This window comes from Aphis gossypii, chromosome 2 (assembly GCF_020184175.1).
Source record: "Aphis gossypii isolate Hap1 chromosome 2, ASM2018417v2, whole genome shotgun sequence".
In the NCBI taxonomy this organism is placed as follows: domain Eukaryota; kingdom Metazoa; phylum Arthropoda; class Insecta; order Hemiptera; family Aphididae; genus Aphis; species Aphis gossypii.
The window spans coordinates 66,145,998-66,218,086 of record NC_065531.1 but is presented as its reverse complement, the minus strand read 5'-3'; the positions used below and the strand labels follow the sequence as shown (position 1 = coordinate 66,218,086).

The following is a 72,089-nucleotide window of genomic DNA, read 5'->3' as shown; positions in this document are numbered from 1 at the left end:
CAACCTTGCAGATTGACCACAGCACTACCCCTCACACCATATATTATTATTTAAGTGATGATATTATGTTATGAACACAATACTTAATGTATCATATTATATAATATATGAATATTGATTATATATTATATTTAATATGATTCATTAATATTATATAAAAAGTAAGTACATATACTCGTATTATTATACTATTCTGTCCATGATCCATTGTTCGAAAGCATTATTTTTATAAAGCCAGTAACTCATATGATAATGATGATATTATTCGTTTTTAATATTTTAAAACATTATTATCACAATAGTAATAATTAGTAGTTATTTATATTATTATAAATATTAGTTATAGAACTAAATGATCATAAGCGTTAAATTGTAATCTGTCGACTACAGATTACTTCCTTAAACTTATAATAATTATTATACCTTTGATATACACATTAAATAATATTATTATTTATTATGACGGTGTTGGTACTCGTATTCGTAATTTTGTCTTTTCATTTATATTCTAAATTCTTACTTACATTTTTACCAATAGTATGTACTAAAATACGTTTTATTTTAAACAATTTGTTGGTATTTGTCTATTATACAATAACTGAGCTAAAATAAAAAATAGGTAATGATTTCATTAGCATAAATAAATTCTAATAGGTATATTGATTATATTATATTATGTAAGTTTCATATTGGGTTACATTCATGTCGTAAATACTATTATGCTCTATACATTATGTTCGATTTTTTTCAAATAATTTTATATAATTATTTATTTATTAAAACTTTAAAATTGTGTGGTAATTCAAGTTATTACAAAGAGAAATTATAGTTTAAATCATACCTTGGAATTACTACCTAATCATATAAATCCTTGTTCGTATAAATATGGTAGAAATACAATCCGGTAACATCGCATGAAAAAAGGCAGGTAAAAGTGATTGCAATCGTACTATACGGTAAAAGGTACATTCCCATTCGAGTATTAACGAAAATACAATGGAGGTATTATAATGAAGTTTATTTATTTAATATGAATAAGAGCTACACGAGAATAGGATATTCAAATTGTATTTAATATATTTTATAGTATTTTTTTTTTTTTTTTTACAAGCCTTTAATGTTGAGCTACAAGAAAATATCTGAAAATCATTAATTGTAAATTCACTTTTATTATAAATTGGTTATATATAATATTAATTATACAAAAATCACAATAATTTGAATAATCTAATGTATATAATAATATTATTATAAGTGTTTTAAGTGTTATCAAGTATATAAGTAAACCGTTGAAAATGAGTTGTTTTTATAGACTGTATAAACTTTACATAGTGTCTTTCACAAAATAATGGGACTAAGAAAAATCTTATAGAATTTGGAAAATTACTCTTCTGTATAATACTAAGTATAAAGTGCGTTAAATTTTAATTCAATAAGAAATCGTTATTTTTATAATTTATTAATTTGAATACTATTAGTAATGCATTAGGTTATACATATTTTCTAAAAACATCATACATTATATTACAATGTAATAATTAATATTACATAATATTATTATACCAACTTTTACATCTCACTATTATATCTACTGTCTACTAAAATACTCAATACATAAATATAAAGTACTGTATAACTTTTACTATACACATCATTTTTAAGAATATTTGTCTAGGCATTAAAAGTGTTAGGTCAAATTAATTTTCTATACGAATATTCTTATAATTACATACAATATAACCGAATCAACGTTATTGTTTTTTTAATACTCACTGTATTTTGTTAAGACTTTCAAGATAAGTTATAAATAGAATAATTACGAAAACAAGATAATATAATTTAGGTGTATAATTAGTTTGAAAATTAGAATGAAATGCTGCAAACTATATTCAAACACAATTTATTCTCCAATTTTACCCCGTATACAGGTTATTTAGTCTACAATTGCCAATGAATAACAATTGAAAATACTGTGTTCTTTTTGTTAGATTGTACATTAAACTGTCACTTAGTTGTTAAGAAATAAAATTGTTGTTAGTAAATGATTTTAAATATGAACAAATGTAATTTATAGAGTTTTTTTTTAATATATTTGAGTATTTAACGCCAAATTTTATGATACATACATATTGTAATATTGAGGCAAAATATTATTTTACCAATATTTGCTCTTAATATGCACATCGAAATTATACCTATAAATTATAGATTTACAATAAGATTTGAATAAAGATTGGTTAAAAACCGTACAATTAATTTAGTCAATATATAGTAGGGGTGGCCAAACTTTTTTTGGTCACCATCTACTTAAAATATACTTCAGCTTTTAGGATCGACTTCCATAGAAATTTTTTTTATAATAATTATAATTATTAAGAAACATATAGGGCGCGTGCCCTAAAAATAAATTTTAACACGATGGACTTTGAAATTGTCCGCAATCGACTGTTTGGCCCCCTGCAATATAGCATACAACAATGTAGGATTGGTTATCACTTATCGTTATAATGATTATAAAATAATTTTGACCCGACAATATTAATTAATAACAACATAAGCAACTGCCTATATTATTTTACACCCAAATTCAACGAAAATTGATTATATTATGTTTTCATTAAATACGACAGGTCTTCAAAAATTACATTTTATATAATAATAATGCATCGTATCTAATTATTATGATAACCGTAACATATTCACACGTAAACAGAAGTTAAATAAAATGTTATTATATTATATAGCTACATAAATGTTATATTTTATGAACACAATATGTTTTATGAGCAAATAATATTGTAACTGTTGATTGACCAATCAAATATTTTAAAATTCAAAACTAATGAAACACTTATATGTATAAATACTATCAAGTAACACATATATAATTATTAAAATTTGCCTACAGGCAAAAGGGTCACAAAGAGTACTGCAGGTTAACCGCAGCTATATAAATGTGAAATAAACTCGTAACCGCATATTATACTAATAAATAATTATGTTAAAACATTCCATTTTTATATTTTTAGTTACCTATTCACATTAATGTTATTGGTCTTTTGTAGTCTTTTAAGGCATTTCAAGTATATTTTTTACGTGGACGTATCTCAGGTTAGTTAACTACCTACTATTAAGCTGTGGATTGTCGAGGAAGGAAGTGCGTATTATTTTTACTAAACGAGTAAAGGCATTAATATTTAATGTCTATAAAAAAAATTCTTTTTCTTTTTCTATTTACTTCAATTTTTTCCATTGGTTTAAACGTATCATAATAACAATCTATTTATCTCGAGTAAAGCCGGGAAACTCAGTTTTACTATTATATAAAAACTGCCGGTGTATAGCGGAGGATCGTTTTGATTGGATTATTTCAGTTTTGCATTTCTAACCGTATTATGATATATCGTTATACTTGTATGACATAATAATTTATACGACCAAAAAAAAAAGCGATGAAACGTACCTACATAACCTTTCACCTCTATCGCATAACGCACATTGTATAGTATAGTTACTGCAACTGTATGTCTGTTTTACAAGTATATTAAACAGGCTATGATATTTTATCCTTTAAGGATCGTTACGGTTACGGTTACTACGAAATGGCGGCTAACCATTATGTGAAGTGCAACGCAATAACGCGACAATTAGCTACTTATATATAATGTCTTCGAACAAAATAATACACTAACGAGGTATATATTATATACAATGGATTATACTGATCAATAAACGGAATGAAACCATTAATAACGAATAGATACGCCTTAGGTTCTTGTACAGATTACCCTTTTTCATAAAAAAAAAATGTTATATTATGCATGTGATATGCGCACATAATTATTATACTTGGATACTAAAAAATATTTTTGTCGAAATACTGATGGTCGAACGAGAGAAACATATATTATGTATATGCAAAGTATGTGTTTTAGTTTATATTACAATATTACACAGATTTTACAATCATATTGTGATGCTTAAAAAATAAAACATTTCATATAATAGGTATATTACTTATATTTCTTAAATGTAATTACTGTCTAAGAGTACAAGACCGCAATTTTGTAATGGACGTTATGCACGAAATGTCAACATTTTGTCCATTTTGACACGTACTTTTCTATACTTACATCGTATTATGTAACCATAAGGCGTAAAGTAATAGTATATTTAATATATTATATTTTTATATTCATATAATATATAAATATTATATTGTGCGTAGATTTTAAAATAATTTCCTTAATACCGTTTTGAAAAAGGTACATAAACGACATATTGGTAATATTTAATTATTATGGTAATATATCAGACTCGACTTTATAGCGTGATCGGATTCGATTTCCCTCTCGATACTTTACTAATGAAAAAATAGCTATTGCCATGTTATAAGATTAAACAGTTTTTTTTTTTAATTAAAAAAATATATGATATGTACGACTGGAATTGGGTATGCGAAACATCGAATGATATATAAAAACTATAGGACTTGTTATTAAATTAAGTTTTTATTCGTTATGTACCTATCTATATAATATAAAATGTAGATCATCCGTTAGGTGGCCATTGTAGTTGGTATTTATGATTTAGCAATTAGCAATTATAATATTATCATCGAAACTTAAAATGGCTAAAACCTATATACAATAATTATTATAGGTATAAAAACACGTTAACATTTTTATTAAAAGCGGATATAGACTTAAATTTTTGAAACTTAAAAAAGTAATCGTTAAGAATGTACTCTGTGTATATATCAAACTAATATATAATAAAAATCATATATATTATACAAAACAGAAACTTATGAACTTTTAATTTTTAAAAGTAAATTATTCAAAGTGTTTCAGATTCATTTAAAATCTCGTTCGGTAATTTCGTCATTAAGAGCTTCGTATATTATTCTTTATAAAACGTATCATAATAAATATTATAAAACTTCAAGTTCTATTACTTGATAACACATTAGTTTAAGCTGTTCTGGAAAGTTTAAAAGTTGTACAAACTTTTGGGAACATTTCAAATTCTAAAAATAAAACAATTTTTCAAAAGATTTTTTTGTTTATTTTTGTTATAATATTTAATAGTTTTTATTTTTTTAATACATAATATTATGTATAATAATGAAACATTATTTGAAATAATTTAATATATTATCGTTTATTTTTTACAGATAAGTTTTTGGGCGATGACATTAAATCTGCCTACATTATAACATTAGAGTATAAATAAACAGAATGAAATGTTTTCTTTTACAAACCTGTGAGTTCTCTATGTTGAAATAATATAGCGAGAAAATGTTAAATATGTGAACAAGAATAAAGATTTCAATGGAAATTGTATGAACCTATATAATGCGTTATAATATTGTAAAATTAAGCATATAAAGGAAAAACATTTACAATGTCTTATGTACTTTTTCAAAAGTTTTGAGTCATTTTAAAAATTTAAATCCAATTAGTAATAAGTAGATAATAACCTAACTATAAATTCGTCATTGCGTAACAGTTAAAAAAGACAAACATCACTGCACGTCACTATATGTGCACAAATGATGATAGGTCACAATATGGTCATTAGGTCGCAAGTTTAATATAATAAATTATATTCTACTTAAATAGCGTGGCTCACAGGCGTCAAATTTCAGAGAGACTAAGTATTTATATTATTGAATTAACTATATACCCTCACGGGTCAAGTACATTAGATCACGTGGTAATATGGTATGCCTATACTATATTATATAATATCATTATTTATGACGTGCTTGTTAAGTAATGCATGCCGCATGCGTGAGGGTAAGTGAGAAAATAACCAATTCTGGAACCGGACTTAATGGAACAGCGACCTCGCCGGAACCTTAATTATAAAATACTTTAGGAATCAATACTTCAAATATCTATTTTTTTTTTTTAATTATTAATAAATTAATTTTTTCACATTAATATAGTCTTGATTGTCTATTAAATTAATATTTGGTTTTTTAAATCACGTATAAATTATACTCGAAAATTCGCTGTTTTAACATTTTTTTATTTAGATCATAGAAACAACATTTTTGTATTATTCCAATAAAAATTAAAACAATAATATAAGTATGTTATATGTATAGTTACATAATTAATTCTTTGATACAGTAACCGTAACTACATTTAATGTCGACATTAATGTAATATAATATTTCATATTACTATTACGTTGCAGAACACTCGTCGAATTCATTAGTACGTCGAAACTATTTGTTTAGCAATTTAAAGCGAGAACATTGTTGTTGATCGGTTAAATCGTGTATAGCTTATATTATATTTTAATCAATTTTAATCTGAATTTAGTCTATGTCATAATAATATACTTTATTGACGATATCGTTAATTATGTAATTATATATTATAATATATAGTATACATATTATACTCATGACCATACCGAGAAATAATAGCACCTCAGGACGATCTACATTACACTTAAGTAGTTGAGTGCCAAATCATTGAATCAGAGTTTTGAGTCACTTAATGGCATGATTTTTAAACAGCTTCCAGTCAGGTACAATAATGTTTGATTTATTGAATATTTATAAATATGATCGTTACATTTAGCACTTCTCTTAGTAATGTACTAATGTATTCATTTCAGTAGGTTTATACTTACACCTAAATGCTAAATGTTGCGAATTAGTGCCATTGACAAGAACCCTCCTTCTAGTTTCTAAGTCTACACAAATTATTTATGGTCTTAACTCATAATATTATACTTCAGTTATATTGTTTTTAACCCTAACAACATTTTCCGTCACGAATAAAAAATGTACAGTGCAAATATGACGTGCTTGATAGTATTTTTTTTTTTTATTGTTTATCATCTTATTATGTGTCTCGTTAGATTTAAGGCTAAAAGCATAACTTTTCTGTAACATTCTCACTTATAAGCTATTTACATCATCATTCATCATCTTAAATTTCAAATATTATACATCATATTATACTATACGCCACGTAAATGTAAGTAGGTACCGAATAATAAATATAATATAAAAAGTAGATATAGGTATATTAAAGTTGAATTTTTCTTGTTTGGGAGGATATTAGATAATAATAATAAAAGAGTATATAATATAAAATCTGATAGTATTATATTTTCTGTCGGAATACGAAGGATAACGGTTACAAAATGTAAACAAAAAACGTACTTATACGAGTACCTATTTTAATAAAGAATTTATTTTTTTTATCTCATTTCCGTTAAAATTATGTTTCCATCAATATTAATACAATTTTATAATAATATATATATATATATGTTGTGATGTAGATGGATATATATAATCACCATTTCATTATATTTTTATGTACTCGTATTATGTATACTTACATGTATACCAGGCACTTGCAGTTTTATTCTATGTTTTTTTGATTACACATAAATGGAATCAAGTTTAAAATTTAAAATTAAATTAATAAATATTGAAACATTATTATTTAACTGTTACATTAATACTATTGTTAGTTTTTATCCATACTACTAAGTATATACTATATCTGGTTAAATATTTCTCATGATCGCTTCGTACAATCTTCCTAATGTAATTGTGATGTTCCCAGTGAACTATTATATGTAGGATCCTTATTGTTAGTTATTTTAACTATTGAATCCATTTTTTCGTCATTTTTACCTTCTATAACAATAATCTTGCTTGTAATGTTCGGTTTTTGAAACAATTCTTCAAGTTCTCAGTTACGTTGTTTCAGCGATTTTCCCAGTAAATTTCAATGGAAAGGCTAAACATTAACTTACAAATTCTTCTTTCAAACACTTTTAATCTAGTTTACTCTGTTTTTCTAAGTGCCCACGTCTCTGAGCCATAACATTATAGTGTTACAAAATATATGTATACGATATATTTTTAGGTTAACTGATGTAGCTCTAAAATTCAGTATTTTTCTGAGTCTGAAAAACACTTATTAGTTATTATCCTATTGTATTCTATAGAAGGTACTGCAGATTTCTATTTTCAAATCGTTATCTATTCTGTTAGAAGGTTATGACCTTTTTATATCTAAGTACTTCAAATGTGTCATCATCTTAAATATATGCCCTTTTACATTCATAAATTGTCCTTTGAGTTATTTTTTATTTTAACGACTTACCATCTCATATTCTATTTTTCGTCGTTTCATAGACCGAAGTCGAGTATAATAATATAATATATCCCTTAGTAAAAATTACTATTAGAAAAACTACTGAAATTTTACCAATAGTTATTTTGGCAACTATTAGAATATTTTCACATTTTCAATAGTTTACTACATAGTTTTAAAATTCAAATTGTATTACTACTGTATACTAATAGTATTCATACTACTATGTTCATATGTTCATTTATTTCATAATACTTGTGAAATCCGAATGACTCCATGTATATAATATAATATAATATTTGATCGGTGTTTATAATTTTGTTCACATACTTCAGGAAACTATATAGGTACTATTTTCAATTGAATTTACAACGTATAATATATTGTGCGTTCAATAAATTTACATGGTAAGTTATTTTATTCTTTATCAAAAATATTGTTTTGCTTTAAAAATTAAGTATTTGTATGTAAATTACATTTTTGATTACCTATTATGATTTATTTCATGTTGAAACCCAACTATTTATTTAAGTTATGACGGACAAAGCATATTGTAAAAGAAGGTTTATTATTTTCAATACTCGGATAATTAAAATCCGTTATACTAACTTTACTTATATTACAATTTTATAGTTATTTATAAATTATTTATATTTTCGGGACAGCTTAACTTAAACTCTCGTCCGAATAAATATTCATTAATGAACAATTATAATGTAAAATACATTCATCACAAAACAACATTTTACTCATTTCCTTTAATAAAAATAAAAAATAAAAAAACAATATTATTGGAAGTATGCTTAGTGTGGCATAATGTTTATAACAAACATAAAAGTCAAAACAAAACGTATAAATAAAAAGAAAAAATATATCTTTAAGAAAAAAGGAAAAAAACAAGATTTAAAAGTACATCGATCAGGACAGCACAATAAACGAGATAGAAGGATATACAAAGATGGCGAAATGGGTGCAGGATATATAGCGATTATAGTTAGCCACCGATCACTTGTCTCATGGACGGATACAATGCTTCCACCATGACGATAGTCGAAGTCCAACAACTTTGGCTGCAGAAACGACGGTTAACGACGGTGAATGCGACACAGTGCGCGTCGACAGCTCAGATGACGGACTCTTTGTAACATGTAGTGGTGCCGAAATGCGGGGTGAAGAAGATATTTTGATTCTGTGAAATTGGTGGTCCATTTTGACCAATAGGACCGCAACTTCGTTAACAGTCGGCGCATTGCGCCTACCCTATATTGCTAGTTTTGTGTTGGGCAATCAGCATAATTAATTTAAAGTTTTCAGTTGATTTCTGATTCAAACTGTATATTTAAAACTATACGAAAGGTTTTGGTTGTTCAATGCGATCAGTATCTAACTTATTTATCAAAACAAAATATATTCTATATATTAGACCCAAATAATAAAGCTTCCTATTTGTAAAAGAATTTTTGAAATCAATACAGTAGTTCCGAAGATTACCCCAAACACGCAATAGCAAATAAACAATTTTACCACTTAATAATATTAATACAGACAAACATCTATCCTAAATCAATACATGGTTGGCATATCATCTGTTTCACTTCGAAACATCAAAACTTTTTACACAACTAATATCACGTACCTTTAAAACTATTAAACATCATATGGAGAATATTGTATAGGCCGTGGTCGCACATTCCTCTTCCAATTCCTGTAATTTACAAGTATTTACGACGAACAAATTTTCGACAACACCACAGAAGGTACCTTCTCTTATATTCAATCTCTGTACTTATTTTAAGCTATACATAACATCATATTCTATCTTCATCGTGATATATGATTTAGGGTTTATTGATTTCTCTCGTGTTCTAACGCCGAAATCAAAATGAATCGATAGTTGCAGAAACGTCACGAGCTACATATTTTATGAAATTGAGATATTATAGTAAAAGCGTATACTAATCATGTATTTCTATGCGTTGAGTGTAAAAACGTCTTTAGTTATTAACTTATTGTAATATTAAAAGTGTTGAATAAAATCGATGCTACAGTGTTAAAAATTAAAATTGTATGAAAAAATGCAATTACATTTATAAAATATATTTAAATAATAAAAAATTATATTCATAGTTAAAAAAAAACCTTTAGCAAAACTAACAAGGAAAATTTAATTCTGAAATTCGATGCTTACTAATCACTAATGGGTACTTATTTTATTCGAAACTGGTACTTATCATACTTACGCCTACATTTCAAAACAACATAGGCAAAATAAATAGCGCTAGTGAAAGATTTGACGCATAGCGCACGGGCGATAATACAATATGTCATATTTTTGAATATTTTATATATTGCCTAATCTCATTAAAATATTAATTATAATGGAATAGGAAAAAAATAAGCATTATTATAAATCTAAATCTGTGTATAATATGTGTATTGTACATTTTTATACATGTACTATTAATAATATAAATCTGATTTTTTTTTAAATATTTGATATGTATAAAAAGTCTATTGCATTGAAATGTTTTGATTTAGAATAAACGGAAAAACACTGTTCACGACATAAAAATGCAACAGTTGTGTAAATTCTCTATAAAGCACCAACATTGACTTTTCAAAAAAAAAAAAAAAAAAATACATAATTTATTTCAAAAACATTAATTATAAAAAAAAAAGTCATTGGCGGGGACGAAAACGCGATGAAACACATTCTATGGCCTGTACACACCTGATATTATATTATATATTATTACGTCGTAACTCCCATATATTGGGCACGAAAATATGAAATTACAAAAAAAAAAAATACCCGACGGTATAGGTATATACTTATTATAATAATATTGTCATTGTTGCAGTTTTCTCTTTGTTTGGTTTTCGTTGGAAATTTATGAATTATTTGCACGCTACTATTATAATATATACGCATATGCGTGCAGTGGAATTCCGTCGAGGCACCCGTTCTGAATTATTATATCGCGTACATCACAACACGGCAGAGCGTTCGCGTTTTAATTAAAAGCCCATAAATTATTAAATATACGATCAAATAAAATACCTATACAATTTAATCAAATTTTGCCGTAATCCATATAACCTATACATAATACATATTATAATACAGGTGTATACTCGTACATACACTATACCTATTTACGTAGAATTTATGTTGTTCGGCACGACGTAAAATTGTTTGTAATTTACGTTTAACCTACGCGAGCGCGTAGATCCGTATCGACGATTTGAATTTTATTATAAAGTTATTTTCAGGGGAAAAGACAAAATTAATTTTGGTTATAAAATCCTTCGTATACGGTACACGATTGGGTTATTTCGGAAAGCAATTATGAAAAAAAGGGTATGCGAACTTAAACTTGAAAATAACTGTTAAGGCATTATTATAATATAAGACTATTATATTATAAGACATTATAATTGAGAATAAATATTCTATTGTATATAATGTCGTTGCGTACATACCTAGTAGGAGTAAATAAAACGATAAAAATGATTAAATAATTTTAAGAAAATATCAAACAAGTCAACAGTTTAAAATGTGTTGTAAATTTATCCTTAGAATTTATTCAAACCAATACTTTTTCTTGCGGTTTCAATACTTTATTAAATTATTATGTTAGGCGGCGGTGTGACACTAATCGATACAACTTTAAATTACTTAAATTCCATCTTATTTTAAAATATACTGTAGAATATCGAACTGACGGAACAAATAAATTAAAAAGATCTTCTAGCGTAACGAGAAAAAAAGCGTAGGTACACTGTGCCAGTATAGATTTTAATTAGTTTTTTTAAAAGAGATTTATATAACGACAATGTTCGAACGTGTTCAGAATAACGATATAGATGATACAATAATAATGAAATCGGTTATTTTCACATTGAAGTTCTTATTATTATCGCATTTGTTACGGAGAAAAAAAATATGAAAACAATAAAACACGATATTACATATAAATAATATATATTATGATTATTATATATTATTTATTGTACGTATTATATTTTATTTTCGCGTATAGAATAAAAATACGACGGCAAACGTGCGTAGATATGGAGTGAAGTACCATTAATATTTCTACATATATAATAATGCTTAGCGGTTTGCGACAAACAAATTAAAACATAATGACGAATAATAAAAATAATAATTATTATTTTACTCGTATTATCGTAAACCGATGTTTTTGTAACAGTTATGAGGTGTAGATGACGTGGCGGGCGGTAAGTAGGTACTAGGTACATATACCGCGGTGCATCGAATTAAAATTTAAAACCATCGAATACATTTATATTTAACCGTTATAGACTTGAATCAGTGACATGCTATTATTATAACCTCTATCCAACAATATAATATCATGATATTATTATATAATATATGTAGTTACCCGCATAAATTAATATTATTTTTTAAATGTAAAACACTATATCAATATAAACAGGTGGGTCTTCTATAAATGTCGATGTTATACAAAAAACTGAGAGTTTCGATTTACACTGGTTTATGGTCGACCGCTAAACATTCAAACTTTCAAAAATTTTAAAACTGCTTTCATACACTTAATTGATTGCTGACTACTTAACACTCAAAACGTTGTAATGCGGCGGATAGCACATTGGGTCATCGATTATTTTTATTTTTATATATTTTATTTAATTTTAAAATTGATTCATCGATCGCCATGGAAAAATTATTATTGATCTTGTAACTAATAGCAAACAAACTAAAATATCAAATTACTAAAATTGACATCTCATAAATCTCAAAATGTTCGTTTTAGATGCCGAGCTTCAGCGAATTAAGCCGACGAGCCACGAGTCACAGTCGGCTTCACTACCGTACCACACCATTAGATGTTTCACATCGACAATTATTAAACAGCTACATACAAACAGTTTTACTTATATTTTTACATTTTTTACATTTACAAATACACACTTTCATCCATATAACGAATTTCATACTATGAATAATATGAAAATGAAAATAATTTTTAGATGATAATGAGAATCGCCTCCTTGTGGTGTCCTCTGAGTAATGCTAAATGGTTCTCAAAAATATTATAAGAAACTTATGTGTACATTTTTATCCGGGCCGAGTTTACATCTAAATTATTTTTACCTGAAAAAAACACGGGCCGAGTTTACAATTCAACATTTTTTTCCTTGGGACGAGTTTACAATCGCCCGCTACATCTGTTATTGTAGTACATTGTTAGTACAGTGCACTGTAATAATATTTAATAATATTATTTTTATATCTTTAACATGCATGTCCCGTGTTCTTCGTACCGGCCCGCATACTGCAAACAATATAATGTAATTGTACATTTATATTTTTATTAAAATAGCTTACGACTTAGTGTAAGTGGTAGACCGTTGTAGTTGTACATTATTTTTTTTATGTTTGTCTAGTGAAAAAAAATATTTTTGTGTGTTATTAAAATTCTTAATTTTTACTTTTTACTGGTTAATTATATTTATGTTTTAAACATCAATGTTGAGAATTTATCAATTGTTGGAGCAAAAGTTTATTATATTATATAAGTATTATGTAAAGTTTTGAAAAATGCGTGGGAGTGGTGTGACGTGAAACAATTCAACGTGCATTTAAACTTCCAACGTTTATAAATAATAAGCTATTGGTTTAAAATGTATAATATGCTATAACTACGTCTTTGAACAAAATATTTTGCTTACCTAAGCAAAATTAATTAAATAAAATTCCATCGAATAATAATAATAATAATAAAGTAAATCCCTAAAATTCGCAAAATAATTAATCTTTCTCAGAAATATAACGTAAAATACTATTCAGCACAATATAGTACATTATACATTTTTTTGTTTTTTTTTGTTTTTTTTTTTTTATTATTATGGTATGAAGGTACGTGCATAACAATATAATTATTTAAGAGCTGTTTACAATTTTATAAATTAATTTATACTCGTATTTTTTTTTCAATGCATAAACCTGAGACCTGACCTAGAAAACAACTTTTTAAAAAAAAACCATTCTTCATTCGCCAGGATTAATCGAGCTTTAATTTTACTAGTGCAGTAAAAAGCACCCACTTGAGTTTTTCTTATACACTTTCTTCTTCTGACAAAACCCAATGAGTAGTCACCACTTGATATTTATATATAATCCATTTTCTTCTTTTAATAGTAATAGCTTTATTTTAATAGTTGCAATAGTCATGATAGACTATTATAACATGTCATGTTATAATATGAACAAAATATTACTGAATAATTATACAATAAAATACTCGTAATATTATGTTTCACGCGATTCATGCGTAATAAAACATAGAATGGGCATGTTAATGTATAATGAATAATAATTAACTATGAAATAATTTAATATCTTAATGAATAATAGAACGTGAAGATTAAATCGTTTTATTATAAAAAACGTAATATTATAATAGGTATATCGCTAAAACCTATATAGGTATAGGGGGAGTAAAAAAAAATTTTTTTTCAAAAAACATTTTAATACATTTTTGATTAATTTAACAGCTTTATTACACACGTAAGTAGGTACTATATTGGAATTATGTTGTAGGTGCAGTATACTCTTAAGTATATATAGGTATACGATTTACGTGGATTAAATGTCTCCGCTCAGCGTATGCATGTATAATACCGCAGCTAATAGTATTCCAATTACCACGGTATAGCGGCTTAAACGTCTTAAGTATTTTAAAATCAATCTTTAAAGGATTTTCAAATTTTTCCTCTCCTCGTCTGCTGTAAGTGTATAAAACGCGTAATTTCGTGCTTAACTATAAGGATTTCCGTAATGCCAACAAAACGTCGGCGAACCAAAGATAAACTTTCGCCTTTTTTTTCCTCCGCTGTTTACTACAGCGCCTAAATCCGTTCCAATGTGCGCTATAGGTTATGGGTACGCCAACAAATTTCTAAACTTTGAATAATATTATTAAATCCGCTTATGGTGTCGAGCAAACGACTACGGAAATGGATTATAGAATATATAGCAGTATAGCTACTATATTATTATTTTACAATCAAACGTAACACTACAGCGTACCAACAACACTTATTTCTGTCTATCGGTGTACCACAGACAGTGGAGGATTTAAAAGAAAAAATTTTGGGGATGGGTCCAATAATATGTATTTCAAATATAATATTTTTATTTTTATAAAAATACTATTAATAATACTATTATTCGAGTTTAGATCACGGAGTAGAGACTAACAACAATTGACTATACATTTTTAATATAATATTTTCAATCTCAAAAATTGTACTTGATTCGAAACAATGAGAAAGCGTGTTGCATATAAAAATAGTTCCAATAACTCAAAATTAGCTATACTGAGTGTCTATAATTTTATATCACCTAGTTATTTAATTTAAATGAATTAATTACAGTTTATATTAGTTCTTTGTTTCGTCAAAAAATTATCGTTTGTAAAAATATATCTTTATTTTACCTTAACATTTTTTTTCGTTTTTCGTGTTCAAGAATATATGCAGACTCATAATAATTCAAAAAAATATTGGTATTTTCGTGTAAATATATAGGAAACAATTCATCATTCTTCGTTTTAGTTGCAGGGATGCTATATAACAGGTGTAGGTATATATAAAGATTATATGAATATGATTATGTCGTACACGCATTTGATATTTAAATGATAAATATGAAATTAATGAACTTACTGTGGGACGTGTTCGCTTAAAAAACATATTATAGCAAACACATCTCGGAAATAAATATAACAGTAGCCTCAGTTCCGGTTGTCGGATTTTTATACATACTCATTTACATAATTAAAACTGATATAAACGTGGAAGACAAACAATAATATTATGTTTATACGCAAAACCAACCTATATGGCTATATATTTATACATAAGACACACATAAAAGGTATGGGGTAGGTATACACCATACCCTAAGCAATAGATATAACATTATGTACTTATTCCAACAACAATTTTGTTTTTCTTAAATTATTAAACCGACTTTTCTTTAATATTAAATTGTATATTATAATATGTTAAAAAGTTAAATTATTTAAACGTTTAACGTGATATTTATCACGGGTATGATACTTTGTTTGGTTGTATAGAAAATTATGGATAAACAAATAGTTGATAGGGTGACAGGTTTTTTACTTAGTAGGTATTTTAACATTATACTGCAAAATAAAACAATGTATTTTTATTAATTTTACTCCAAATTAGGTGTTGTTATTATTATCATTACAATTCTGTATTAAACAGATTAATGGTAAACAATTTATTGCTTACAAATTAAATTTTAATTGTATATATGCATATATTATACATATAATATATATTGGTATTATGTTACACATATAATATGTGTTTTTATACACAAACAACTTAAAAAAAATAATAAGTAGGTACCTACTTAAAATATAACAATATTATACACTTTGACGAACTAACACTATTTTGTTCATTAAATTTTGAATAGTTACAATATCTATTATGAATAAATTATGAATTCAAAGTAAACTTAACAAAATATATTTTTTTATACCTAGTCATAAACACAAAACTTTTCAAGAAATCTTGCGTTAGAGTACTTCTCAATTATTTTTTTAATATTTGAATACGGAAAATGATCGCTGACATAAAACCTGTGTGACAGTACTCCATGTTTTGCATACATTTTATTGATTAATATCAAATCAAATTAATAATAATGATAAGGGAGACAAAATAAAGTACAATTAGGTATGTAAATAATTATTATTATCTTTTTATTCACTCTTATTTAAGATATATGTTCACAATCTCCATTTAAAACTCCAACTAGTAATTGTATTCATTATACTATTATTTAAAAAAACAATAAAAGGCCATAATTATGACTTTTCAATTTCTCATAAAAACTCAGTTTTTCTTTTTTTGTTTGTTGAAACTAGAAAATGTTCATGATTTATATATGTATTAGAAATAAAAGAAAATGTTGTGTTTCCCTATTAAATAAATTTTAAAAGATGTATTTGAATTACTTCATCGTCTCTAGTTGTCCTAAATGTTCTTATTTAGTACAAGTTTCTAGAAATTATTGAATAGGTACCCATGTTTTTAGCAAATCTATTTTTTTTTTTTTGCAAGTTTTTGAAATTTTAAATATATATTTTTTTTAAAAAATATGTATAGTTTGTATAGTAATTTGTATAGTTAAATTAAAGTAAAAAATTCAAATAATTATTTAAAAATAGAAATCAATACATATATTGAACTGTATAGTCTGTATGTCATGTCATATTATGTACCTATAGAGCAGAGGTTCCCAAACTGTGGGTCACGATTATATTTTTGGTGGGTCACGCTGTATTTTTATATTAAAAATAAATTTATATTTTTTGTTGTAAGCAACTGATTCACTAAAAAAATAGGTCATTTATTGATATTGATAGTCGCCAAATTTTAAAAAATTCCCAAAATGGGTCGTACAAAAAAAGTTTAGGATCCTCTGCTATAGAGTATTATAGACGTTTTAAACTATAGCTACGGATCAATGTGCAACACAATTACACAAACTGGTGACATTTGTACACTTTTTCTCCGTTCATTTGTTTTTTTAATATGAGGCTATATAATTTTGCTCTACTTATCTCTGTACGCTTAATGGTTGTAATTAATTGACATCAAATGGTTTTAGTGTTAAATCATAAAAAAATAAACTATAGCTTTCTTTAAAATACCAGTTGGTAGTTGAAGTGACATAATGCACGCATTAAAGAACGCACCGAAAAAATCGTAGTTGCACAGTTATCCATCCCTTGACTTGCATTATATATATGGTGCAAGTGTGCAACAAATGACCTGAAATGTGGAAATTCTATTTTACGTTTTCTGATTGATGGCGATTGTTGGAATTGGAAGATACAAATAAACTAAGGTTCAAGGCAGAAGTGGAACCGTCATCATGTGTTTGCATGCAGCCGTTTTTGCGCCAATGGACTGAACAGGCGGTCGCTTCTATTCATCTCGAATTAATTTATCACGCGTCAATTCATCATATACAACTTAAACTCAACACTGTCCAAATTTGTTGTAGCGCATTAATTTATTGCGTATTATAATTATATTATTATTATATCATTGTTTTGAATTATGAACTCGGTGATTGTCGCTTGTCTGTATAATAACGAGGTTCAATAGTTAGGTTTTTATACTACATAATTAAAAGAGTATTTTTTCATTTGTTTCAAACTATTTGGCAACAAATTCAATCTACAGGTCTCCAAAAAAGATAAATTATACATGATTTTTTTATATTAATTTTACATATTCTTTATTGTATTTTATTTTTCATGTCAAAATATTGATATATTATATTATAATACGTATACTTTTTTAATTGAACGTAAATGCAATGGCTGAGGAACAAATACGGCGTAGTTTGGGAATCCAACTAATTTTTTTATAAAGATCGATAACAAACTATTTTATGATAATGTCATTGTAGCAGTGGCGCAGCCAAATGTGTCAAAAAGACTACGGCCCCCGCATTGTCTGTATTTTATTTTTTATTGACATTTTAACAGTACGTCGCAGTATCTTTGAGAATATTATGATATATATAATTAAATGACGATAGAAATCGATTATATTATATAAGGTTTTTTATTTCCTCCCCTTATATTAGCTTATAAGAAAATTATGGATAAGTGCCTATCATGGCTTAAAACTAATTTATTAAATACAATATGCTAATTTAATAAAAATTTTAAAAAAAAGAAAAGTTTTTACATAAATAATATTTTATCCTATTTCATCGAAATGTTTAAGTTTATACCATACAGTTAAATTATTTATAAGATTACATTAATAAATACTATACGAGTATAACGCACGCGACGTATTGGTGACTATACAATGCAACGAATTGACTCGCGATGGGTGAATCGGAAGTACGTATTTTATTACTTAAAGTATTCATATATTTATATATTTATGTTAACGAGCTCAAGTAATTTAACTCTAAAATATTGTTTTACAATAACAGATTTAAAATAAATCAGATTTAATATTTTTGGACATTAATTTATTGTTTTCTCGTCATACAAAACTTGAAAATATCAATCAACAAATTATAATAAATCTTGAAGATTACTATTCTATTATAATATTATTTGTTTAACACAATTTATTGGGTATCGAGCGGTAGGATCAATTAATGTGAAATATATAGATCAGATGAACCTACGATTTATTTTTGGTCGATAATGTCAGGTCATTTGGAACGCGTCTGTAGCATTTGTGGAATTGCTCTAGGGGTTTAGATGGTCATAGGTTATATAAGGGTTTATTTTTTTTATTGTATTTAGAGTTCAATATTGGTTAACGTGCCAAGTGCCACAGTAGTGCTGGTAAACAAACGATCATTAGTAAATAGGACGACAGTGTTTATAGTTACCTATTATGTAATGTTTTTTTTTCAAAATATTCTATACGACTATTGTACTAACTTGAAATATTTTTTTCAAACGTGTACAATATGAGAATCTAATAACGACATTTATTTAACATACTCCGGAGTTTTCGATTTTTACGCAATCAGTTTACGTTATTTTTATATAATCTTTATTGCTGTGGTAATACTACGCGTTATCACCACTTATTTTGTATCATCAACCAACTAAAGTTCTCGTTTCCGCAACGCGAATCATACCATTGTTATTATATTCATTTTAATCATATTTATATCGCGTTATTTTTTGTTATGACCATATAATATTATGTATTTCGTATATACTATACTTCTGTGATTTATATTTTTATGTTTCTCGATTTCATCTCGTCCCCACCACTTGGAACACGAATATAACGAGTCGCCGCCGTTGTTTTGAACTTTCGTTCTCTTTTCTCGGAGCTTTCAATAGAACAACACGAAAACCTAGAAAACTCACGTTATCGACGATGTCAAACTCCAAATCCTAAAGATCGATCTCCGACGGTTTTTTCACAAACGCTCACACACTCGACACGATTGCTCCGACATAATAACTAAGCTCTTAAATCGAGCACCCGATCGACATCGACAGAAATTATTGGTAAACAGTTGTAATGGTCACGCGACTTGAATGATAATAATATTATGATTTACCTAGAATATAACGCGTTTAGCGACGCAAATGCTTCTAAACTCGAAATTAAGTGTTCATTTATTTAGTCCTGAAATACCTACCTCGAAAAACCTTCTGACACGAAGTCGCATCAAAAAATGTTTACGGCATGTGTGGTTGGCAGCTTGCAAACCGATGCCTCCAAACTTTGCCAAATTGCTTATATTATACACACGATTTAAGATTATTTACAATCACATATTTATTTTTTATTCAGTAAATTATATTATTATATTTGATGGTGGCTCCAAAATTTACTCAAATTACTAATTCACTAAATTTATATTGTTTTATCATTTTAAATATAGATTATAGATAAAATAAATATTTCAATTAAATAGAATTAAAAGGTAATTGTAATTAAAAGCTTAAACATAGGTATATCGATTTTAATATCACACTATCCATGTATTTATTTATATTATCATATTTATAAATTTATAATTAAAATCATAATATTATATTAAAATAAATTGAAGATAGTCTTATAGTTTGAACTTTTAACGAGCTAAAAATTCAAAAGTATATTTACTTAACAATTATTTATTTACCTCAAATCATTAAAACATACAACTGATAATAATATTATAATAAGTACTATCGTTTATATTTATAGAGTCTGGGTTTTTTATTCGTAAGGTCCCTGAATTTGAATTTATTATACTAAAATATTACATTCTTGAAGTTTTATGATTTGCGTTATTAAATTTTATTTAAAGTCATAAATACTTGGATTTTTTTCATTATTTATATTATTTTAAAGTTTGATTATTTTTATATTCGTTTTAAACTGAAAAATGGAATTTCATAAAATCAATACATAAATAGTGTTTTTCTCTTTCAATTGTATACAAAATATCAATATACTGTGTCTGTCACATCAGTCTAAAACCTTTTATTGTATTATCATGAAGTATAACTTCACTGCGTTTTATGCCTGAAAGAGACTAAGACAACAATTATGAAGAATGGTATCCTATCCTAATAAAACAATAGTAAAATCAGTCCATATAACATTTTACATGTATAAATAAATGAAGTTTCGCCGCAATAAATAAAAACTTTCGTTCTCAGCGATATAAACATTGTTTATTTTGATGTGCACATTTATAAAATATATTTATATTCTACAAACAAGCACTCGTAATATTATAACCATTGTTATAATTTTTTCTATAAAAATATTATTTTCTTGGTATTCTTCGGTAAAACAATAGTTGACTTTTTTCATCCACTCAGTAATTAAAAAAAAAAAAATATTGTTATTTAAAAAAACTATTTTGAGAAACAATCTAAAATTATATTTTTCATTGAAACATTTTTAAACATGTTTACGAATTACACACGCACACATACAACACATTGTCCACTTCAATAATCTGAGTTCATTATTTTTTTAATTATCAACTCGCCACGTACCTATTTACAACCTACACTGATAAAATCTTCCTACAGGGTTCTGTTTTTCTACGATTTTCTATTTTTTTTTATTTTTTACCTAACCTCTATTTTTATGATATAGGTTATAGGTACATTTTAATGCTTACGTCTTACATGTTATAATAATATTTGAGTTGGCAATAAAAATTCATATTTTTTAATTTTTCAAAGTAGTAGATTACCTACAAAATTATTTACTTAACAATGCCAATATTGTGTAGTCGTCTACAAGCCAGAAGACAACAGTGGATAAAACCGATTTTTCGTATAATTATATAGCTCATAGAATTTTTATGTGTTCATTAAAATATGAGTAAGGGCTTTTATTTTTTCAATCGGACGTTCTAACCCGCTTCGTAATACAGCATGTAATTAATGCACATTAATTTTAGGAACAATAGTGATGTCCGTAAACAATTAATCGTTTTTGTCTTGTCGAAGTTCAGCCGTAACCGACCCGATAGTTACCTATAAAGTTAAAATTATTGGATGAAAGACAAAATCAATAAGTTGCGAAACGATAAACAAGAGTAGGTATACACAATACAATTTGAGTTATTAGATTTTTAGGATGTGTATTAATATTATAATATATTACTTAATAATCGTTTACAAAGTATTCATCTGTATAATAAACTTTATGCACATAATACTAAAAACGTAGAACTACAGTGTCCTAACTGCACATTATAAATTATAATCAACATTACAGTCGAGTACGGTGTAACAATTATTCTTCTAAAATCAACGATACAATTTTCAATATTTTTACTTAACCAAAATAATACAACGATAAAATATGCAGTAAATATTGATTTAAGTAGGTATTGTGCTTATAATTGTTCGATATTTATTATTTACCGATTATAACTTATTATAAATATGTATCGTAATGTTTGTGTAATGTCTGACGACATTATATAACCATGTTAGTAAGTAAACAAAGTCAACCGCTACAATCAATAATAATAATTATTATAAAATGATTAGTGTATAAAATGTTTAACAACTAAATTGTGGATGATGAAAATATTGAAAATACAGTAATCCTGTAAAGCATAATCGTGTTTTATTTGATTATGGAAATAGAACATCATAAAATTATATAATATAACAATAAAAATCTAAGAATTTAAAAGGACGTGTAATTTTGTAAGAAAACAAAAAACCAAACCACCAAGTTCGAAAGCCATCAAATAAATAAACTGTCGTATAAATACATATTACTTTAATAGTATGCATACAATTCCATAGAGAGGGGTCTCGGAATTCGCACTAAAGCGTTTGCGTGAGCATTTTTTATGGTATCACTCGATACGGTGTATTGTGTTTGTGTATTTTTAAATGTTTTTGTTTCTTTTCGCGAAAACTAAATTACGAACAGCACAAAACGCTTAAACACGCCCGGAATATTATATGTATTTAGTTTATCAAGTATCGAAAATTCGAATTTATATTTTCGGTCGGAGCGTGGTTTTTGGGTTTCTCGTTTTAACACTACGATTGTCACACACAATTAAATAAAAATAACAAAAAATAAAAATAATAATATAATAATAATAATAATGTACATATTTTAAAAGCCGATCAATCTCGTGCGTCCTATAGTCTTATAATAACGACACCAATTAGAGTATTATATAATCATGAAGACGATTACTATAATATATATATATATACTATATAGGTAGCTCATCCTTGGGACAAAGACTTGACGACGATTGCAGTGGCCGTTGTGAGTTCGCATTCCTTTTCCTTTGGCCACGTTCCTGTCAGACCGTTGGAAATACTCGCTGGCGTCACGTCTCGTTCGCTATCCACGTGATCCGCCTGCGTGCAAATCTCGTTCCACGCGAACTGTACGTCAACCTCTTCGGTCAGCCGACTGCACACCACGAACCGTATAACCAGCTTAGACCGGACGGTGGCCGTGACCAGGTAAATTTGACCGCTAGCCATGAGTCGCTCGTAAAGGTTTTTCGTCCATACGTTATCGCCCTACAGGTGAACGAAAACTCGGTTAATGACGTATCACAAACCGTGGACGTATTCTTTGCGAAGGTGTTGTAACAGTAAAATTTTAGATTACGAGTGGAACAGATTATATTATATACTTTATACTAGGTATGTGGTTTTACAATTATCTGCTTATTTTTCCTGCCATCACCTTTTGCAGCAGTAAAATTAATATATGCTTTAAACTTTACCTTTGGAGGGTTTTATGGTTTTGAAAATTGAAATATGTACCTAAAATTATACGTTTGAATTTGTACAAACTAAAAGAAAATTACGAGAAAACGAAAATATTCACGTAATTGAATTTATCGTTCTTTTTTTTTATTATTATTATTTAATTATTATATTGATATGGTTAAATAATTTAATGGTAAAAAAACTTACAGTTTTATCAAATATATTTATATAAATAATATTTTCTAGACATGAAATAATTTTATATAATTTTATATTATTTATAGAAATTTGATATATTTATCTTTTTTAGATTTGTATGTGAATAAACTAATTATAATACAATATTGGTAAGCTATCTATAAGAATTTCAAATTTTCAAATTTTTTTAATTTTTTCATATACATTTTAATGAAAAAATTGCATGTTGGTCAATAAAGTTTTAACATTAATACAAAATTATTTTATTACTGTGCCAATTAAAATTTAAAAATATTGAAAATGTATACGGACATTTTTTTTATTTTTGTTTGAAGTTTAAATGTTAACAAAATTCATTTAAATCACGAACATTTTCTATGAGATACTGTATAGTAATAACTAATAAATGCATAAAATTTACAATTTCAATAAATAAATGAAAAATAAATAAATAGAAAATTTAGTGCAACGTTCTTCTCTAAAAATATTAATAATACATCGGCACAATTTTTTATTATATATAGTAGATAGGTATTCAAAGTTTTAATTTTGACAAAATTATACATTTAAACGGAAAAAAAAATTTTCAGCGCTCTTACAGTTTAAGTTATTATGTTGTTATTCAAAAATATTAACTCTAATAAAGGCTATTTAAATAATATAGATGTATACTAGTATACAATAAATTTACATATTATTTATTTATTTAATAAACAATATTGGTGTGAAATTTGCCATTTAAATAGACTGGAGGGTATTGTGATTGGCAAATAAACGATTCCATGTTTAACGGTCTTCTCAATTGGAATACAAATACATGTATTTAACCGATATGGACTTATAATACGTCACATTATTTATGATATTTACCTTTAATCGGAAGCAAACCAATCCCATGGTTACAGTGATGACTTCAAACCTCGGGTCCTGGTTGACGAGCTTTCCGAACATGTCCGCCAATTGGATCTGTTTTTTAATGTGTGCCTGTAGGCCCTCCACACCGTACAATTTCAACACAAACCACATTTTCAAAGATCTGAATCTCCGGCCCAACGATATTTGCCAATGCTGTAACATAAATACGACCGCGGTAAGAAATATGACGGTGATTGTACAGAGTATATTTTAATGTAAAAATAATACTATTAAAATAAACTGTTAAAAACTTGTTTGGTCTGTATTTTTCACTATTTACTAACAGTAATAATTTTAGTACAGTTACTATTATTTTTCATTACCAATCAATGTCGGATTTAGGAAGGGGTGCAAGGGTTAAAGGGTTAAAGTGTTCTGGAAACTCAAATCTGAGGTTGTCTTAGTGGTCTCGGGTTGATGATTTAGATTTTCTAACTTTATAAGCTGATAAATCATTAAAATTATTGAATAATAGTCAAGAAAAAAAGAGCATTTTAATAAATTATTCGCACTTGTTTATTTTACACTGTTATAAAATATAGACTCAGTTTTATCTTTACATATGATTCGGTTTAAAGGAACACAAGTGCTATGAGATATTACCTACAAGAAATATTGTCTTTTTAAATTTATCTTTTATCAAATACTAAAAGAATTTTTTTTTTTAAGGAACTTCCAGTATTATAGTAATTGCACCCCGGACTTTCGAATCTCAAGTATAGCACAAAATATATCGTAACATTTTGGTATATAGCATACACGATAAATTGATATACCTAATCATTTTTTCCCTATATATTAATATGTACAAAATTTATAGTCATTACTCTGTAATCCGGTACTTGGGGATCCTGACTCTGGTAATTGTGCTTCAAGTATACCCGGTCCACGTTGAACGCATCCACCAAATAAGTGGCGTTCTTCACCCACAAGGCCGAACAGTCAAAGTTCACCAAGAGCCACTTATGCAAGTTGACGTCGAACGAGTCCGCGTATTGTACTCCCGCCATCAGATATCTGTATTCCGGCAAAACGAATGCGGCACCTATTGAAGACGATAAACGAACAACACACACACCAGAATTTATAGCCATTAATAATGATATAGGTAATGATATACTGTTAAATAACATACATTTTTCTCGAACAATACGAAATATTTAACATTTCGTCGATATGCTATATTAATATCATGGAAGTCTTAAAGAGCAGGCTTAGCCCACTCCCCTCTCCAAAATATTTAATAATTAATCATCTTACTAGTTAAATAGTGTCAGTTATTTTGCAAAAATAATGAATATCATAATATAAATACGTACGTAATATGTTAATTTAATTTATTTTCATTAAGTTTTATTCAAATATGCAAAACAGCATTTCATATTTGAATGTTCTATACTTTAAGACAATTTTATAAACATACATTACTCCTCAGGTTGCTATTTTTACTACTTTCAATTTGGATATGCTTCAAGTCCTAATAGTTACTATTATGTGCCAACTTCCGTCTATAATATTAGGCATTAAAATACTAATATATATAACATCATTAATATTGTATTAAATGTATATAACATATTATTAATATTATTAATATAATAAAATTTAATACCTATCGACAATGAAGTAAATCTTCAAAATTTTACCTTTAGGTGAAATCAACAACCAAATCGACAAGAATAACGTCTGTTGATTTGGCATTCTAATATCGTGAGTGAGACAATATTGAAATTTACATTTACATATTATATTACAGCCAAGCCTCGCTAATCCGAACATCTAGTTAATCCGCATTATCGACTATTATTGATTGATTAATAAATAATTTTTTAAATCGGTTTTAAAAAAAATTGTAAGTTTGTAAGTCAACGATGTTGTGCTAAGACTAAAAATATAATGTCATGATAAAAAAAATGTATTTCAATAGTTTTATCCATCTAAGACCTGTTGGTTCACAGACATTCTAAAGCTCATTTAGTTTAATCATAATGAATCGTCCTGTTTCAACGATTCTATATTAGCGAGACTCCCAAACTGCATATTATAATATTAAATATCGTTTTCAAAGCTCTGTGCATTTTACGTATATATATATACATAATTATATTATACAACAGTCGTCGTAGGTAAAGCGGCAGCGGCCTGTGTACCTGCATAAGCGGCGTCGACGTGCAACCAAATGTCGTTTTTGTTACAGATGGGGCCCAGCTCCTCCAGACAATCGAACGCGCAAGTCCCAGTGGTGCCCAACGTGGCAACTACGTAACACGGTATCAGCCCTTTGGCGACGTCTTCGGCTATGGCTTCAGCCAGAATGGCACCGGTCATCCTTCCATTAATGTCTGCCTTGAGCATCTTCATCGGCATCGATCCCAGGAGACCTGCTTTCTCTACGCTCGAATTGGACTGATCTATATATAGGCGCGGCGAGTACACACGTTTTATTAAACAAAGAAAACGATCGCAATAATTTTTGATATTATCATATCATTATCAATTGTGCTTTATATATGGTGGAGTTTCCTGCAAAAACTTACCGGAAGTGTAAGCAACTAATTTCGCTTTGATCTCGCCGTCGGTCATAGTCGGGTTGAGTGCTTTGATCCGCTTTGTCGTGCGATCTTTGGCAGCCAACAGACACACAAACGTGGCTTCACTGGCGCTTCCCTGCGTGAACCAGACAAACAAATTATCATTATTGTTGTTGTTGTTATTGTGACCGAAAAAACAGCCACATTTTTTTCGTTAACTCAATACAGATACAACAGAGATATAATTATATTTTGTTTATAAATACCTGAATTATGCCCCCGCCAGGTCCTTCAGATTCGTTTAAAAACTCTTTCGGCAAGTCTAAAATTTTTCCAAACCAATTCATAACTTGCACTTCGAGTTCGGTGCACGCTGGGCTCGTTATCTGTGAAAAATTCGCACTATTAAACTAATATTTCAATTTCACTCGAACATTGAACATAAATATTAACAACTGCGGGAGTACAGTACTGGCACATGGCACATAGCTTTAAGCTCTATTATAGAGAGTTCAAAAGTGACGTTCTAAGTTTTAGAAACTTTCTAGTTAATTACACCCATTTCATAATATAAACTACAATTCAAACTTTGTTTGATATTGTAAAACATTAAACAATGGAAACAATTTTTGTAGCACCAATTCCGTTTAGAATTTTTCAAACAGTCATTGTTTATTATCGTTTTTATGATAAAAAAAAATTATAATTCATGTACACGAAATTGTCAGTTTAATAAATGTATATGAACAATTTATATAGAAGTGGTTAACATTAATTAAAAATTTTTAAAAATTAATAAAAAACACAAGAAATGTATTGCCTACTTTCATCGATGTCTCTTGGCTTTAATATTCGAAGAATAATTTTTTGTAGAAACATAAACATAATATTTTTACAAAAAAAAGAGTTATATGCTATAAAATTAAGTATTATAATAAGATTTGCAATAGTTTATCATGATATAATGTAGTGATAACTTTTCTAATAATTTCAATGACACGTTTACCTACAGATTAAAATAGTATATTATAAATATAGAAAAACACTAAAAAAATAATTTGTATTTATAGTTAAAGCCAAAGTTTGACTTGTTTTTGATTTATTTTTTCTGTTGATACAGTGGCTATAAACAATTTAGCCTACCTACTTGAACTTTGGCATTTTTAAAAGAACACTAAAAGCTGAAACAAATAACAACGTTCGCCATTTTTTAAACTATTCTATTATTAATGCTACATTAAAATTCAAGAACATATACCTGATAAATAATGTATTGTAAAGAACGTACCTATATGTTTTGTCTCACGATGGATTTAAAACTTATCTACTGTTTTGCTATCAAACAATTCGTATGATAAAAATCGTGTAAAATATTATAAATTTTAAATGAAAAAAATGTATATGCATATAGTCTTACAATGAAGACTTACTATAATTAAAAATGGCTATTATTTGACTAATAAATTATTAAATTCAAGTGGGATTTTGTATAATATGTATAATTCTCATTTTTGATAAATCTTATTATGACTTATATAAGCACATTATGATTTATGATCATTTCAAAAACTGTAAAATCCTTTTATTTACTATATAATTACTATGGATTAAAACATTTATGATAATCATGAGTTTTATATAAATTATACCTAGTTGTAGTCGATATTAATTATTTTGACGAACATTAAATAATGTGCACAAGTAAATTCTTAAAATAAAAATTAACGATTTTAATATAATAAAATTGAATTCCCTATAATTTACCCCATGTATATTAGAATAAATTCTTAAGCTCTTCGTAACAATCTTTATAAAATAATACAGTTTTATATGTACCTTATACGGTAGAGAGCTATTCCACAAATTTCCCGTATCATGAACATTTTAATAACTATTTATTTACATAATATACGATTCCGCATAATTTTTAATGCAGTATTACCATTATATACTTGGTATCGTTATTATAAATTACAATTTATAATTTGTATAAATGTATAAATTATATTATGAATAATATTGTAAAAATCATTTGTAAATAGGTAAATGTTTTAAGTTATTCATTATAATTCAATATAATTGAGGCGTAGGTAGGTACAATAGTTTAAATTATTATTTATTATTCTTATGAAATAATAATAAGTAGCTATAATATATTTATACATTTAAATGAGACTTTTCCTGTCGGAAATAAAGTTAAGTTAGAATATAAAATGAAATTAATCAAATGTTGACAGTTGTTAATGCTGCCATCTCATATAAAAAAAAAGGTAGGCAGTAGGTACATTAGCTATCGAGTGGGTCACTATTATGGATGTATTAAATTCAAATTCAATGATGCGTAATTGTATAAAAAAAAAAAAAATGGTGACGGTCTGTCAGCCTATAACGTTAAGTATACTTGGTGATATATTATTTTTGTATACCTATCTAATTAATTTATTTCACTTTTAGTAATTATTAGATTATTAGTATTTAACTATTATATTAATATATACCATATTATATCAACTTATGTAACTCAAAATGTATAGTATCGTCCTGTAAACATCCTAAAATAGTAAAAGTAGGTTCATAATATATTAATATATAAATAGATAATATCTAAAAACAAATCAAAAATGTCATTGCGTATAGTAAAATGTATATAATATAACCTTTAATACACGTAAATATTTTAAATTTCCGCGAATAATGCTTATAAATTATAATAAAATAATAATTAACACCGTTATTTATCGTTTAAACAAGTAATTTTGTCCAAATTTTAACTGAAAATGTCTATAAAAATTATTGCCTTTATATATTTATTAAATTCTATGGTTTCAACATGAACTAATTATGAGAAATTTTGCATTATATTTTCGAACGTGTATACACGTTAAAAACATTTTTTTTTATGAGTTGTAAACTAAGTACAAAACAGTTGGCAATTTTTTGTGATTTTGATGAATCAATCCCATTTAAAAATTGAAACACTTTTTACATTTAAACAAAAAAAACAACATTATTGTAAAATCAAAAACAGAAAAAAAAATCTAAAAACAAAATATGTTTTGTTTTAGTTATATTTTTCAATGTAGCTACGTTAAATGTAAATTAATATTAAATTTGTGGAATCATGTTGCGATATAGTTGTATCGTTCTATAGTTTTCCAAAGACAAATTATCCACTTTCAAACAACATATTTTACATCAAAACAGCTTTATTCGCTTTTGAATAAATGCGTTTTATATTACATAGATATACCTCCGTACCCAAGAAAATCCTATACATCCGATCCCGTTGCTCAACATGTCTCCAATGATGGACGGATAAGAGTTTCCAGTTGGAAAAAATGCATGAAACTGCGGTGAGTTCCAGTGTGTAACGCCAGGCATGATTACTTTCTCAAAATCAGCAATCACTGTCTTCCAATGTTCACCTTTGACCGGGGCCTCGGATGGCACCATTTCATACAGATATCCCGGTTTGACGGTAGACAGAACAGGCCTAAAACGAATGTATTTTTTGATTTAAATTATATCATTTTATGTACCGCAAACACGCTCGTTATTATAGTAGGTAAGTATTACTATTTGCGAGTTTTTCGCAATTATAATTTCATCTTAATTTACAAAATTTTAAATAATATTCTTTATACAATATTCATGGTGATTAACCCTCTTTTTGGTTAGTAATAAATTAATTGAAAATTCTAATTTTTAGAATTATTAAACATGCTGAAAGTCTGTAAGTTTGTATAGTCAGATAAGATACTCTTTGAATGGAAAAAAAATCTAAATATTTGATAATATGATCATTGATCATTAGGTAATTACTAAAAAATTTCAAAAATCAGAATTTTAATAAATGCATTATCAAAATATAACTAATAGGGAAGTGATCAATGATCATAATATTGGTAAGTCGATGTATATCTGATGACATAACTAATAATAATAATAACACTTATTTTACATAATATGTAATGTATTATAATATAGCGACAATTTATTATGGCGATGAAAATAGTTATTTTTCATATATATATATATATACCTGTCTCGGATGTTGTCCATGTAGTCGGCGAGATAGTCGATGACAGTTTTCCCACATTCTCTAAACGATTCAGAATCCATTTTCTATTATTTTACGATGACGGACGACGAAAAAACAATCGTATTACCTAAGTAAAATAACATAATAAATTAGCGTTATTTAATTATTAAATTATTAAACGAAATAATTGTTCATGACGTTACGACACAATACTATCGTATCGGTCATCGTCGTTATGGTACTTAGGTAGTCAGTGATAACCGTATAAATTGTAAACCAATAATTAAGATGCGAACAACCAACAGGAGGAATATGCCGTTTACGTCTAATCTAATATACGTGACCTACATAGAGATGCCAATCGCGTCGCACCACCGTGTGTTCGCTTGAAAACCCATCGACCATATAATATACCACTTATTACCGTCTGATAAGCTTTATTGCAAAGGAAAACGTTAGGGTTAAATCGTACATGCGTGCTGTAAAATATTGCGATAATTTCTCGATTTCGAATCAAATTAATGCATCGACACATCCATCTATACGATTGTTTTTAAAATTAATTACGATGCAGCGAGTATAGATCATAATATTATTAGGTATATTATACGTACATACTGCAGTGATGTACAATATAATAATATATAAGCCTTTGGATGATTATAAATGATTCGTGTTTGGTGCATACAATTAACTGCAATAGCAGCTTAACTCCGACCAACGGTATATACATAATATGTACCTATACAGAGAAAAAATATGCGCTACTGGTGATCGTCGTATTGTTCGCTTTATACACATAGACACGGTCTATACATCAATTTAATTATATATATATGTGTAATATTGAAACTTCTTTCCAAGAAAAAATATTAGTAGACTTTCAAGGACATTTATTGACATTGCTTATTACTATGATGTCTGCGTCATAACGATATTTAATATACATTTTTGACAAACTGCATACATAGTTTCCAGACGTAATAACACGTATTGTTATTTTGAGAATCAACGAACTTTATATTTGCAATATTTGCAAGTGTGTACGTGTGTGTGTGTGTGTGTGTGTGTGTTTGTCATCGAGGGTTCAAGTGGGTACGAAACATATATTCAAAGTCGTGTTAAGGACGCGTTCGGTTTTGTTTCGTTGGAAAAGGTTGCGCGATCAATGGACGCGTGTAATGGCATAATATGTGGGGACCATAATGATACTGCAAAAACAAAACGGAAAAAAATCATCAAGGTTCGTGCGATACATTATAAAAAAAAGGTTAAAATAACGTAGCGCCGCGCCGACAAAGGGGGTCCGGGCCACGCGATGCAGCAGCGTTCCTATTTTTATAACAATTCAACGGCAGTAGTAAGATAATATTCATTATTATTATAATAATATATTACTACAGCGTGATATTATAATAAACGATTAATAATAATACATAGTGCCGTGTAGCATGACCGGCCACTAAAAGTTTAATGAATCAGGCGCAAGGTATCCGAATACAATAGTACGCCTATCGCGACGAAACTGACGGAAAATAATAATGTAATTTTCCTGTTGATGATGAAGAGAGGCCAACTTAAAAATAAATGCTTATCGCCGATTTTGCTTCCGTCCGCCGTCGAAAAGATTTATACGAGTATTCTGATATCATTTGTTTAATTTGTTAGGCCAGGATGGAACAGTAGGTGTCGACAAAATGTATAACTTATATAAATTAGAATTGTAGAAAGATGTTTGATTTAGTGGCGTTTTGGTACATAAGAAATCATTAAAATTTATTCTGATTGGGTGCCAGTGGCGAAACGTTTCCGACAACTGACAATCACCGCATAATTACGTCGGAAAAAATTTTTGCAATTCAATAACTGTTGATTTATTTTTTCATACCTATTTTTCATATTATAACAGATCATTTTTTTCACAATCTTTATACATCGTAAGTTATTAAGAATTTTGATTGTATTTTTTGTGATCAGATTTACCACGTACAGAACGTGATCGTGCAGGTACCATACGAGTTTATCGATTATTACATTTATTTAATACAATACTGTCTCGTACAATGTAAAAATTCAATAAATTTTTATTTTTTTTTTGTTATCTTTAATACTTTTTAGATAGTTAATATCCAATCAATTACTTTAACATTGCTATAATATATTTTAATGTTTATGATTGTCAAATTTGGTAAAATTGTATAACCCTCCCCTCACCCACCTCTACCACAACGCATCACAGACACCAAAAACAATGACGTACCGATTCATCCGCAGATGCTCATATACAATACTCGACCGTCCCCATTCAACCGTCTTTATAAATCCACGTAAATGTGTGTGTGTGTGTGTGTGTGTGTGTTGTGTCAAGGAATTCCGGAAGGTCATAGGGGTTGAGGGTGGAAAGCGAGCTCGACGTGTGTCAACGACGCGGCCATTAGTCAAAATCATCTCGTCCGGCGAGTAGTGTCTGCCGATGCGCGATTGATCGCCCTCGTTAACGGGGTTAACGAAAGGCGTTTTTATATCGCGAACAGTTTGACTTTTTTTCTTTGCATTTTTTTTTTTTGTTTCGCTCCGTTTACCCCACTCCGCTGTTTGCTATACGCACATGATAAATACTACAATACTACTAATTAGTGTTGTTATTATTATTATTTTCATACCATCGTTTATCATTAATCTTTAACGTCACGACCGTTTACAAACTAAAATTATGACGGTAGATACCTATATTATAATATTTAATCACACAGAGGTTCCGTCGATTTTGTATCGACTTCGCCAACTACTGTTAATAATATCAATACATCGATCCCGCCGGATACTATTCATTCCCCTCACCCTTGTACACTTTAAAATGTATAATCATATATATATATATATATATATATATATTAATAAATTGTATAAAATAAAAAATAATTTTAATTATCTAATTCAAACTCAAAATGTGTGTGTGAATATAGTATTGTAAAATTATATAAATTATATAATATATTAACTTTTTTTATTTATTTATCAAAGTAGTGAAAAAAAAGTGTATGAAAACAATATTTTGAAAATTTAACTATAATGATTTGAACATTAAATAATGTCGAAAGTTCACTTATTAACATGTGCCCGGGAGGATGAACATTGTCCAGTGGAATCGATTTAGTTAAAGCTATTATAAGCAGTAGCCAGCGGAATCAATACAAACCTTTTTACTAAGTAGATAGTTTAGGCGAAATCAATAATGTCCCATCGCAGAGACCAAAGCCAGATTCACAGCTGTGTCGTTTGTCGCGTCGTAATTCTTCAACCGTATTCTAATTGACCACCGTTATCGTGATATCATTTACAAACTATAATCGACCGGAAAATTTTTAGAGTTGGAAAAATCTCGATTTTTGGATACGACAAACGTATACAGTTTTAAACCCATCTCAAGAGCAAAGTCATCGAGGTCTAGTCTGCGGACGTTGTCTTCGTCGAAGCGTTTTAGTATTATACACGTTACGTATTTGTGCCAAACAGTAAACGCCTCGTCTCACAAACGTTCAAATGGATTGGAAACCGTATTGGTTGAGCTTTTTTAAAAGTATACGCACATGATACGTTTTTCGAACTCGTCGATTTATCATTGACTTCAAATTTATAAAAACGCCGCAATACCGAGGTGACCAACCTTAAAACTGTTGTACGCTTTTATGTGATGAAAAAAAAATGGTATAAAACCATTGAATAAAGTATTTTATAACATTATATAGACGCATATAGATAAATACATATAAATATAAAATAATATGTAGATAATATATAAGTAGGTGCCGCCGTGCAGGGTACCTAATACATTTTTAATTGCATATCAGTTCGTATATAAAACACGAATTTATTACATGGTTTTGAAATATTAATATGCAGAAATGAAAGTACGCGACGGGTAGATAAGCGTTTTTAAATATAGTTTTACAAACAACGACAAAAAAATCGTTTAAAAATATACAGTACCTAGCTTGAAAATATAATGTTTCTCTCTGTGGTCGTGCGACACGAGCAAGTACAAAATGATTTTCAATCGTTATACAAACTTTAATGTCTTTGTTGTACACGTCATAATATACCTGTCAACCTAACCTACCTAGAGATTCCCGCTGATTTGACTTATTACTGTGCCTAACTTACATTAATCTGGACGACTGATATCTCATATATAACACATTTATTTATTTTTTTGTAAAATATTTGATATTAATTTTAGAAATTTTAACTAAGAATTGTTTAAATAACTAGTAAATAAATAAGTAATTTCAGCAGTTTTATAGCTGAACTTACTATATAGATTAAAATGTTAATAGTTTTGATTTGTAAAGCTTTAATAGCAATTAGATGCTATATTTATTAAAGAATAGTAATGATAGTTAGATTGCGTAATTAAATGAATGTTGTAGAACTTGGCTTCTAAAACTTGCTTGATGCTCTTAAATTATGTATATAATAGATATGTAACTCGAAAATATTGACAATAAATAAGGCCTGAACAAACAACATTTCCTAGCCTGAAATTTTTTCACAGACCACCAAAAAACAAATCAATAAACATCATCATTATAATATTATATATTTCAATATTAATTTATCCCTAAATTTTTTTCGTTAGTTTTTTTCTACTCCAGTTGTTCATTGTAGGTAAAAACAAACTAATAATATTTTGAAGTGTTAGTGCAAAAATATAATATTAACTATTAAAAAATAAAAAACAATTTATAATCAACAAACTTACTTTTGGATAAATATAATATAATTTACACTCTAAACGATATACTTTTATAATAATATTGTGTTATACCTATTGATGGTAGGTATGATGTGGTTTTTATAATTTTCCAATCGCGCTTAATCGAACACTTGCACTATTATACTGCACTACCGGAACGTCCGAAAACAAATTGTTTGGGTTTCCGCTCAAAATGCACACCGGTCGATCACTAATAACTAATAATACAATATATTAAAATATAATATCTAACCCACTACTTTCTCTATTCTTCCGTCACCGTGTCCCTCTCTACATACAATATAAACATATAAAACCCGTCCCGCTTCATGCTCCGTCATTTTATATTAACACTTAACACTGTATTATAGTATTATAATCTTATGTCTAAAATTCGCATATAACGTCATGTCATTATAATAATAATATAATTCATTATATATATTTATATAATTATTATAATTATTATTATTTACAAACGCTACGTAACGCATAACAATATAATAACAATAACAAACAATAGCAAACGATACGCTTTTCTCGCATATTTTCCTCTCGGCCAAGAACAATGACTCTAAGCCGTCAAAAAACAAACACAAATAGTGGTCAATATAAAATTAATTGTTAGGTATTAATACTTGCATTCAGTCTCGTAAAATAAACTTTTTGAAAATATTCAAGTAATATTGTAAAAATATTATATATATGTAAAGTCGTATAGATAATTATCTAGTTAAAAAGTAGTTTTTAAAATGCGTATTCGTATAAATAAAAATACGGATATTTTAAAGTTTTTACTTAATGTTTTGTTTTACTTAATAAATCAACTGAATTGAATTTTTTAGCATTATCGTGTTAAACATTAATTTTATTAAATATTTTGCACAATATAAATTATTTTGGACTAACTATAAATTACTAGTCTGTTTTTTTTTTCGAGTAAATAATATTTTTGATTAGGTGTTAGGTATAAATCATCCAAAACAAAATATATACCTATATAATATTTTCAAAACTATATGCACATTACGCAAGGATCCATATTAAATGCACTAATAATAATTGTTTTTAAAAATATACTACCTATTTCGTATTATGTATTAAGTTCTTTAATCACTCTTATTCCATATTGGTACATTAATAGTTGACTGTTATATTATAATACTATAGATATATTATTTTAAAATACTATTCAAAGCACTATACACGCCCTTTAAAATTATATTACCCATAAACGATACCTATACCTATTTAAAAAATAAAACTTTTGATATATTTGTATATAGTTGACAAATTTTGACTTCTGTTTTCATATCTATTTCTCAAGTTTTATTTTTATTTTTGGTGAAGGAATTCAAAATATGAAACGTTTAAACTAAAAATAAAAAGTATTTGGTTTTAAGTACAGATACTTTGAGAATGTATTTATAAAATACTTAGTGCGTAATACTTGAAAAGTTTTTGAATACTTTCACACAGGTACTTTACAAGACTGGTTTTATTATTATTATCTCTCGAAGTCGAAGGCCATGCGATTATGTGTAACAAAATGCGTCGTTCAGTTTTTAATATATGATATCGTGGTCATATGATAACGACGATCTATCGTAGGTAATGTGCTTATTATATACATTATAATAATAATAATATTGCACGTTTCATTTGAACGAATAATCAAAAACCACATACTTTGTACTCAGATATAAGAAAAATATTATTATGTACAAAATTAAAATAAATCATGTGTATAACCAGACTTTCTACTTAAAATTTAAATTATAATATGAAATAGAAAATAGTCGAGGAAAAATATAAGTGACAATGTTTTATATTGAAGGTCTCGTTAAATAATTATTATATAAATTATAATGCTGATAACAATAATGATAAACATTTTTCATCTATGGTGTTTGGCGTTTGCTTACTACTTTCAAATGTTCTATCTCTATTTGATTTGCATAAGAATTCCCGTTTTCTGTAGTTGTTTTTTTTTTTATTTTTTCAAAAAAGATACTAGAATTTTTAATTTTTACAAACTAAATCTAATTTTTATAAAAATTCACCAAAACCACCTTCAAAGTTGAAAATCAAAGTATTTTATCGACTACTTATCGTGTAAATGTACACAAAAAACGCATGTTATTATAAAACGAAAATATTCGTCGCTCCATCGCGATTCAAAATCTAAAATTTGATTTTCATATTTTTCTTATCTTAAATTTTTTTTGTGAAAAATAAAAAAGCTATTACAATCAATACATAAATGAGAGGTTTTTTTTTTGTTTTTGATAAGTTAGTACGTTTTTGACGTATTTTCTTTTCTTTTTTTATGAGTCCCGTCGTTATACATTATCATCAGTTCTTATATTTGATTTGATTAATGATTATTGTACTTTTTTTCCCCATAAGTCATTACACGTATTTTTACCTTTGGGTAAACGAAGAATTATTCCAACATTGTAAAATATGAACTATCTAATAAAAGAAAATGATATTTTTATTTTTATTTAAAAAATACATTATATAAATGATGCTGTATAGGTACAAAAAATATTTAGAAATTGGCATTCTCTAGGGATAGACTTCTAAGGTTATAAATTAGATTTTCAATTTATAATATGTGTATCGAACACGTTACAGCCTTACAAGTATAAACGCTATCAAGAAATATTAAATATTAATAGTCTATTAAAATAAATTATTTTCATTTCAAGTGTATTATACACGAATCTATTGCAATAATTGGCATTGAAACACATAACTTGACGAGATCAATAAATTGTACATTGGAGTTAGCTATTTCATTAAATTTAGATATTTATTTAGATAATATGTATGTATAAATAAGAAGTCTATTTATATTATATGAAGCATAACGAATGCTTATTTATTAATAATATTATTACTATTATTGTTTATTATTTATAGACACCTATATAATAATAAATTCAAGTCGATGTTATAGCTATAGGACTATAAAAATACAGTGATATAATATTATAGTTGGCAAGAATATTGCATCATACACTTAACTATAATATGTTTAGGTAATTTCATAAGAAATGTTGGAAATTTTTATTTATTTTAAAATTTAATTTATATTGCCTATTTTTTAATATTATCGGAGGTATATACCTCCATATACGCATAACTTACTATATTAAGTTTAAAAATATAATACAATACGACATTAAACAAAGAATTAAAATCTTCATAGCCAAATCAGAAAAAAAACTTTATTTACCTTGATAATAAATTTGTCATACGCTTCAATCATCGACAATCAAAACTTGATTGAGTTGAAGCACTTTCCATCAAAAACACTTGCTAAGTCTTACTATGCCTAGTGATCTCATGTATTACATTTAAGTTAATAAATTGTGCCATTGAACTAATGCTACAGAAGGATACATAAAATATGAGCACACCTAATATCTGGCTTTCTTTCCATCCCCGACAAAAAACTAAAATCATCCTAACACTTTTATCAATACATTATTTATTATATTCTTCTTTCGTATTCGGTCTTTATACACTGAAGTTTTCGCGATCCTGGGCATGATTTTTTTTTTATTTAGTGTAAGTACGAGTATAGTTATTAAAAAGAGGCCTGCAGTAGTTTCTCTTTAATCCACAGTCAATGACCAACCTTTCTGATATAAAAATATTAATATTGTCTTTAATATTTTATCGTATTTATTGGTTATTTTTTTTTTTAAATAATAAAATATGTATTATTATCGTAAATCTATATTATAACTACGGGTAATTGAAAGTTTAACAATATTTATATACATCTATAAAGCAATAAAATACGACACATAGATATTTAAAATGTATAATAAAAATATTGTATTGACTTTAGTCATGTACGTGTATATTTTAATCGTTATATTACCAATAGTTTGACTACCTTTATAAATTTACAATATTATCTATAAAGTAGAACTGATAAATTTTTTTTTATTTAGATATATCGTATAAATATACACTATACAGGGTGATTCGTAAAACATGATCAACCCCTTTTTTCTTCAATAATTCAGTTATTCAAAATCTGATTTTTATCTGATTTTTAGATAATATATAAAATATTTAAATAATATTAATAATATTATTAATATTATTTTTTTAACATTATTAAATATAAAATATTTATAGGTACATTTTTATACATTTTTTTATTTACTTAGAGACTATTTTCAAATCTATGATATTTGTACTGCTTAAAGGGTGTTTTGTGGAGATACAAATTCCATTTCTTAAATGAAAACAGTGTTTTTTACTCTAAATTATTTATTGAATATTTTTTTTTTTTTTAGATATTATATGCTTTATTCAAAATTAGAATGAGTAGTTTTTGGATAGGGTATTTAATTTTATGTACTGAGGATAATAGGTCCATAATAATAAGTTTGGAAGATTTAAGGGTTATGGTGAGTTGAAGTTATAAGCATTAATATTAATTTATCAAAATGTAATATTTGTAAAAATAATTCAAGTACCTAATATAATATAAGATCTATTTTATAATTTAATAGAACCATTTTTATTATTTTTAAACAAACAAATCACTAAAAAGCTACTCGTTTGATTTTTGAATTAAGTACATTAACATTTTGAAAAAAAAATCATCGGCCATCTATTAGATAATTTTGAGTAAAAAAGATGGTTTTCGTTTTAAAAACAACAATTTTAATGGCTACAAGACACACCTTAAGTAGCATAAAAAATCTCAAATATTTTAAAATATGGTTAATGGTTATTATTAAATTCAAAAACCAAAATGTATTATAAACGATAATGGAGTGTGCAAGGTATATGCTTGATGATTCACTCTGTATTTAAACCAAAAGTTAACATTAATATTCTGATTTTTGACATGACTAACACTTAATTATAATTATATTAGGTGTTTTGTATATTATATTATAATACACATTGTACCTGTTTATTATAGTATATAGGTAATCTAAAGAATACCTGACACTTTTTAACAGTAAAGAAAATTTCAGTATTATTATTCAGATTTTTTACCAACTTAGTGTATAAAATTCCTTCACACGCTTTCATAGAATGTTCATGATATGTAGGATAGTATTAAAATACAATTTTTAAAATCATAATATTTTTTTTTCTTTTAATGTATAATTACAGCTTAATTATTTATATGTAATTCGCACTTTATTATTTTTATTACTTTTATACCTAATTAATAACCTTTTTAATTATATTAAAATATTATTTACGTTTTTAGTTTGGATTTTTGTACTACATTTTAAAAATATTTCACTTAAAATAATGCAATTGTTTATGATTATATCGAAGAAAAAATTGATAATTTATTAGTGCTACGATTTTTTAAAAATTTACCCCATAAGACTAATAAAAGAAAAAACTAATTAACAAAGATTCAAAAAGTAATAAAATTAATTATTACATACTAATTATATCTTATCATAACATGCTAATGTGTGGTTTGATAAAAAAAAACAGCATTATAAAACCTTATCTCTAATTCGAGAAAGTAATTATATATAATATGTTCAACAATTTTATATTATATTTTTGAAATACAATTCGAGATTATTAGTTGGGATAAAACTTTAAAACTGTAGATAGTAACAAAACACCATTGTTATATAACACCTACAGCAGTTCACGTTCTTTATATAAATATAACGTGACTTGGGTATTCGTACGTAACTATAATATAGTTGAACCTAAACTGGAAAAAAGAATCTTGTAAAACCATATAACAAATCTCTATCACAGATATCATATTCATCGTCACCTCGGATCCACCAAATTGAAATTTTTGAACAACAAATGTAATCGTTGTATGAACGACGTGAATATTATATATTATGAATATTTTTCATACGACCCGTGGCCGATAAACATGTAAATTGTGGAGACGTAGGTCATGCGGTTATGTATATGCGAATCACAATATTAATAGTATGTATTGTCAAAAAATGATGATTCAAAAATGTTTTGAAATTATGATTGAAATGAGATGTTCCAGAGGTCAGAAATAGTCTGGAATTCTGACTGTAATAATACAATTATAATATTATACACATAAATCGCGATTCGTCCATTTTAATGAAATAATTAAATTTTTACATATCTGTACTGTAATCGTATTATCATTTTATATTCTTCCGTTTTAAAAAACGTACTTATAGTACTTTTATAAAATCGCATGCCGTACTACCGTTATATAATATCCATTGTAGATATAAAATAGATAATAAGTATATATAATATGACCGTAGGGTGATATATTATATTATTATATTTCCATTATATTATAATATATTATTATACACGTATTTCTAATTATACTACAAAATGTACTACAACGATTATTCGTATTATTTTAAGTGTTTAAGTAATGTATATACCTACGCTCTATATTATAGGTGTAATGTACGCCATGACGATAGTGGCGTTTTTATTTCACCGAAAAACGAGCTCGACTCACGCGAAACATTTTCCATTAAATTCGGCGAGAATAAAGAAAACAAACCCACCAATATAATATTGCGAAACGTGTGTCAAATATTTTAGTCGATTTCACTGCATCCGATAAAAAATAATCCAATGAGATAAGTTATTACGCATACTATTATTTGTAAACTATACAAACCATTTACAGCTGTACAATACTATAATAAATTTTAAATTAATTGTTGTTTTCTGTCAGTTTCAGCTAGTACCATACGACTAGCAAATAGATTTTGCAGATTAACATTCCCTCAAACAATTTTTCTCATGGCCTTTAGATGTTTAAATGTTATTTTATATTGTTTTACGTTATTCTGGCGATTGGTTATAGTCGTACGCGTTTATCTTTATTGTATGTCCACCTAATATTATTTTTCTAATGATTTAAGTTTTATTCTTATTTTGGTTGACAATTTTTTTTTCAATTTTTACTCTAACCCCTTACATCTGGTCTAAACGATATTATCATATTAACAATATTTTAAGAATTATTTTCGTTTATACTTTAAAGTATTTACATTATCGAGTGACAACTGTGGAGATAATCCGAAAAGAAAAAAATAATGTATATTATAAGCTACAGGGAATGGTAGTTACTATTGAAATATTATGATCTTTAAAACGCCATCTGTGCTTAAAGTTTTTCATCCGTCTATTATTAGGTTTTCTGACTATGAAAAGAAACTTTTAAATGAAAGTCGCGGCATCACATGCGTCCATTTAGCTTATGTTATTTAATACTATAATATTGTTAGATGTCGAAAATGAAAAAATATAATTTTTATTTTTATGTATTTTTTAATATTAGATTTAATATCTTTAGTTTATATTAAATAAAAATAGCTAGCTATAAAAAATAATAACTTTAATATTGAGATAATCAAATAAAGTTATCATCTAAATAAACGTATTAAAGCCTTATGCAAATATTAACACTTGTTGTGCATAAGAATAACATTTTTTGAATCGAAAAAAAGTGTTGGAAGCGTAAGTAGGATGCCTAATATCGTATTGAATTTCTATATACGTCAGAATATCGATGTCGACCTTCGTTATACAAATTAACCAGGATGACCGCGCACTGTCTGTAGAGTTTTCTTGGAATTCTCATTTTTGGTAGTTATTAATTCGATTTTAAGCTCATTTTGTTTGTTTAGCATAGTGTTTGTATATAATTAACGCGGTGATTAGGTGTTGTACATACATTTTGTCGTGTCGTCATACTTGTCAGCAGTCATCATACCTAATCATTATTAATGTTCGCTAAAATTTCGTGCGTTATATTTAATATATAAGTACAAATGACAACCGTAATAACTAATATAAAATATTGTATCGTTAAATCCGCCGACTCTCAATCGTGAGTCATGGGATTTGAAATTTATAAAAAAAAACCGATTTTGCAAAGTGCGCGAGACATTAGAATATTCTATGACAGTATTATAATAATATCGTACCCAACGTTCAATTACAACGTTCTCAATTATAGCGATGTTATAATTATTATATTTCGGCTTACGTTTAAGTTTATCACAGATATTAGATTTCATGTGGTACGAATATATTATATATAATATATAATATTGTACAGTGGCAAACATTTATCGTAATAAAAATAAGGAAAAAAAAATGATAATACTTCAATTCTCAGACAGTCTGATACAGATAGCAGACAGCCGTAAAAATCTAAAACCGTCAACGATTGTGCACTATTTATATTGTACTATATTAACTATTATATTATAATCTATTATCATAAATGTTATCGTTTTATGTTTCAGGTCTATTAATCTTTTGTTGATAAATATAACTATCGCCATCGTTCGTGATTGTATTTAAATGGTATTTTTGTGTTATTTATTGATAATATTATTATAGCGTATAGGTGTACACTATACGGCAATAGATATTGAACATAGAAATTTCATGACCAGCATGGCCCGTGGCTTTATGCAATCCCTCTCTACAAATCATTAACTGCGGAGTTTAGACTAAAACTAAAATATCATATAGATAGGTACTTGGAAAAACTCTGGAAACATGTATTCATTATAATGCAATGTTATATTCGTAGAGTGGAATACGTAATATTAAGTAGGTAAACGGTATTTCATACCAAGTATAATATTATTATTTTATATACAAATTTGTATGTGTGAAATGTGAATTTGAAATCTAAACGAAATTACGTTTTTTAGAGTCGGATTAGTTCAAAATTTCACACCTTTCAGTTTCCTAAGATAAGACTAGCGTACTCGCATTACTTGTGCTTACATCAAATTTCGGAAAAGTAGGTATACTTGTAAGCCGTTGAATTTCTTACAATATATATATATATATATTTATATTTTTCTGATAGTTAATCCGTTTCTTCGAGCGACAAAATCGTCTCCGGCGACGTTAGTGTTGCGTAAATACCTCGGCAATAAATATACGCCTTATATAATATCTGCAGACCTGCCAAAATAACCCCCCCCCCCCGTATGTCCCACCACAACAGTATGTGCATTATTTGCCGTTTTTCTTTTTCTTTCGCCTTAAGATTTCGTTAAAATATTTAAATTTGTCTTGGCGTTACACGATGGGGCCATAGCTGTTCATCTAATCTAAATGTAAAACACGACTATTATACAATAGGTATATGTGTATGTACAGCTCTGCAGAGCTCGTTCGATCGTCTTATGCAAATATACATAGGTACACGATGTAATGTAATATATTTCTGCAGTCGGTGTAGTGTTTGACAACCGCGTAGTATTATATTATTATTCAGGTGGATGTAAAGAGAGTACAAATGATGAGGGGACGTTGAGTAGAGAAGAGTTTGAGAACCAAGTTCCGCAAAAAAAAAAAAAAAATAGCTGCACTATACAACGACGACGAGGCGTACAATGTTTTTTATCTGTCTGATGAATATTGTTGACGGAATAATAATATGAAAGTTTATAGTTAACATTTGTTTGAATAAGTAAATTAGACAACGCATACGTTAAATGCGCGCTGTTATTATATTATAATAACACAATTTTCTGAAGCCACTAGTTAAAAAATTACGGAAATCGCATTTTAAATGTTTATGCCATTTATACACGCAAAATGTACAGGTTTTAACAGCAGGATAATATCGCTTTCCGATTAAAAATTGAAAAAAAAATGTACCAAAATCCGAATGATTAAATCATACGATATGTTATGTTATACGTTAAAAGTTATATAAATCTACCATCGTTATACTTGCAGTCCGAATTTCATATAAAATGGTAGTTGAGACAAAATCCAGTGTGTACATAATTATATATACGACGAATCGTCTTGAAATGGCTTGATATTGAGTTGAATAAACAAAATCAAAAATCGTTAGCGATTATACCATATTATAGAGAAAAGGTGCCCACTATATTTTATTTTTCTCAACCTGTAATTTTGACGAATTGAAATTAAACAAAAATATTTAATATTTGAATTTATGTACCTATGTTACGTAATATAATCGTATATAACAAAAATATTATATATACTCGTATTTTTGTATAACATAATCAAAATATTTTTTTTTCAATAAATTATCTTTAAGTCTGGTATTTAATCAAGGTATTTAGAAAATTTATTTATTATAATTTATATTATTTGTATTTTGTAGTATGAAGAAATGTGTTTATCAAAATTAAGTGGAGAGATAACGATAAAATTAAAATATTATAACTTTCAACGGTTATTGAAAAGAAATATTGTGCACTATAATAAAATTAAGTTTGGGGTTGCCACTGCCGGAAACGATGGTTTATTATCTTAAAATTTAAAATCCCATAATCTTATTTATTTTTTTAAGAAATATTTTATGCTCCTTTTCTTTTTTTTAATTCGTTCATCCATTTAATTCGATAAAACATTAACGTTTAATAATTATTTTTATATTGGGAGATATTTTGTCATTATTAAATGCATATTTATTATTTACATTATAATTCATGATATTTAAATATATATAACACACATTTTAAGTGCATTTAATTCCAGTCTTAAAACAGATATGTGAACGTATCGATGATTATAATACACGTATATTATACATTTTAAAATTGGATATCATGTTATAATATATTTTTACTGAACAAAACGGAACACACGCACATAAATGGTTTTGTTTTCTATATAGGTACCTATTATACACCCTGTTTCGCTCGGTGTTACGAGTTTACGACAAACCACATTGACGAGTATTGGCAAACTTTTAATGAAAAAAGAAAAACCAATTGAAATAATTTATCATCATCTGCATTAACTACAATATCACGTACAACTGGAACGCAAATTTTATTAGAACCTGCTCGTTATACCCGTGCACCTGATATTTTAAAATTTTAAAATATTATACTGAAAAAACAACTTTGAAACCGCGCCGCTAGAGCATGCGTAATCAGGTCAAAAAACCAATATAGTTTTTATAGAATACTACATGATGATGAGTGATTATTATTGTTATTTATCTGCACGTAGGCTTTATGAGGAATAAACTGTAGGATGAGGGTGGTGGACTTCATTTCGTTGTAAAATAATATTGGTTAGAACGTAAAAATTCGGAAAATATTTTTCTGAATTGTATTTATTTTTAACTGTTTGTATATGGAAATATATTTTGCTAGGTATCAAAATATTTATTTACAAGAAAACGTAAACATTTTGAAATTAAACCGATGCCAAATGTTATTTTGAAATCGTATTTAATTAAAACGTACCTACTCTGTTGGAAATATATTTGTTATAGGAACCGTTTACCTAACGTTAGTCAATAATACATCAATATAAGATTCTGAAAAAATATTAACGAAAATACGGTTCCGAAAAATTATTGTTCAGTTTATTACAGTTAAAAATATTATTATGTTTCCAAAAAAAAATATTTGTCAAAAAATTACATTTCCGACATAATATATTTCAAACGGATTATATTTCATGGTATAATATTATGATTTAATACAATTAGAATTCCAACAATACGTGTTTTCAATGAGACGTTTTTCAACAAAAATACGGTTTCTAACCCATAATTTTCCTACTTTTCGTTTTGATATAAGTAATATTATAATATCGTTCAGTATAGTAAGGAAACTTATTCAAACTTATTCTTTCGAGAAATAAAATTGTTTAAATTTATTTAAAAAACAAAAATTGAAATCTCAATCACAAAAACTTTCGTCTATTTCAAAATTCTCATCTAGAAAAAAATAATCAAAATAATGAACGCATTGTGGTAAAAGAAACGCCTTGTGAATAATATAATATGATTATTACTTATAACGTCCAAAATATAATATGCTAGGGTTGCGTGACGACAATCTGTTGGGGATCGTATAGTTTTGCATTTTTCGAAAATAAATGTTTTTAATTTTAAACAATTTGATTCGGACCGTGCAAATCGCCTGTACAATATGTAACCATGTATACCTAATATTATAAACGCATGTGTCGAACATATATACATTATAACCGAGAAATCACGCTCCAGAAACCCATTAGAAACGGACGTGAAAAATGATTCGACAGCGTGTGGCGCTTCGCTGTTATAAAATCTCAGCTCATTTGTCAAAAACGTCGTCCCATCGTGCGCTTCGAATTCAATATCGAATTTAATAACAGTCAAGTGGACGTATTTAAATCGAATTTCTTGAAAAGCGTTTATAGAATAAACTTTGATAATATAATGTAGTTGGACAGAACCTTGTGCACGGTCACCTACGCGAAAACTATTAACCAAGTACGAGTGACCCTAAAAATACAATATGGTACATAACGATAATATTAATAGTCTTATTATAAATCAATTCAAAAATGTATAGCAATTTAAGTAGTTAACGTATTCTTATGTTAGGTTTTGATCGCTTAATATTTAATTCAATCAATATTCAACATTATAACCTCATCCATAACCCAGATTATATAAAAAAGTAATAATTTATTAAGAAAATCTAATAATGTAACGCTAAAAAAAATCTAGACCAAAATATATAAAGATACAGCATATAATATGTATTGTTTCTTCGCTCAAAACTCGGAGAAAAACTAATAATAACTAAAAAAACTTTATATGATATTTATTTATTAATTCGAATGTGCAATATTATTACGAAATACAATATCGAGTTGAGATATTGTTTACTAGATGAACAATATTATCTAGAATCAAATTATTATACTTGAAAAACTGTTATATTTTATATATTATACCTAAGCAATATTAATTTTTAAATCGCCGAAACAAAACACATTTTTTGTTAAATGTGTTGTTTTTCACTTCAAATAGTAGATACATATATTTTTTACGACTACATTTCATTTCTGCATTAAAGTGAATTACAATTTCTTATCCAACTTTAGGTTTTCAATAAATGTTATAACCTTAGTAATTAGTTTATTGTGTATTTGTTGTGTTTTTTTATTGTTGTGCCTTCTTCGGAAGTTGTTGAAAAGTTTTATTAATACCTTTGTTGCATCCTAAAAGAGGTGGACAACTAATTAGTGAGTTAAACTGATATATTTTAACTTAATATTATAAAAATTGCTTCTATGTTTTCAACTCAGATATTTATTTTATTATACAGCACTAATAGGAAATATATCAATATAGGCACTAAGCTGTTATGAAGTAACCTGACCTACCGAACTGTTCAAATAATTTATGCGTTAAAGTGTTGAACATAATTTATAATGTATATACTATATACTGTCTACCAACTTGTTAAATATTTTATCAGAAACTTCAATTTTGTTCTCGATTTTGATTCAGTGTAATCTGCATACCTACTTTTAAACACTAAGGACTCATTATAGCTCGAAACACAGGAACACTTTTCAACAACGAAATATATCACATACATAAATATTCATTAAATTACCAAAAATGAACTTAATTATGCAACAACTTTTATAAACATGCGTTGAAAAATATAAAAAATATGCATGTCATGAGAACGAGCTAAAGTGGTAATTGTTCACTGAATATGCAAAACTATTTCATATTTTTACAAAAATATACCTAGCCTATAGGTACCCAACTATAATTGAACGTATGTATAAAAAAAAATCTAAAAATAATTTAAAGGGTATAATTAAAATACATTATATATTACCTATTATGCAATAATTTTTAAAAATAGTTTGATTAAATCTTAGGCACGAAATGAAATAAAGAAATGGTATTATTCCATAATAGCTATTGCATCTTATTTGAATATTGTGATTTATGTCGAGATAGGATGTTGATAACTTAAAAAACACACAAAATTTCCCTAAATAAAATTCGAAAATGCTCTTAAAAAATGACGGAACAAATCTACTTAAATAAGTGAAAAAAATAATAGTTATTAATACATATAATGAGTGATAATGAGAGTTGGCGTAATTTAAAATATGATTTGTAAAATTTTAATAGTTAATAAACATTTAAATTTTTAAGTTTGATTTACAGTAAAAAAAAAATATTTCTGAATAAAAACAAGAATTTTGTTATTTCGCATACTTTTTGTTACACTGTGCACTTAAAATGTGTCTTATGTTTTCAAACAAGACGACGACGTCTGTCAATTAATAAAAATACAAATCTTATCGGTACGTGATAGGTAATTTTAATCACAACAAAAATTCCACAATAATAATAGTACATTATTTTTTTTTTTTAATATTATTCAAATTAAAATTTAAAAATAATACCCCCCACGCTGTAAAAAAAAATACAAACAATTATCTAAAATATAAAAAAAAAATGCATTTATAGCTAAAAATTCAAAATAAAATTAGTATCAAGGAAGCATGTACAAAGTATAACATTGTATAGGATCAAAGGAAAATAATGCAAAAGTCATAAAAATCCTATAGCTATCTTTATGACTAATATATTATTATAAACCAAGAACAGGTAGAAAAAAAATTCTGTTTATAAATTATTGAACCAATATATGTTTCAAACTAAAAGTTATGATAATATATAAGTAAGACATATTTTAGTGCACAATATTTTACGGAAAAGGAGGGGAGATGAAAGTTAAACTTCCAAATCTTTTGTAAACACCACTTTTATAAGAACTACCCCATTTATAAAATATACACTATTAAAAGTATTATATACCGTAACCAAGGGAAGTAATAACAGCAATCGATCAACATGTAGTGATGTGACAAGTATTCGAATGTGAAAAATATAATCACAATTATAATATCCCAAGCAAAGGAAATTACATAATATTGTATTATCTGCTATCCAAACGATTTAATAATAATACGCTAGCTGTGCCTCTAGTAAACCGAAAAAATTCAATAATATCTAAATTATTTCAATGATATGATAATTTTACTGATAGTTTTGGACTTTTTATTAATTGTGTCATACTATAATTTAGTTAGAAATGTCACCGCAGGCCTTTAATTATTATAAGTCTAATAATATATTCTCCACGGAACGAGCCATAAACCCATTGTGATGTCCATCTGACTTAAAAAGAAAATTTAATCAAGTCACTTTTGAAAACTGCAGAGTTGTGCGAATAAATTAACTTGACTTTTAACTCGTTTGAGATAATCAAAAAGTCACTTATATCATAATTGCATTAACTACTATTTTGGGTTTCCAAAAGAAAACCAAAAAACTTAAAAATTCAAATTACGATCGCTAATTAATTAAAGTATACTTTTTTATGCATAAAACTTAATGTGTATTTACTGTGCTGGATAAGACATTGAGTATCCTAATTACTAAAAAATGTTGGCCCCTTTAAATACAGTTTAATAAAATAACATTAATAGTATTTTTTTTTATATACATTTATAATCGTTTAAAATTAAAATTTTGACGAAATAAGTTAAAATCACGAAAATGTGTGCATTATTTTGTAGTTAAAATATTAATATCCATATAATATTTAAAAGATTTAAAATAATATATCTATAATCTATACTAATAATAGCACTTTCAACTTTTGGACTATAAGTGCTTGTTTACATACTTGGTATGCCTGTAGAGATATAATATAGTTTTATTTCAAAAACTAATAAAAAAAAAAAAAGTATAATTATTGATATATTTGTATAAGAAGTCTGAGATACAAAATATATAACATACTCTTTTTACGTAGTGATATGAAATTATATTATGCTTAATTTAAAAAAATAGTTAGAGAGGACATTTGGAAAATCATTAAGTTTAAAATCTATCAATATTATTGGTGAGCTAGTTTTTCTTAATGGGAGGTACATGTAAATCGATCCATTTTGTAAATGTAGGTTATAGACATACTGTAGACATCATCCACTAATTAGTCGTAAACTAATGACCTAATTTCAAATATTTCCACTAGGGTGTTTTTGATGAACTCTAGCTAAATTTGACTTGAAAATATAATGTTAGAAAAACCTACCGCATAATTTGTTCTTATTGGAATTAAAAAAAAAAATGTAGAGATAACATCGTTAGTTTGTTATGAGTATTTAAAATTCAAATGTTACAAATTTTGATTGTCAATAGATACATAATATAACATTTTTTTTTTCATGGATAATAATGTCATAAAATTAAATTTTGTTCATCGGTTAACCCGGTACTGCGTATATTCAATATTAAATAAATAAAATATTATTTCAGTAAATTACAATAATGCATAAATACTAAATAGTATAATTTAAGTTTATTGTTTTTTAAAAAGGTGTTTTTAATACATATCATCAATTATAATATATTTTTGTATACAAATCATCTAACACGTATACATATTATCAATAATTTGAATTATAGTTATGATGAAATACGCATATTATTAAAAAAGATTTCGTAGCAGATCTTAACATTACGACTCATTCGTCATTTTCAAAAGAACGTCATAAATTTACGATAATGTATATATATCATCAAATACATCATCCCGGTAATTTGCAGTCAAACGCTCGTCTAACGAACGAATTGAGGTAGGTATAGCTTCGGATAATTACAAACAATACACGCATATTATTTTCAAATACTTTTGTACGATCCGAAAACGATCTATTACATCGCACGCACAATGGTCGAAGCTCGAAAACCGTTCAACATAGGTAGAACCATGTATAATATAATATAATTGATAGCTGGTGTTACATAGTATTTGATAATATTTGTAAATAATTGAAACTTATTGCGGTGTGGTGTATCCAATAGCAAAGTTATGTATTGATTGATTGATAATAGTTTAATGTTAATTGATTGATATCGTGTAAAGTACAATAACGTATTAACGTATCGCGTATATATAAATCGTACAAGCTTTATTCGATAAAGGATAAACTATATAATAGAATATTATTATATATTATGTTCTATCGAAGCTTAGATATTATAACATCCATTATCGTAGTCATTAGTAGTCATTTATATATATATATATATATAGGTTCTTATATTTTATCATATTGTATAACAATTATTTTTTTTATTATTGTTGTCCAGTCAATTAGTGACAACTAAAAAAAGTACGAAACTAAGCAATACTTGCAGTTTATCAACCATTAACATTCATAGCACATAAAATGTTTTAGAAAATGTCGAAAATAGTGGGGAAAAAACGTGGATATGATCAAACAGTCAAAAGGTTTTTCCGAGCAGTTTAATTATTACGCGGTTGGGGTGGTTTAAACTTGGTGTAAACGAGATCAAAAGCAATTCTCGCTCGAGCTGAGATCAATGTATATACCGCTATATGCGGTTCGAAAACGAGCACTCTAAAATTATTTACGCACTGTGTACACACATGAGTCTAGTGGGTTTACCACCTAGACTATATAGTTGAATATAAATGAGAATAATAATAACTATGTGAATATAATGGGTGGTTCATTTAAGGTAAGACATTCATTAGTTCGAATAAAAACTGATTTTTTGAAAATTTTCTTTTCTATTCGTTATCGTTATACAGTTTTTACTATTTTTAATTTCATATTCTGATGCAGAATAATCTTTGTAGTATTTTGACATAAAAATCAAATTTCGAATGAGTAATTTATTGACTATAAATTTATAAGTATTCAAAAATTAGAAAACAAGTAAAAAACACTGTTTCCTACTTTACTCCACTCATCTAAGCTTATAAAATTAAAACTCTTACAGTAGGTACTCATTCAAAATTAAATATATATATACATAAAAATTCTGCTAGATATGTTCTGATTAGAATAAAGAATTAAAAATGTTGCCGTTAAAAAAAAAACAAAAAGGATAATGTTAAAATTATAGAAAATAGTAACAATTTATATTTTTATTGACTTAAAATAAATGATGTTAAAAATATTTTCAAAAACGTTGATAGTTATTGAAATAACTAATGTCTTACATCAAGTGGATCACCCAGTATTATAATATAATTGTCCTATACGCATTTTCCAAAATAATGAGCGTGTACAGTGGTTACACAAGGTTTGCACGCTCCACGAACGCCGATACTTACTCAAGTCCTAAACGTTCGAAATTCTCGACAAAATATGACGGTACCTAGTTATAATATTGTCGTTGAATTGGTTTAATATTACACATTGGTAATATAATATATACAATAACATTTAAACTTATAAGCAATAATACAAGTCCGTGAATCTATTATTTTACTGAAAGCTCACACAGTAGAAATAATAAATAAATAAACACAATATAATGTTTTATATACTTTAGAAGCACCAATTAACTTCTTGGTAACTATATATAATTACCCAATAACAATAACGATGCGAGATTATAATAAACACATGTTACAATATTATTATCGTTACAATACCTATATATTGTATTATATCCTAACCGGAAAGAAGACGATGGAAATATAACAAAAATAAAAAACTCACTTGGCCGGAAATGTGAAGTACGATTGAAGTGAAGTATACGGTGTCTGCGTCGCGGTGTGGGTGGGTCAACGCTTATGTAGATGTTTTTTCACTATTCGATTGAACTTATTTTCTCGTTCGTTCGAAATCTACGCGTAGATTATAGGTACCAGCGACAGACAGTGTTGTGACTTAATGATAGTACAGTAATAATAATACGACATCAACGGTGAATATTATAATAATAAAATTATGATACTGCCTCGACGAACACGCGAGTTCGGTAAACAGCGTACGCCTGCCGTCCGATAACGCGCACGTCTTTATATAGGTAGCTAGTAGACATATACGCGAACCTCCGCTGACGCAGAAACGTAACCCGAGCGGGGAACGAGAGAAAAAAAAATTGAAATATAATGAGCGAAGCGTGCAAGTAATGGAAAAAAAAAATCCCCGAAGACTACGATAACAATATTCGTATATTTATCTAATTTTTTTTTTTCAATTCGGATCGTTGTAGCCGCGTAAGCTCAGTGCACGGACTCGGACGTGAGGCGTTTCGAGACTAGGGAAACGTTTAAGCGTGAAACGTGCGATGACGGTGAGGGTGGAGGGAGATCACCTGATGGTAAGGTGGGACGATCCGTCATAATAATAATAATAATAATTATTATTATTATTATTATTATTATTATTATTATTGGCAATGATCGACGACGCGTTTTGTTTGTTTTTTCAAATCGTTTTTCACCTTGGCACTGTCGTTGGCGTCATCTTCAAACCTGCAGTGATGGAGACCCGATACACCTTACATAACAATAATATGGTGTGCAACCGCCGCAAAAATATTTCGCATATACCTACAATAATAATAATAATATGCACTATAATAGTATAATTATTAGTAAATCGAATTTATTGATCCGTGACTCCAAGGGCAAGGGCGAGCACAGGGAACGATGTATAACAATATATTGTGTCCGTCATCTCGCCGAAAATCATTCGAGGTCGTAGAGAGAGAGAGAGAGAGAAAGAGAGACAGAGAGACAGAGAGAACTGCGCATACATGATTGATAATTTGTTTTTTTTAGAGCGAATATTTGGGATGATCCATTTAACAACGTAAGAAACTCATTATTTTAAAAAACACTAAAACGTTTTTGAAAATATTTCTTCTCGTGATACATTTTAAGTCATTACTAACAATATTATGGAAAAACATTTTTCTTTTACTTTTCGAATGTCAACTTATGTTTTTAATTTCATATTCCGAAATATATAATAATACTCGGAGTATTTTATTCTATAAAAATCAAATTTTAGACGAGTTGTTTATTAGTTATAAATTTAATGTAAACTATAAGTATTTTAAGTTCAGGAGAGTGGAGTTATGGATCAACATTTTAATTTGTATCACTGTGTCTACACTCCACTTAACTATAAACTTTTAACACCTACAGCTCACAAACTATATTCGTCCAAAATTTGATTTTTATAAATCGACGAAGTACCTAGGTACTGTAAAAATATTCTACTTTGAATAAGGAATTTAAAATGTGTATTGTGTATGTTGTCATAAAAATGTTTAAAAACTATAACGATAAAAACAGTATTTATCGCCAAATGTGCTCTGAAACAATCTAAAAAAAAATTTTAAATCATCAAACATGACTGATTAAAACATATATAATTAAATTATCTAAAAATGTATATCAAATATCGCAGTTAACTTTAGATACTTCATTCGTGTCGTTAATTATTAATGAATATAGATAATAAGTATTTTACCTAGCAATAATTAAAAAAATATATATAATAATAATACATAATAAGTCCAACCAGTCTTAGATAGATCGCGATCGTCATCTGAGAAATGCGCTACGATAAAAAAAACAAAACAGCGGTAGGCGCGACGATATGGTTTACCACAGGTACAATACAATTTGGACTGTCACCGCTCGACGGGAATTCTCGGTTATATAATTCAATTTGCATGTATTATGTTACAAGTGTCTATCTTTTTTGCGCTGTAGATAATAAGTGCGAGGTAAATAAAAAACTCTAACTCACAACAATTTTAGCTAGAATGATTTTTTTATTATAAAAATCTTTGGACTTTGGTGAATGTTATTTTTTGTTAAACTATAGATTAGGAATACCATGATATATTATTGTATATATTTTATAACTATTAATAATGGCACGCGAAATCATCTATATTATACTAAAGTCTAGCACTCTACCTGTAGAATCACATTTATATAATAGGACTTAAAGTATATAAATTTAAAATATCATCATAAGTGCTAAGTTTGTGCTGATTTACTTACCATTAATTTACTATGAAAATGGTAAAACATTAACAATATTAATAATATTTTTTACCAATAATACTACTAGAGTGATAATAATGATAACTCCTAACTGACAATAATAAAATCGCTATCATACCGTTTAAACTTTTCAAATGTAAAACTGACAAATTGCATTTATGTTCATAAATATATTATTTAATATACACGAACAATAAATAATAGATACGTACGTACGACGTATTCGATACACCGAAAACTGATCACAGAATAAAATTAATTTTAAATTTTAAAACCTCATTAAAGTTTGTATTTTTGAGGGTGCCACAAAAGTCTTCCTAACAACCAGCGTATAGATGCGACTTTACAGGTATAAATGCGTCCGGAACGGTAACGAAGCGGGAAATGAGAGGGAGCGAATTCGATTGCTGAAGCAGGAAAAAAGGAAATGGGTTTTTGCTGTAACGACTGTATCGTAAATCACGGTATATGAACAGAGTCACAGTTACACGCGATGAACCTCAAAATAAGTATGTGCGTAGATTTTACAAGTGTATTATCTCATACATGCGTTGTTAACAAAATAGATAAAACATAAAAGTATATAACTATGAATTTGTAAGAAACATTGTGTACTTTGAAAATAAAAATAGCACAGAAACAATATTCCTGATTTACCTAGTATAGCACTGATTTATTTTTCCATCTTTATTTTATTGATGTTCACCAGAGGCAAATGTCTTCTACTGCGTTATCACCATTTGTTTTTACGATGGAAATAACAACGGTGACTCGACACGTATAATTATGTCGGTATTCAATCGTTCAACATCAAGTATTCGGGATAATCCTATGCCAAAACTGATCCTTTAACCAGAATTTATCACATTTTTTAAATTACAAGCTTTCAATTCTATAAAGTCTTATTTTGGATCATGTGAAACTTCTTAACAAGTGGACCCCTATAATTACAAAAAAGTTTTAACACAATGTAGTCGAGTCGTGCAGATAATTCAAATAATACCATGACTCGAATTTTTATTTATCCCTTCTCAAATTCCTGTAATCCTGTGGCATTTTATTAATCTCGTAAACTCAAAGAAAAATTTGTGATTAATAATTCTAAATATAAATATAATATAGTAATATTTCATACTATAAAAGTATATTATATTATATTATACCTATAACATATCAATATCAATAGTAGTGATTCCGAAAATGGTTCAAATGACGAGCTTCAAAGAAAAACTTGAAATACTTTCAGAATAAGTCGTAAGAGCGATATCGTCACTACCTACTATAAGACAATATTTATTGAATATGTTGAACACGTGTATACTTCTGTAATAGAAGCAGTAGGAAAATTAAAAAATTAAATTAATAAATACCGAAACGCAAAATATTAATAACCAAATAAAATTTTGATTTATAATATAGATACCTACCACTGTTTCTTTTTTAATACAACGTTTTTATCATAATTTTTTCATAATATGATTTTATTACGTATTTATATTACATATTTTTGGCATAATATATAATATATACATATATTATAAGTATTTCATAAAACTTTGAAATTAAATTTCCTTTTATTACTTGAGATGTTGATTTAATTTTGAAATGTTGATAAACTCGAGTTAGTTTTAAATAATTGTGATTTCCCCCCCCCCCCCCATTCAGCATCGAGTCATCGCTTCTCAGCTATACTTACTGTACGTCTATCTATAAATTATACTATACTGCTATAATTCAGCATGTTTTGATTTTCCGTATTGTAAAATCTGAAAATTTCAAACGATCAGCATTGATGTAATCGCTAGCGTACGATAAATTAATTTTCGTAAGTCGTTAATGCATCGCCCGTTTAACTTCATAAAATTACCTTACATCAGTTACGCATCAGCATATTTTAACAATAGTACTCACTGGAGAGTATTAAAATTATCCAAAATCCCAAGTTGTCAACTAACTTTTGGTTCAATGTTTGACGCTTGTAATATTCAATTTTAAAAATATATTAGTTAAGGATTTCCATTAAAAAATAATATGTACATTACGGCAAGATTAAACACAACTGAAGTACCTATAAAGATGAATGGTGGCTCGTAACAATGACCAATAACCACTGTCGCAATTAACATAGTATAATAAGTATTATAAAATTCGATGTTTGGTACTAGTCTAGATATAATTAGAGAAAACCAATTTCGTAATTTAAACAATTTAATACCATATTTTGTATAAGTAAGATTATTATAATTGTTATTAAAATCAATGACTACCATAACTTTGAACGTTTTTATCACATATTTTATAATATATGTATATTTTTTTTTATATATATCATTATTATTGTTCGTTGAACTTAAATTTTCAGTTTGAAAAAATTCAATGACCCTAATCGTTTGATATAGCCATTTAAATGATATGAAAACGTGCGCGTAAATTCTTTTACAATCATATTAGTTTTGGGATTAACGGCGAGTTTTTTATGAATTTAAAATGTTCTCCACCCAAATTAGTATAACATTCTTAATTGATCAATAACTATTTTAGTACTTGTCATTTGCATTACCAATACGTAAGTACATTAAAGTTCATGAATAATCTGCTGCAAATTTTAATAAAAATAACATATTATTATTATGCTGCATTAAAATATTAATTTTAATAATCTATACGACACGACAAAAAACGAAATGATTTAATATGCAATCTACGCTACACTTTCAATCTCAATGGTTGGAATTTTCTTGATAAATTAACCAGGCTCACATCGATTATACTATACTGCACTAATACCGACACATGTCTGATATAATATTATAATCTATATTAATAAAGGTAATGTGTATGTGTGTGCTTATTAAATTAGTAAAATTATGTAAATTAGTTATATACTAATGTATCTAATCATACACCTGATGATGTGCACTCAAATACAATTTATTTTTAATTTTACATTTAAAAAAGGGCTCACCCAGGAATTTCTTGGATCACGAAAAACGAATGTTTGTTTGTTTATATAATAAGGGGTTATCATTAATTACAGAAAATAAAATAATTATTAAAATTTTATATAATTTTAGACTTGTAAAATAAAATATTAATAGTAAATACATTTATATTTATTTGATACATAATATATACATAAGTAAAGAGCCATCATTTGACATTTCCACTAAAAAAAATAACAAACATTTATCAAGAAACTTTTTTCTAAATCTGAATAGCAAATATTTACGATTTATTTCAAAGCTCTATTAACTACATCTTACTATTCACCACTTTTTAAAGTACTAAAAGAATTTCAAACCAAAACTTTGATTAAAATTAAAATTATACATTTCAAAAAAACGGAATTCCACAATAAATAAAAGTTGGTAGGAAAATTGGAAACAAATACCTATATGAAAATCACAGACAAAAACATATTTACATAAGAAGCATAGTTCCGTTGTTAAGTTACAAGTATAAAAAATGAATGAATACCTAGTATCTACTAAATTTAGGTATTATAATTTTATTTTATTTGAAAAATATTAATATTTTAAGATATAATTTTGCTTTATATTTTAGTGAAACTTCCATTCAACAAAATGTTCTATTTTATGAATTATTTTTGAGAACCATGACCTTTTTTTTTAATTATGCGTTAATGCTAACGAATTTCTCTATAATACGAATTATTTTTATTTCCCTTGAGACTTTGCAGTTAAATAGAAGTTTCACTTTAGTACCCACATTTTTAATAATTTTCTTGTAATTTATCTATTAAAATTAAAGTAATTGATGAATAATTTAAATTAAAACTCAATAGTAAGTTAAAAAAAAATATTAATAATTATTTTAAAGTAATGTAAATTAAGTTTTGATAAGGTGAAAAATTGCAAAAATTATAATTTTTATAGGTACAAGTCTTGGACAGGCCTACAACAACCTACTTTGATCACATATAAATATGCCCATGTATCTATAATGACACAAATTATCAAAATTATTTTTTAATTCACATACATATACTCAATAAACAATTTATATATTATGTATATTCATTATTCGCACAGACGTACAACCACCACAACCACTTAATCGATTATAGGTATATAGATAAATTGTTTTACATTTTTTATTACACGATTTCCGCAATGATTGTTAACTGATCATTTCGTTTTCACGAAAAATTGTAAATGTTAATTTTTCTGATAGAATTCATTAGAATAGTTGTAGTTTTGGCTTGTGTTTCTTTTAAAATCAAAACCACTTATTTATCTATGTGTTTGGAAAACGCGAATTATTGTATAACTGGCCGTTGTATTAAACTTGTATGGCACATAGAAGCTCATTGTTGGTACTAAAAAAAATTATAATTAGAAATAGTACTTTAAATTGATATAATCCACGTAAAATTATTAAGAAAATGTTTTAAATATTTTTTTCACCTATATATAAAATAATTTAAAATGTATATACATATATAATACATATGTAGATACCTACCATAATTTGTTTACCTAATTTTTAATAAATATAATAATCGAAAATAAGTTTAAGTGTACATGAGTCTGTTGTATATTTTTATTTAATTATTTACTTATTTAATTTAATAATGACAGACGAAAGTAAACTACAATAAATAGAATATAAAATTGTAAAAAATACGAGGATCTTATACATATCAAATATCATTCTATGTTCTTTTCAATTTTTTTCAAATAAGTTATATAGAAATAAATCTTAGTGAGAGGAATATTTTTAAAACTAACTTTTGATTTACGGAGGTAGTTTTCTCATTCAAGTCCTCTTTTCCACCAAATATGATTAAATAGTATTTTCGTTTAAAAATAATTTCATTTTTTGCCCACTGTTTCACATTCGATATTTTGGGAATCATTTTTTAAAAATTAGTTTAATTTAGGTATTTAGCAGAACCCAAATAGCACTATGAAGAGGCTACTTCTATTATTCTCAGAAAGTATTTTTAATTAGACCGTTTGACGTTTGTGTACCTTCTTTGAAATTATTATTATATAAAATAAAAATTTATGTTTATACAGACGTATTAAAATAATTATTGCATAGCAAAACTAAAAATGTATTTATACATTAAATGTAATAGTATGCATTTACCTTTATCTTTCCAAGCATAGAAAAGTAAAAAAAAAAAAGTCAATTAAAATAAATAAATAATAAAATTCAACAATATAATAGAGGAGTTAAGTCAATTTGAGTTGTTCACATTTTAGCATTCAATAATGCGATCACTTGATTTAGGTATTACTAGTTAATAATCACATAAGATACGTAATATAAATGTTTTAAACGTTATAACAACTAATTACTAATACTAATTACCAATATTATACAATTATTATTTTAATTTATACAAACACAATAAATTTTCGGAGAGTAATAGAATCCACTCCTTTGTAATGCTCTCCAGGTTATTTTAAAGGACTTGATTATACTAATTTTAAGACAGCGCTTCCCAAAATTTCGAATGTGAGACAGTGGACGAATAAAATGCAATTAAGTTTAGAAAAGAGGAAACTACTTTATCATATTTGTTCGAAAAGAAGACGTGAAAGAAATTAAGAAAGGTCATTTTTGGGTGAAAGGAGTTTCACCCTTAATTTACTGACAGTTTTTGTGAAATACAAATCGACTACGTCACATGAAAAAGAAGGTTAAACACGGATGGATGCAATCGGTCTACGGAAAACGATAATCGCGTGCCAAATCAACTAGGTATAAAAGTATCATCAAAATTAGTATTGGTTCTGACAAATCTATATTATATATTAAAATACTAAATATACGTCATGCTAAGTGTTATCAATGTGAATAAATAAGTTGATTTTCAACACACATTTAGTATTAATACTTGAACTTTACTCTATTAGTGTTACCCCAAAGAAATATCTCTGAGAGATAGGGTAATAAAATTATAATCATTTGATTTTTATTAATACAAAATACCGAAGTTTTAGCTACGCATAATAAATAAAAAGTACTTTGGTATATATTTGAAATAAACGCGATTGTGAAGTAACGCCTACTAACCGATTAATAATTGTTATTTGTTTGAGTAAAACCCAGTAAAATACCACATATTATGACAATCGCTGCATGTAGATAGATAAAAACATTATCACATTCATAAATAAAATGATTGGCATTTGGTACGGATGAAAAATACCTGAAAATTATTAAAGCAAATACTGCTATAAAAATAATATTAATTTCTCGGTATAATATTTTGAATTTCCTAATTAAAACTGTAAGCTTTTATAATGTATTAATAGTATATGCACTAAAAATTAATAAAATGACCTTAAAATGCATAAAAATGCTGTAAATAAGAAAAACAGCTAAAAACGTTGAATAAAAAGTCACCTTTGAAGTATCTGTTATATGAGACGAATTATGTTTACTTCCGTAGACTCTAAGATTATGCTAACCCAAAAAAATAATACATTTTGCATTGAAATCTGAACCCTATAGTTATACAGCGTGACTATAATAAATTTAAAAAAAACCTTTATAGGTCCTGGTACGAGGTACCTGATGTGAATAATATACGCATATACAGCCGTTTATAGATTATAGATGCGCGACTTAGCTTGACTCGCCACCCTCGGAAAATGGATGACGAGTTTTGCACTTACCACCCCAGTCCAGCAAAGTTGATACTCGGAAATATATACGCTTACAATAATCGTTTCGCCGGTGTGTCGTCGCACTGTACCAAACTTTAAGCACTCGTTAACGATTTTTTTCACCTATACCATAATGAAAATACGAGAACGTGAGACGCAATGGAACCTGTAATGAATATTGTCAATACGAAATAATGAAAGTATAATTGGAAATGTATACAAGTAAAAAAGATAAACTTCGTCGAAACGATTAAAAAAAAAAACATTCGAATTTAAAATAAATAATTTATTTACATATTGAACTTTGACAGACATGGCGTTCTAAGACGAGCTAAAACACATTTCTTAAAATTCGGACTATGAAAACCTTACTGTCCGATCTGTCCAGAATAAGGTGGCTACTGCAAATTCTAATATTCTAAATCTTATCTTTAATCTATAAACTATATCGTTAAGACGAATCTCGAGAGGAATAGAAAATAGTTCAATATTATATTGATTTTTATTCAAAATTAGTAGAACAATTTGATTGATGCGTAAAAACGCCCATTTTTCGTAAACCTGATCAATAACTTTAAATTATTATATTTAAAATTTAAATACGCGCTTAATATTTTATATTTCACTCCACTTTTTTATACGCGAACATCGATCACTACACTGAATGTACCTACCTACTGCATAATTTTAGATTTCTATTATAATAGAATTGTTATTTTTATTCTCGACGAAAAATTCGAGATATTGACGTTCGGCGTGATAATTATCTACCGTAATAATATTATTATATAATTATTATATTATGTACATGCGACTGGTGCAGGTTTCCTGAGTAACGTGTGGTATTTGTAATCATCATGCCGATAATAGGTTTGTGGATTCAGGAGTGTACTTATGTATACATCATAATATATGTGCACCGCGGTAGGTACTTGACTGTGGTAATAGGAATGGTAAATTTTACGTGATTTTCTGTCTACTATATCTATAATAATTGTCGCAGCTTGATGGAAAAAAGAATTTGTTTGAAATTCACTTATTATTATGTAAACTTCTGATTAGAAAAATGAGGACAGAAATGCGAGAAACGCGAAGTGGTATTATATAGTTCAAAATATCTTTAGTACCTATCAATATTATACTAATATATCAATAAAAATAGTACACGTTTATTATACTAGCGGTGACATTTTTTTGGGTACCTGCGCTCGCCAATATAGTCAATAACTCCCCTAAGTGTGATGGTAATTAATTTTAATCAATTTCGTTCAGACCGGCATGCTACAAGGGTCCGTCGCCATCACGTCAATTTCTATTATTATATTCGCGAGCACAAGACCCAACTCGTCAGAGTTATGACCCCAATGTGACCGTATTATACGAATATCAGTCAACTTACAGTCATACTGGCGTATAATTTTTGTGCGCATATATTTATTGTACAATGAAACTTCCATATTACAAAATAATTGATTCATGATTCAAGAACGGCAAAAAAAATTGTACTATAGAGACTTTTTTTAAATAAAATTGCATAAATTATGTTCTAATTTGGTCACGGCTTACAAAAATATTTGATTCGACAAAAAAAAAAAGGTATAGAAGTTTCACTGTACTTACTATATATATTATGTATAGACGATGCATTATAAATTATAACAGCCTAATAGTGTGTACATAAAAAATACCACCTGTACAATTGTGCAAATCTCGAAAACTAAAAGTCGTGATGAAATGTTTGGGTATGTATATTACTATATTGTGTATAGTTGGTATATTAATATATTACGGTATTTCATTTGCGACGTCTATCGCAGGCACGTTCTGTCCCTTAATCTTTAACGTCGCTTGATGAAAAGTCGCTGACTGTGCGTGCATAAAAAATAACCATAATTCAGAGCTGTGATTTTCAAACAGTTCTTTTAATATATTCGGACATTTATCAGTGCTCAGAAAATAGTTTTTTACAGGCTGAAACATTCATAATACTCTTTCCATTGCAGGCATCAACACAAACCATCTAATTTTATTATAACCCAGAAGTTTTTAATATTCCGTGTCATAGCTACATAACAACAGCAACTACAATTCTTTAAGAACTTCATTCGAAAGCAATACATTTTGAAAAATTAATATATTTTTACGATTATACATTTAAAATCAACAGGTAGATCAAACAGCAGTTGTTTTGATTGTATTGTGCAAAATGTAATAGCTCAACATCCAATTATTCCTATAAATTTACCTATTTTCAAGAGACACGTGTTCAATTTCATGTAAATATTATATTATGTTTATTTTCTATTTTTCCTTCGAAATTACAATTAATATTGTCTCCACAAAACACAATTTTTATCAATACTTGATTTAAATAATCCACAATATTATATTCAAGTCCATTGATATGAGTGCATTATACATCTAAATTTTCGTACGTAACATGTATAATATATATTAAACTAAACTACGATTTTCCCACACAATGAGATAAGCAAGATCCGCAATCCACAGCAATTTCAGAATTCTTGGAAGCCGATTAATCCGTTTTGGGTTTAAAGAACTTAAATCGTCAACATGATTGAAAATTCGTATTTTTTCACTTTTAACGCGTAGGCAACGTCTGTGGAAATACTTCTTTGCTTTATGAACATATATTTTATTTGTAAGTTAATATTAAACGTTTACTTGTGTTTAGGTTTTCAAAAACTGAACAACCACCTAAGCCTTAGGTCCTAAGGAATGAAAACAAATAATATGTATCTCGAGGTGTGACACGTGCCAAGCCGACGGTACAACTAAATGCGCAGTAATCTAATTACTGTAATATAAAATATATACCTATATATATATATATTAAATATTTTTCATATCGTACGTCGTCGTCGTCCGTCGATACTAATCGGCTATCATTAAAATGATTGTAAACCTGTATTTAGGTGTATAATATACATATAGGTCGACTCAGCGGTGGTGGCGATAACGTCTTTACTCTTTAATAATTTTTATTATATTATTTTAACCTACGAAAATATAGTCGTTATTGTGATGTCATACCGTTAGTATTATTAATAATAAATCACATTTTTAAATAATAATGTTTTTTTTTTTTTTGTTATAATACACGGCTTTTATTGATAGAATTCGTGTTACACATCATTTTTTTTAGAGAGAGAGACACACACAGTACTAGAAAGCAGGACAAGTGGTCACCCCACTAAATGTACCAATCTACTTCTATGTCTTATGTCTACATATTATATATTCAAATAAATTTTTCATTATTCTTTTTCCATAGACTTTAAAACTAATGGAACGTTTATAAACCAATAGATCCTTAATAAGACTAATGAGTATTTTTAACTGTAATGTGTATACCTTGTAGATTGCGCTTGAGGGAAAAATCAAACATAAATGTAGGTAATATATATGGTTCATAAAAATTGGATAATTTTTTATTTATTTAAATGACTGCGATTGATTACAGATTATTATAGGTACTAATATAATATTAGAAGAAATATTGCATACAAATTTTTTTACAAATATATTTAAAATAACAAATTTCAAAATTAAATATACTTATTAAATTATGAACAGTATGAATACAATAAATTACAATGATTAAAAAAATTAAAATGATTAGTTAAGAATCATTCGATAACAATGTACCTATCATTTTTACAGAATATAGATATCCTATGTGTATGGAAATACATAAAATACTGTTAAATTTTCTTTATGTGCAGATAATTAGACGAAATTATGGCCCTATAGGCTACGATTATAAACTATTTACATTCCGAATAAAAAATAATGCAAAATATGTTTTAGAAATAAAATTATATATTGTATGTTAGTTTAACAAAGCACTGTTTAATATGACGTATTTATTACTCCGTTTTCTTCGAATAGTATTATCGTATACGTCATAAAACTTATTTTATACGTTTTTACACATTTGAAATAGGTACCTATTGAATTAGATTCTAAGCAATCGACTATATTATAAAGTAAATACATTTATGACTGATTTATAACTATCATCAAATACGCGCACGCTGTGTTTACCTATAAGGTTAAGTTAATATATATAATATATATACATGTGTAATATGTACTTACTGCAAGGTAACTCACTGCTTGCCTGTCCACAAAAATAATTTATTTTTTTGTTTTTGGTGTAATTTAAAAATTTAAAATAATCCATTTGAAGGTCTTATTTTTCTAAAGAATCTAAAACTTTTAATACATTGGTGTATGCATTAATGTATAAAAGGTACAATATTTTTTAACATATAAAAAAAATAAATAATACATGAGGCCTAACATAACTTATAATATAGTTATAGTTAGAAAATTGAATTTAAAAAAAAATACGAGGACAATCCATGGTGAAATTGCATCCCTAGTATAATATATAGTTTAATCTATCTTTAAAAATAAGAACTATTGAATTCACATAATATAATATACATTTTATAGATTAATAATAGGTACATAATATATCGTGAATATGAAAAATATTATAATGCATGGTGTATCTTATATTGTTCTATACACATGTTTTTTTAAAAAATACTAGGATAAATACTTATCTCATATATTTTGCGAAAATGTTATATTAATTTTAATGACCTATAATACGAAAGTAAACCTATGTAGGTTCACTAAACCTATCGAAGTATTCTAGACGGTACCTAATTAACAAATTAAAGAATAAAAATTGATAATTTTTCCATTGACATTTTCTTTAACTACAGTTAAATCAATTAAAAAAAAAAAATAATAAAACTGATTTTGATGAAATAATTAACCATACAAAATAAAATAGTACCTATAATTTTAAAAATGTTTTTAAATCCTATTTCATTGAAATGTAATTGTCTTTAAAAAAAAAAAAACACGTTTCAAGCGTCAACGACATATTAAGTTGTCCTAGCTATGTGGCCGTGTGTTTATACAATTATATATATCTATATTATAACGTTCGTCGCTATTGTCAGTTTTACATTGATGTAAGTTATAGGTGTATAACGAAAGAATTTTTTTTTTTGATATTACATACTTTATTATATTACACTATGTTACATACATGCAGTGCTTGAACGATAGTAACTGTGAAGTGTGCATGTTTGTCAGTCAGAAACACTTGTAGAGATAATATATAATAATAAATTAACTATGCGTTTTAACCTGCATATTATACGTCCAAATATCCAATCAAAATTCCAAATAGCAAGTCGATATAATAAATGAATACCTACCTACCTACGCTTGTTACAGTTTAGTAGTCAAAGGTCTGAGTAGAGTGTGGGACGTGTTTATATATTATGTATAGAAGTTTACCATTCGTTTTAAATGTGAAATAAGTGTTATACAAATTACAATTCGTTTGGTGAATGTTGTATAAATGTCAACTGCGACGATAATCATATTTTATCACTAAAGATTAGACATTTTTATCGTCATATCCCATTTATTTTTTATCATAACTCTAATATAATAAATAATTTTTTTTGAAAAAATGTTTTCCAATTGAATTTTATTAACACTATGTTTTTAGTGATAATTACGAACGTTAACAGTACAAAACACAGGTTAAGTCCACAGTAGAAAACGATGAATTTAAAGTTTGATAACATTATATTATATAGGTACTATCGTCTGTTAATCAAGTTACTAACATCATTTATTAGTTTATTACAGTTTTTTTTTTAGATATTATTCGATTTTTTTTCATATTATGATAATAAATTATTATTTATTTTGTTTTTAGTTTTTATTGTTGTTCTTGATAAGGTTTTACGTGTCAATTACTGAATAGTTATAGAGGTAGTAAGACATAAAAGTACAATAAACATTTTTAGAGGTTTTTAGTTAAATATAATCTCTAGGAATGTAATATGTATTGTACCGACTTATTAAAATTATTTTTTACTTAGAGCGCGGTAAAAAAAAAATGATTTCAATTTCTAGAGAGGTATATATAACAGGTAACATGCTTGCAAGTGTTCTTCTATAAATTATTAAATATTTATACTATGGGCTATGGACTTTTGGCGCCTATGGTCCACATTTATTGAGCTGCTTCAGCACCGTCCTGCAATATCTGAAATAATGTCCAGACATATTTTATATATTATATCATTTATCTTTGATCGTGATAACGGACGTTGTTACAGATTCACCGTGATGTGAAAACCGGAAATTAACGTAGTGAACATAAAAATATCAACTATACAACAACAAAATCAATAGTGTTGCGTGAATATAATTTCGTTGTATCTTAAAATGACTGTTTATTTTGACTTTTGAGTTAACTTCGTTCGATATACCGTTAAAGTATTCTACGGTATTGAACTAAACTAAAAACAAATAAAGATTCGTATTATGTCAGCCATCGATTGTATTCTCGATTTAACGCTACATGTGACAAAAAGTTATCATCCGGTCTAACATTATCAATCGCGTATAATATTATATAACATGTATTGCTACGTGCTCTGTTATCTAATATATTAAACATAATACATGTATAGGTACTGCGCCGTAGGATTTATGGACATGTTAATTAAAATAGATAATAATCAAGTACGATTCGGAAACATTAAAATTAAAAAATGAAGGGTAAAATCACATATTATATAGCATGGAAAACAAATAGACAACACCCGCACACGAATTTAATTAAAATAGTTATAACGTGGGAAACAATAGGCCTATAATCACTGAACATATAATAAAGTGGGTCCCAGATAGGCATTTGCCTGCAGACGTGATTTTCCAGAGTTAGAGCGAGCACCTTTACGCCGCCGGTCAGTATGGTAATTTTATCTCTAGAACTTAGAAATATGTTCACTCGTAAACACTTAAAATAACTTTGATTGTCAGGTACTTTGAAATATTTTCAAATAAAATACACTTTGAAATATTTTTATTAATCTATTTCAACTGACTATATCTCGATTCAGCGACGCTTACAGTTGCTCACAAGTGGGCTGCAACAATATGATAGCCAGCTGTATATCCATTTAACGATTTTACGAAAATGGTGTTTTTTGTTTCGTCCGTTTTCTACGCTACGCGCTGTTCGAAATATATTATAGTATTATAGATGGCTAGTAAACGGTACGAGAACAAAGCGCAGTTACGATCAGCAAAGTATATAGGTATACTAGGAATATCAAAGGCGTAACTCGAAACGAAAACGTGACAGGAAACGTTTCGGTCGGGAATTTTTCTTCTCTTCTGAAGGGTTAAATCGATGTTGCAGGTGGCCCGACATGGCGAGTTTACTCAACGCCCTATATTATACAAATATTTATGCCTAAAAAGCCTCGACGTACAGATTGATATGACTGAGAGGACCGCCCGAGAAGATTTCGTCGGGTAGTTATTTTATTAGGATTGTTTACTCGGGCAAATTATCGGTTAAAAAGGGACTAGGTACATATAGTGTGTGCGGACTTCAAATATTCGTGTGATGTTCGTCTACACGTTCTACCTACACGCGAATTTCCGATCAGGATAAACCACAATTCGCGGTGAAAGTGTATGTATAGATATAGCCGGTACCCACGCACTTCGATATGTATGCACAGTATAATAATATATGCCTACAAGATGATAGCTTGATCTATTTTATATTGAGCTATTCGGTTCATATATAATTTCCTTTGATAATGAATTTATTCGAACTCTGATTAATGGAATTTTTAAACACACTTTGAAATTTTTTTCTAATGTGTTCACAATTCTTAAGTATACTTCTTATAGTGTTTTTTATTGGTATAAATTTTTGTTTTTTAAATAAATAAAATAAATTTATTTAAATAAAATTTATTTTTTAGTAGATACATATTTAAAATATTGATATTCATTCAATTTTTGAATGTTTATTTACTTATTCAAAATTCAAACGAATATTATTTTAGTTATTAAAATGTTTAAACGTCCAATAATAACAGCCCATTAAAATTGATTTACAAAAATATAAAATCTATGTAATATTATTGAACATACTCGAATCATTGTAATAAAAGGAGTAAAAAAGGTCTTAAAGGAGGTATAGTTAAAAATTCCGAAAATAAAATTTGAAATAATTGAAGAAGAAAAATAGACCAAACATGATAGTGAATCACCCAATATATTATAAGTTATAATAAATGTGTACTTGTTCACATTCGTTCAAACAACAGACCGATTTAAAATTCCTTTAAGTAAAAATTGAGGACCGTTACATCATATCATTATTTATTATAATATAATAATTAATAATACATAACATGACTTTGTTTCACATGTTAATAATATAATAACACTGAATTAAATTTTTTACGCACGTTTCACGCGCAGTAAAAAATAACCTATATAGGTAA

General features: G+C 27.2%; 1 protein-coding gene across 3 annotated transcripts; it reads right to left on the bottom strand.

Annotated features, from left to right (window-relative positions):
- Positions 1–22,801: 22,801 nt before the first annotated feature.
- Positions 22,802–55,298, bottom strand: LOC114119006 (aromatic-L-amino-acid decarboxylase-like). Of its 3 annotated transcripts, none has more exons than XM_050200641.1 (9): positions 54,756–55,298; positions 31,634–31,760; positions 30,850–31,084; positions 27,858–27,977; positions 27,598–27,727; positions 27,211–27,471; positions 25,888–26,105; positions 25,016–25,213; positions 22,802–23,752 (listed from the first exon to the last, which is right to left on the bottom strand). In XM_050200641.1, exons 2-9 carry the CDS (start codon positions 31,711–31,713, stop codon positions 23,447–23,449), a joined length of 1,548 nt encoding a protein of 515 aa, XP_050056598.1. In that variant the 5' UTR covers positions 31,714–31,760; positions 54,756–55,298; the 3' UTR covers positions 22,802–23,446. The 3 variants fall into 3 exon arrangements, with proteins under 3 accessions (XP_050056598.1, XP_050056599.1, XP_050056600.1); XM_050200642.1 differs by lacking the exon at positions 54,756–55,298 and adding an exon at positions 36,462–36,620; XM_050200643.1 differs by lacking the exon at positions 54,756–55,298 and adding an exon at positions 36,396–36,599.
- Between the last annotated feature and the right edge of the window lie 16,791 nt (positions 55,299–72,089).

Bases quoted from the DNA above. Each gene is read 5' to 3' on its own strand.
- LOC114119006 (XM_050200641.1), bottom strand. From the start codon at position 31,713: ATGGATTCTGAATCGTTTAGAGAATGTGGGAAAACTGTCATCGACTAT. The intron at 27,978-30,849 runs GTACGGAGGTAT...AATTTTTCACAG, and splicing joins GATGTATAGGATTTTCTTGG to ATAACGAGCCCAGCGTGCAC. The intron at 27,472-27,597 runs GTAAGTTTTTGC...GCCTATATATAG, and splicing joins ATTAGTTGCTTACACTTCCG to ATCAGTCCAATTCGAGCGTA.